Raw genomic sequence first — 62,370 nt, 5'->3', positions numbered from 1 at the left:
TTGAGGGTATTGGTCCGGTTCCGATTTCGGGTATTTCGGTTCGGTTTCGGTTCGGTTCTTCGGTTCCGGTTATTTTGCCCAGGCCTAATTTATCCAATCTATCAAACTCCCTCAATCTCCAAAACAAGAGTTATTTGCTAAAGCTCAAGAAGCAGCCCGAAAAGATGTGGAGCGGGCTTTTGGAGTATTGCAAGCTCGATTTGCGATTGTCAAAACCCGGTTCGTACATTGAACAAAGAAAAGATAGGGAAGATTATGAGAGCATGTATCATACTACACAATATGATAGTTGAAAATGAACGAGATCGATACATGCGGTACGATATATCTGAATTTGAAGAAAGAGACGTCTCGAGAAGTTCACAGGTGGAAACCAACATGCCTACAAATCTGAATAATATGTTTCCCAATCGTAATGATCTTCGGGATGAGCATATTCATGAACGGTTGAAAAATGATTTAATCGAAAATATTTGGAATAAATTTGGTGATGAAGATTAATAATTAGTGTTTCTTGATTTCTTTATATTTATCATTGTATCTTTTTTTGTATCATGCAATTAATAAAATTTAAATTTCAATTTATAAAAAATTACTATAATATTCTTAAGGATTAATTTTGTGAGATTGTTTTGTGGGAAATTGTTTCTTTTTTTTTCAGGACGAACCGGGGCAATGTCTTCTTTCTCATTTGACTACTGTTTTTTGGCTTAGGTCACTGCTTCTAATCTAAAAGAAGACAAACTTGTGAGTCAATTTAGTTAGTAAAATAAATAGTTTAATCTATTATGTGTCTTTACATTATTTGTTTGCAGTATCTTCCTGTGGGAGCTATGAGTTCTACTGCTTTGCACAAACAATGCAAAGAGACGATACTGGTGAACAAAGAGGGAAATTCATGGAATGTGAGTTTGCAATTTAGCGAATCAGCCGGCAAGTATTACATCACAAAAGGCTGGAGAAAGTTCTGTCTCGATAACAGATGCGAGATAGGAGACTTATTTGCGTTCAATGTGGTTGCAGATGGGAAAACTACTCCATTGATGTGTGTATGTCCGGAAAGAAAAGAGTGCTCTGAAATACTGAGCAAATACTTGACCAGAACGAGTGGCGAGTCTTCATTAGGTGGTCATTTATGATCATGTTGGATTTTAATATTCAATCATCTTATGTACACTCTTATGTGTAATCTTTATATTTAATCATGTTTTTATTTAGGAATTTTTCTATCTTTATGTTTAATTATTGTTTTTATTTTTAATTGTTATATTTATATGTTTAATTATTATTTTTAAGTTTATTTCTAGTATTTTATATTAAGTTATTCTATTTAATCATTCAATATATAAAAATTATATTTCACTAAACAAAAAAAATAATATTTTTTTATTCCTAAGGATTCCAACTTCGGGTTCACCATTGCACACACATTTTTCACAAGAGTCCTTAACTATTAAAAAAAAAAAAAAAAAGATAATTTATTCCTAAGGACTCCACAATGGTGATCCATTGTGGATGCTCTAACGTTTCTAAAATTTATACTGAATCTTAGCAGCTACTGTATGTAGATCATTCGAAAAACATTTTCTTTCAATCGAGTAATCGAACCACGACAAGTTTGGCTATGCCTTTGTATGATTAGTCAACATCGAGATATGATGGTTTAATATTGATTTAAGTTATTTTAGTGGCAAATCAGATATAAACCTTCCGGACAGGTTGTCTCTGCATGCAGTTTCACGTATTTGGCGGCATAGTATCTGGATAGCTTGATGTATCTTCATATTTGTATAATCTATGTGTATTACTAAAAGTATGAGACCTTAATGGAGTATGGAGGCTTGCTACGAACGTGCAACTGCAACCTTAATTTACGCAAAACATTACAGATGCAACCCCCAAAAAACAATAATATCCAATAATGATTAGTCATGTGTATTTGAACGTCCATCAGTCCATGCATTGCTTGATGGACTTAATATTACAAATGGCATTCTGATTTTGCATATCCTAATAAAAGCTGCGTTCACATGTTCCCTGCGTAGTCGTATTAATTTTAAGCCAACTTACTTTGTGGAATTCATATAATATACTACTGTTTTCGTTTTGTCTCGTACCGAAATTTCTTTAAAACAACTGAACATATATGAATTAACTAAGGTTCTGTGTAATATAGAATGTATTCATATGATTTACAAACACAAAGAAGATATGTTTCACCACAATGTTATCGTCCTTTTAGCATTTCCTAATAATCAATGGATTAATTCTGATTAAACATTTCTTGTACAGTTGCACGTGATACTAGTTTGAATCTTAAACCCACTTAAACCGGTTTACTTTCTTGAGGCTTGGTTTCGTTCACGCAACGAGACAAACTTTTTTTCCGGGTTCTATTGCATAATAAAAACCTCGGATTTTGTAACACTTGGCAGAGAACTTACTAATGGATTTCGGAAAAGGATAGTGCGAAAAACAATGATAGCCTATATGATCTATTTTTTAATATAAAAAGCAACAAAAAGTTTAAACAATAATCATAAGAATCGGCTAAAATGTCAAAATGGTATCGACTGTTTTTAAACTCAACAAGGTAAGCATAAATAAAGGAAAGACTCAAGATATGATACCAAAACCTCCAAATAAAAAAAGAAACACAAAAGATAACTGTATCCATTAAGTCACAACATATATAAGCTATAGTAAATATCACATTGAGAGCTAAGCTAGCTAACAAGTGAAAATCTCATTCATTTGATTTTAACTTTGTGGTAGTTTCCTACTATTAAATATCGACACAGGTGGAGTTGGTTCGGTAACATTTACTTCTCTGCTCCCACATTCCCAACGTCCCCTCACGTGACTCTCACGGGTCTTCCTTTCTTCTTCCACCGCCATTAATACAATTACAAACAGTTCTCTCTCACAAAGCAATGGACTCTCACATCAACCCTAGCCATGGCGGAAACTCTTCTTCTCTCGATAGTCTCAAACCGAGCGTATTCGCCACCATCATCATCCTTGTCATCACTCTCATCATCTCCGTCTCCATTTGTTTCCTCCTCCGCTGCCTCAACCGCTGTAACCACCACTCGCCTCTCTCTCCATCTTCCTCCGATTCCGTCCGATTCTCCACTCACCGAGTCTCTCCCGAAACAGAACGATCCTCTGTACTCGACTCGCTTCCTATTTTCAAATTCTCCTCCGTCACTCGCCGATCAACCTCCACTAACTCCAGCGACTGCGCCGTTTGTTTATCGAATTTCGAACCTGAGGATCAGCTTCGTCTCCTACCTCTCTGTTGCCACGCCTTTCACGCGGCTTGTATCGATACCTGGCTCGCGTCTAATCAAACGTGTCCGCTTTGTCGCTCTCCTCTGTTCGCTTCCGATTCCGATCTGACGAAGGCTCTCGGCGGCGGAGAAGGAGATAACAGTTTCCGTCTCGAAATCGGATCAATCAGCCGCCGCGACAATCCGATTCCGGAATCCGACGGTCAGCACCGGTCTTACTCAATCGGATCGTTCGATTACATAGTCGACGACGTCGAATCCGAAATCTCTGAGTCCAATTTCAATCAAACGCGAAAACAGGAAGACGCGCCTGCGACTGCGACTGCGGTGGCGGTTACAGCGTCTAGTTATAATCCGTCCGCGTTTGAAGCGAGTTTGGCGGGAGAGATAGGTAACGAAGGTTCTAGAAGCTGGCTTAAGGATTACGTGGACAGACTCTCCCATGGTATTTCGTTTAGAAGCTCTGATAGGTTTTTTACTGGGAGCAGTCGTCGGAGCGAGGAAATGACGGTGATGGATTTGGAGGCGAATCATGCCGGAGAAGAGATAAGTGAGCTTTTCCGGTGGTTCTCAGGTATGTGATGCGAGTGTGACTCCGAATGACTTATCAAATTTTATTCATTTACTTGGTTCGAAAGAAAAGAAACAGAGCCCTTTTGCTTTTGGTTTGTACATATTAAACAGTACTCAAGACTTTCTAATTTGGTATACTTGTTCTTAAACACTAATACTGTATATAGGCAAGTTAGCACCAAGTTTCTATCGTCGATAAGATAATGATCTATAGCCCAAACCCAATATCCTAAATTTGGGCCAACATTTGGGGAACCCAGTTTCTGACACAATGATTGGTTCCAGAAACGCTAACGCAACATTGTTAAAAAGGCCTCTTCTCTTGTCCGTCTAGTATTTGGAAGAAGAAGCTACCCCTGGTGCTCTTTTGAGTCTGACAGGAAATCTTACGAGTTGAAAAGAACGGCATGTGTGTGATAATGTCAAGCTAAGGGATCAGCTTCCAACTTTGGCTTCTCCATTGATGTGATGAAAGCTTTATACCATTAAAATACGTTATAAACTTATAATAGCCAGAGTCTTAGTTCAGTTTATATTCATCTCACAATGCCATTTTAAAGTTCTTACAAAACTTAAGTTAAATCAGCTCAAATTATTGCAAAGCTCGAGAGAGAGAGAGAGAGAGTGACAAACAAGAATATAAAAACTAGAAGAAAACGGCAAGAGCAGTGTGATTAGGACACGCCAACCGAATTCAAATCTCGGGGACCCTCTCTTACATTTAAACGCTTGGGTTATTGGCAACTTTTATAAAGTTGATATGAAACACTTCAATGTTGTACTTGGGGTTTATTAAAAGTCTACAAACACGATAATGAGACTTTTGTCATAATAAGTGATAATATAGCTTTGTAGGTCTATGTATTGAAGTGAACTAGAGAGGAGCAATTGTGGAAACCAAGATAATCTTTTCTACGTGAAGACAAAAACAAAGTCAAAACTGTCGCACTCTTGACTCTCTTAACAGAAATTCATCGTTCAAAATTCAGTTAATTTCAAAATTTTAACAGCCGCATTACTAATTACAGTACTGAATGATTAGTTTAATAACCTTTGACCATCTCAACATACTAGTAAAGATCGACTAGCTTGCCTGGTTCCGTTCTATAATTTCTTGTACAGGTCTCACCGGAGCCCAATATGGTACGAACTACTAAGAATGTAGCTCTGGTTTGATCTGGTTCGGTCAGTTGTATGGATTATACTGCAGTTTACAGTCAGAAGATAAATTAGAAATGGACTTTGTCTGTTTTGACAAATCGTAGTCAGATATGCTATAAAACATATGATTATATCTTTGGTCAACTCCTAAGAAAAATGGATTAATCGGATCAGGCTTGCAACACGATTATCCGATAACGTTTGAGTACATTAATATTAGATGACATCATGAACTAATTTCAGTACTAGAATATCAATGGTATGATCATAGTCTTATAATTTGTACACTTAAGAAAAGTATTTTTTCATAAGAACAATATAATGACATACATTGCTTCTCCTAACATCCCAAGAACAGAGACTTTGCTCCATCTACAATTTTTTTTTTTTTTAAAACATAATACTACAAAAGTGAAGAAACCCTAACGTCTTTTAAACTATTTTCAATCTCATTATTCACCAAATAAAAAGCTTGATTTTGTAAAAAAAAAGGTACACACTTAAAGGCGCTAAGTCAAACATTTGACCAAACCTGCCCACCAATAACTCAACGGCGGTGATTAACTCTACCTATATCCACAAGCTTCTTCGATCTATTCGCGCAAAACGACGCCGCTTCTGCAATATGCGGCTTTTCCGGCACCGTTACCTCGCCGCCGTTTCCGTTAAACTCCGACGGGAATCTAATTTTCCGTTTAAACGGACAGTTAGGACTAGCTCTCACCAACGGACTCAAACAGAAACCCATCCCCGAAATGCTCCTCCCTATCCCCGCCGCAATATTCCTCCTCCCGGGAGTTTTCATCGCCGGAGTTCTTCTCGGCTCGTTTTCCTCCTCTCCTGCTTCAGTATCTCTCGCAGGCGACATCCCTCGACAGTACACTCGCTGAGGTCTACGAGCGGAGATCACGTCCTCGATGTAACACGCGGTGGGTTGCTTCTTGGAGAGAAACGACGAGATCCATGACCGTGACGAGGACGAGGACGAGCAGGAAACTCGAGACTTGGTATCGGAATCGAAATCGTCAGATCTAGCTCTGAACAGACTGGAGATTCTCGAAGCTTTACCGCTCCTCGGTTTAGAGGAACGGTTCGATTCGAAGTCCTTGCATGAGAATCCGGTATCCACCTGAGGAGTGGTGATGAACCGGCGGTTTCCTCCTCCTCCTCCGACGTCGGATTTTCTGCGGGCTACGTAAGGAGAAACAGAGCGAGGGAAAATCAGATTATTAGATTTACGCGATTGATTATGGTCTTCTGTGACGGCGGCGGAAGCGGCGAGGGAGAGGAGACGTTCACGGAGGCAAGAAGCGCAGACGCCGGCGGTGCTGCTGAGATCGACGGTGTGTCTTTTACACCTCATCGGAGGAGAACAGAAGAGAGAAAGATGATGTTTTTGGAGATCGGAGGGAGGAGATTGATATGAGCGGATACTTTTTTTTAATTAATCGCCGAGAGTTTCGCTGTTATAGTGATGTGACAACCTGTAAAGGAGAAGAAAGAAGCAGAAGCTCTGGCTGGTGGTAAAGGTTTTGGCTTTTTATAAGGAAGATCTCTCTGTTTTAAGATAGAGATAGAGAGAGAAATGGCTCGGAGGAGAGAGAATGCATTCTCTGTCGGGATCAAGAGTCCAGAGATTGAAAGTATTTTATTTTATGAAGCTAATTGAAGTTTTGTAATGTAAAGCACAACGTTTAGACAGATCATCAGCATCGTGTCCAACATTTATCTCTATTTTTTTACGATTTGCATACCAATTACGTGTTGCTCGGAAAAAAAAAGTATACCAATTACGTATTTAGGTCAGTTAGCATTTATATCAATTTAGTAAAAAATTGCATGATTTATGACAAATTATACAAATTTTAAAATTAATTACCAAATTTATAAAAGATCTATTATTCAGAACTTTTTATATAAAAAGATTACAACAAGTTAATGATTCTACAATTTAATCATCCCAAAATGTTACACATTTGTCATTTTGTTAATTACAAACAATTTAAATTTAATTATTTTATGATAATTATTTAAACAGTTTGATAACAAGAAATCATTATTTAAAACAAACGCCATTATACTTGATTACATGTTAGGTTCTGTTTCTGGGAAAAAGTCCCGGACAGTTTTCTCTCTCTGCTCTGTTCCCTCTCTAGAACTTTACACAGAGAAGAGAGAAAATTTTGGTTTATGGTTTGCCGGAATCTTTTCCGGTTTAGTTTTCCCGTTCATCGGGTTGAACGGGATGTTTGATTCTGGAAAAAGAAGCTTTGTTAGTTCTTCTTTGTCGGCTTATGTTTTCTGGGAGGCGGTGGCTCCTTCAGCACCACCATCGCCGGCTTGGTCTTTGGGTGTAACCGATCTATGGATATGTGTTTTGATTGTTACTCTGCCTCTCGATCTGAGTCTTGTGTCGCATGCTGTTATCGACACAGAAGGATCGATTGTAGGCGTTTTAAGATTTGGGGATTTCGTAGATCGGAGTGTGTGCGACGGTTCGATTTGTTTTGAGCCTTAGGGTAAAATCGATCGGTGTGGGTGTGGGTTTAAAATTGTCAAGGGTGTTTCCGGTGGTTTTGGATGAGATCTCGAGACTGTTCTCGATGAAGCTCTCCGTAGAAAAGCTTGGTGATGAAGACGGTTACGGTGTTTTTGCTACGCCGTCTTCCGGCGAAACTAGTGGCGTTCTTCATCTTCTCCGGCTAACCTTGATTTGTGGGGTTCCTATGGCGTGATCGGGTGACACGTGTCTTCGTGAGGCGGGGCATCAACACGTGGGCGGGTAAGCGTTTTGCTTGACGCGTGTTTTGTTGGTGGCACCGCTCAGCTTACGGGCTTGGGCTGTAGACTTTGTTTCGTTTTGGTCCTTTATGTCGGGTTTTAGCATGTTTGTATGTTGGGTTTTTATGCTCTGTTGTAATTAGGTTTAAACTTTAATAAAATTAATAGATGGAAAAAAAAAAAAAAAAAAGGTTCTGCTTCTGGGAGAAGGATAAATCTTACTCATAGTTGACCTTGCTTTAAATTTTTATCGGACCAATACCATTGGATTTGAATGGGATGTGTAGTGATTACCTCAGCCACTGACTTTTAAAACAGCATTTGAATGAGGATATATCCAATCCAATGCATATACAGAAAGATAACAATAATTAAATAAGAAACCTAAAAGGGAAGCATGTGACGATGGCTGGTAGAAGCCGACAACTATTAGGTGAAAACGAGCCATCTTCGTTTCCCACATCACACGAATGTTCGTCCGTTTCTTCAGCTAATTTCCACATGGCCGGGCCTCACCCCAAACCTCATCCGGGGCCTAACTTAACAATTGGGCTTTAAAGCCTTTTCCCAAGTCTTCCTTGTATATTGGGCCTTCTAAATCTAACACCACTAGCGTCCAGGGCTTCCAGGCTTTCCGACAGCTTATGTAATGTGTAGGTCCACGTGGAACTTCAAAATTCGAAAATTCAAACGCGTTTCAATAAAAAAAAAAAGGGCAACAAGACAATATGCGCACACACAATCTTATCTTCATTCCATTATTATTTAAAGTTGGAAGCAGACCGTACCGGACTAAACCGAACCAGAGAAGCACATACACCATTCCTTAGCTCGTAGACAGCGTCCAAGCGACTGTACCCGACCGAACCAACCTTGTAGAACCATAGAGAGACAGGTCTGTCGGCGAATTTCCAAGCAATTTTTTTGCTATTTCTGAACTGAAATTTCGTCTTAGGAACTTCGGATTTGTCAATTTGAAACGATAGGAGAAGGAGGATGACTACTATGGAGAGCTTGATTGGGTTGGTTAACAGGATACAGAGAGCATGTACTGTTCTCGGTGACTACGGTGGTGGAACTGGAGATAACGCTTTCAATTCTCTCTGGGAAGCTCTTCCAACCGTCGCCGTCGTCGGTGGTCAGGTGATTTCTCCGGTCTAAGCAGCGTTTGACTTCTTCTTCATCTGTTTCACTCTGTTGACTCTTTCAACTTGCTTTTTACAGAGTTCTGGAAAATCTTCGGTTCTTGAGAGCATAGTTGGGAGAGACTTTCTTCCCAGAGGATCAGGTTTGTGGATTTTTGTACTTTCTTGGGTTTGTAAATATAAGGCAGAGAGCTTTGGTTTTGAGCAAGGAAGTGTTTGGTGTAGGTATCGTTACGAGGCGTCCATTGGTGTTGCAGCTGCATAAGACAGAGGAAGGAACAGAGGAGTATGCAGAGTTCCTCCATCTTCCCAAGAGGAAGTTTATAGATTTCGGTATGTACCCTTAACGTTTATGTCTCTATATAAGTTATTTATTCTTCTTTCCTGCTTTTATGGTTTATTTATGTTTTGTTTTAGTGTTCCTTGTCGTTTGACTTTTGGTTGAAAATTGATTGATGTTGGCAGCTTTGGTTCGGAAGGAGATTCAAGATGAGACTGACAGAATCACAGGGAAGAGTAAACAGATATCTCCAGTTCCTATTCACCTCAGTATATTCTCTCCTAACGGTCTCTGCTTTTATCACAATCTGTAAACCTTTTTTTTTTATAACATCACTATTGTTTTCTGGAACTAACTTTTGATGTTTGCTTCTTGGGAAACAGTTGTAAATCTGACCCTCATTGATTTACCCGGTTTAACTAAAGTTGCTGTTGGTATGATTTTTTTTTATCTCTTCTTTGGGTTTCCATTTCATTATTATTTGCTGGTTGTATGAAGCTTACTGACACTATCTATGATTTTCTAGAGGGACAGCCAGAAACCATTGTTGAGGATATCGAGTCTATGGTTCGCACATACGTTGATAAGGTCAGAATTGCTACTTCTTTAGCTTGTAAACTTTATACTAATATACAAGACCATATAAAAACCTTTCAGTATTACTATACGCTTTTCGTTTTATAACTGTAAATATGCTCTTTCTAGTTCCTTATTGGTTAGTTCCTTATTTGCAGCCTAATTGTATCATACTAGCTATATCTCCTGCCAACCAAGACATAGCTACGTCGGATGCAATCAAGCTCGCTAAAGAAGTAGATCCAACAGGTTTGTTTACTGTTCTCTTGTAAGTGGATGATACATCTATGCTCCAGTTATTGTCTTTTGATAAAAAGTATTTGATTCTCCCAGGGGAGAGAACATTTGGTGTTCTTACAAAGTTAGACTTGATGGACAAAGGAACTAATGCATTAGAAGTAAGCACCTCTTCAGTCTTTGAGTGTTTTTTTTAGAAAAATTGTTCCTAACATAAAGTATTGGTCGTCTTAATAAGGTTCTTGAGGGAAGATCATACAAGCTGCAACATCCTTGGGTTGGGATAGTGAACCGTTCGCAAGCAGATATTAACAGGAATGCTGACATGATGCTTGCAAGACGAAAAGAAAGAGAATACTTTGACACGAGTCCTGACTATGGTCACTTAGCCAGCAAGATGGGATCAGAATATCTCGCAAAGCTGCTCTCCAAGGTATCCAACTAAAAGCCTAAAACGCTGGATATTTCATCATTTTATCATATTATAATATTTATTAATTTGATTTGGTCTTGTGCAGCACTTGGAGTCTGTTATCAGGTCTCGTATCCCAAGCATCCTATCCTTAATAAACAAAAGCATCGAGGAGCTTGAGAGAGAGTTAGACCGATTGGGTAAGCCTGTTGCAGTTGATGCTGGGGTGAGTACTTTCTCTCTATACGAAACCATTTCTCTTCTTCTTCTTTGCTGTGTGCTTAAATCTGTTGGTCTCGCTCTCACTCTCAGGCTCAGCTCTACACTATACTGGAGATGTGCCGTGCATTCGATAAGATCTTCAAGGAACATCTGGATGGAGGGTAAGCATCTTCTTACTGTTGAAGTTTCCACCAGTTTCTTATTAATGCTTAACATTTGTAGGCGTCCTGGAGGTGACCGTATCTATGGAGTCTTCGACAACCAGCTCCCAGCTGCACTTAAAAAGCTTCCTTTTGATCGACATCTTTCTCTACAGAGTGTGAAGAGAATAGTCTCTGAAGCAGATGGTTATCAGCCTCACTTGATTGCACCTGAACAAGGTTATCGCCGTCTTATTGAAGGGGCGTTAGGTTACTTTAGAGGTCCAGCTGAAGCTTCTGTGGACGCTGTAAGTTCTTTCTACACCCTTAGCTTTCAGTTTTTATATATAGAGGAACCATAATTGAGTTTTGTGTGCTTCAGGTTCACTTTGTCTTGAAAGAGCTTGTAAGGAAGTCAATTGCAGAAACTCAGGTGAGATAGTCTCTTCCTTAATGAACTAAGAAAGGATTTTACTGAATTAAGTCTCTCTAGGCCTGAGTATTTTGTCCGAACCAGCCGAACCGAACCGAAAAAAATTCCGGTTCAGTTACGGTTGGAGTTCGGTTTAGTTCTACAGAGTTTTGAAAAATGATTTGGTTTTCGGTTCGGTTATGGTTTGGAGTGTGGTTTAGTTTGGCAGAGTTTTGAATAATGATTTGGTTTTCGGTTCGGTTACGGTTTTTAAAAAAAGAAAGAAAAAAATTAACCGAAGTTAACCGAACTAACTAACCGAATAAGTGAAGTTAATTAAAATAACCGAATTTAACTGAAAATATCTGAAACAAAAAAATTGGTTATTTTCGGAAATAAAATTAGAAACCGAAATTAAATGAAAACCAAACCGAACCAATTTTTTCCGGTTCACTTCGGTGGGAAATAAACCGAAACCAAAAATACCTGAACAGAATAAACTGAAACCACAGACCTAAATCTCTCTGTGATGGCGAAAATGCAGGAGCTAAAGCGTTTCCCTTCACTTCAAGTGGAGCTAGCTTTAGCAGCCAACACCTCCTTGGAGAAGTTTCGTGAAGAAAGCAAGAAGTCGGTTATTCGTCTTGTTGAGATGGAGTCTGCTTATCTAACAGCTGAGTTCTTCAGGAAACTTCCTCAAGAAATGGAAAGACCAGCAGTAGCCAACAGCAAAAACCAAGCCGCTTCTCCTTCCCCCGCAGCACAAGACCTATACGGAGATGGACATTTCAGAAGGATAGCATCAAACGTATCTGCGTACGTCAGCATGGTTTCGGATACACTTCGCAACACCATCCCGAAAGCTTGTGTTTATTGTCAGGTTAGACAAGCTAAGCTCGCGCTGCTCAATTACTTCTACAGTCAGATCAGCAAGAGAGAGGTAAAATTAAAGACTATAAACTAAAAAATAAAATGTCTCAAAAGTGTTTCGGATTCAAAACTTTATATGTTATGGTTACAGGGGAAACAGTTGGGACTGTTGCTAGATGAAGATCCGGCATTGATGGGGAGGAGACTAGAGTGTGCGCAGAGGCTGGAGTTGTATAAGAAAGCCAGAGATGAGATTGATGCAGTTGCTTGGGTGCGGTGAAGAGAGCTGAAGTGTGTTGAGTGTGTGTCTGATGATGGTTTTTCTGATTAGAGAACTATTAACTTGGTGTGTTTGTTTATAAAGTTCGTTGGACTTGTAATATGTTCGTTGACTATGTCCTTTTGTATGTAAGTTATTATCATCAGATTCAGACCTTTGTAATATAAACTTCTCGTTTCTATTTGAAAACGCGTTGGCGTTTCACTTCCGAGACAGTAGACTGCTCGCCGTTGGAACAAACATTATTTAGGACGTTTTATCAAATGTCATTGAAAACACTGTGTCGTCTGTCGTTAGAAGTAGGGGACTGCGCGCCATTTTAGTTGTAGCAGTTTTTTTAGACAGCGTACCGTTTCTAACAGGAAACAGAACGGTAGAAGTTCCAAGAAGGCTTCATCTTCTTCATTACTTTCTTTTTTTTTTGAATTTTAAGGAAATCGGGGTTTCCCCAAAGGCTTTCTAGGCCCAAAGGACTAATTCCCCCCCCTGGCGCTGACGAGCTCCATGTAATAATGCCCCAGTGGTCCGAGAGAATTGTTTGCAGCGTGAGGCTTCGAACCCGGGCGTATTGGCACCATGGGCACCTCAACCACGAAATTCTAACCACTCGCCCAACTCAGTCGGGTTTAAAACTTGTGTGGGTTAAACAGGCTTTTTACACCCTTATTTTTAGACGCTGTCTCCACCCCCGAAGGGGCCCCCTTGCAAGAAACCCCCAAAGCCGGCGTTCAGTACTGGCCGTAGCCCACCTGACGTCGGACAGGGATTTTTTACGGTTCCAGTCCGTCCCCGGCCCTTCGAGTGTCGTTGAGGATCGAACCCCCGACCTCTCGGACTCGTGTGTGAGAACCCTGCTTCAGTACTGCCGCTAGGCCACCTTCTTCATTACTTTCTTCTCCTCTACTTTGAACTTCCTTCAGGACTTGTCAAACTGCTGCGTGATTCACAGTCGCATCTCTGTCGATTTCCAGGTAATTTTCAGTGTCTTTGGTATGAACATGCAATCAGTTTATAACTTTATATTGATGTTCTTGCATATTGATTCACGCAGATAGTATCAGTTAGATCAAAGGTAGTAGATTAATCATGGAAACTCCTGTTGATGCTCCTATCAAGGTATCTTTCTCGCCTGTATACCCCCAAATTTAGTTGTTACTTTTGCTTAAAATTCAATGATATCAACAAAAAAAAAAAAAAACAACAACGATATCTTTTGGTTACAGGACAAACATGAAGAAAGTCCTAGGTGGAAGAAACCAACAGTTGTTTTTGTGTTGGGTAGTAATTGCACTCTTATGTAAAGCTTTACTCTTTCGAATCTTGCTTGAAAGTTGAATGGTTTGAGTTTAGGTGGGCCTGGAAGTGGAAAAGGTACTCAGTGTGCTAATATTGTCCAGCACTTTAGCTATACCCATTTGAGTGCTGGTGATCTTCTCAGAGCAGAGATCAGGTCTGGTTCTGAAGTTGGGTAAGTGAACTCTCAAATCTCAAACTTATTGCTGAATAATATATAATAATAATACTCCCGTAAAGTAAACCTTGTTCTTGCTTTAGGGTTATGTCTTTTCTTTCTGTGTGGATTATTTCAGATCCATGATCCAAAGCATGATTTCTCAGGGGAGAATTGTGCCGTCCGAGATTACGGTGAAGCTTTTGTGTAAAGCTATGGAGGAAAGTGGCAATGATAAGTTCATCATTGATGGTTTCCCTCGCAATGAAGAAAACCGAATAATATTCGAAAATGTTGTAAGGGTCATCAATCTACAATCTCTTTTTTCTTTTGAACAACAAAATCTTATATTAAAATTAAACGTCCGATGAGCTAAATCGATTACAACCGGAGAGATACTCGACAGTAGGTTGATAAGCTATCTAAACATAACAAAAGATAGAGATGGCTAAGGAAAGAAGAACCCCGTAGAAAATCTTCACTTGTAGTTCTAGGACCCGCATTCGAAATAACACAGTTTGAAATCGACGTAGAATAATCCAACAATGGATTTTGAGAGCAGTTAAAAACCATCTCTGAAAACCATCTACAATCTATTTAAATCTATTTTTACATGTTGTATGCGTTGGTTTTTTTTTTTTTTTTCTGATCAAACGAAATTGCATTACTAAGACGGTTTTACACTCCAATATTGGAATTCATTACAGACAGGACGAGAGCTGATTTTGCCACGGTATAAGCTTCCGCATTAAAGTTGCGAGAAATAAAATCAAAGGAAATAACATCAAAGTACTTGATAAAATGATAGATATCAAACATGATACCGAACAGTTCAGGTTGTGTCCCTCCCCTTTTCAAAAGCTTGATCAGAGATAGGGAATCAGAGAGAACCGCCAGGGATCGGACGTTTGAGTAGACAGCAAGGGCAACCGCCCGATGTACAGCAATAGCTTCCGCCATTAATGCTGAGGAGACATGACTGTAAGCTTCCGAAACGTTTGACAAGTTCCGATCGTTAGAGCCACAGAAGATTCCACCAATACCACATCCTCCAGAGGAAGCATCCCAGGCCGCATCAACTTTACACACAAGTATCGTAGCTGGGAGTGACGGAGGTGGGACTGTCGAGTTGCAGTGAGGTCGAGCCGGCGAGGGGTTGTCTTGGGGATGAGATTTACCTCCAGGTTGTGCATCATTCCATTCCTTTGCATCTGTGATACTTTTGAGAACAGTTTCCTGAGCTGAAAAGACTCTATTCTCAAAGACCAACTTGTTCCTTGCTTTCCATAAATTCCACATCACCATGGCCATAATGGAGTGTTTAAACCCGTCGGTGGCAGTGGGACATATTGTTTCCCCTGCTTTATGAGTTCGGGGACAGAAGATATGGAGCTTCCAGGTCCTTGTGTTATCGGAATGAGGCTCCAAACTTCCTCTGCAATAGAGCATGATAGAAAGACATGCATGTCATCCTCATACCCGCCACACTTCTTGCAGTTGAATCGTGGAACACCTCTCCTCTCTAAGTTGGAACTGACCGGGATAGCTTTTTTCACAACTCGCCAGATAAAGTCCTTCAATTTGGGGCTAGTGTTGACGTTCCAGATATCCTTCAGCCAGTGGACTGGTTCATTTGCAACCAGCGTAGGTCTGTCCACCACCATTCCCAAACCGTATCCAGTTTTAGTAGAATACTCCCCTGATTTTTCCTTGAGCCAAACCATTGTATCCGGAGACTGTGTTGAGCTTGTCTTAATGCGCAGTATAAAGTCCTCATACTGAGGGATGATTCTTCTTATTTCTTCCAAGTTCCATTTGTTGGTGAGAGGACATAACAGCTCCTTAACCAATAGAGATTGAGTAGCCATATGAGCCGGCCCCATCGGTCGCAGGGGGGTATCCAAGGAGAGCCATGGGTCATCCCAGATTCGAATTGATTCGCCATCACCTACAGCCCAACTCAGCCCTTTCCGCAAGATCTCTCTTCCAGCTAGGATGCTTTTCCAGCCATGGGAGGCTGTTGTCGGTATTGGACAGTCCAGGAAAGATTGGTACCGAGAATATTTTCCCATCAAAACCTGAGCTAGCAAAGACTGTGGCTCCTTGATTAATCTCCAGCCGATCTTTGCCAGTAAAGCGTCATTAAACGTTTCAATATCCCGGAAGCCGAGTCCTCCCGCGAATTTCGGTAAGGCCATTATTTCCCAAGAGACCCAACACATCTTTTTCTTGTCCGGATTCGAGTCCCACCAGAACCGTGTGAGGAGGGACTGAATTTGTCTACACAGAGACACCGGAAGTTTGAAACACGACATGACATAGCACGGCATTGCCGCAAGGACTGACTTAAGCATCACTTGTTTTCCTGCCCCGGATAGAAACTTTGCAGTCCAGCTGTGTGCTTTTTGCCTGATCCTATCCAGTATAGAGGCAAAAATGTCTCACTTCTTGCGTCCAAACTGCTCGGGTAAACCCAGATATTTTCCCACTCCACCTTCCAAGGAAATCTCCATTGTTTCCTTTACTCTTGCACGGATTGGTGCTGGTGTTTTTGCAGAGAAAGTAATGGCCGATTTCCGAGGGTTGATCTTCTGGCCCGAGACAGCTTCGTAGGTCGACAAGATGTTCATTAAGGCAGAGACACATGATGGTTTAGATTGACAAAAGAACATGGTGTCATCGGCAAAGAGGAGGTGATTAATTGCCGGACTACCCCGAGCCACTTTCACCCCCGGTAAAGTTCCATTCGCTTGGCCTTTTGCACACAAAGCTGAGAGGACCTCCGTACACAAGATGAAGACATACGGTGATAATGGATCGCCTTGCCTGAGCCCACGCGAGGGTCGGATGGGTCCCTAGGGTGTTCCATTGATCAGGAAAGAATAGGATACCGATTCTATACAGCTCATTATCCAGGAGATCCATCTTGCATCAAACCCGAGCATGCCTAGAACTTCCTTTACAAAGCTCCATTCTATTCTATCGTATGCTTTGCTCATGTCTGTTTTCACAGCCATCGAGCATCGTTTTGTTGCTTCTGAAGTCCGTAGAAAGTGGAGGGTTTCATGTGTGATGAGAACGTTGTCCGCGATAGCTCTACCCGCTACAAAAGCTGATTGTGTTTTGGAGATGAGTAGAGGTAGTAGCGGCCTCAGTCTCCTGGTAAGAATCTTGGCAATAATTTTGTAATGTGTATTACATAAAGCAATTGGCCGATACTCAGCAACTGATCGAGCTCCTGTCACCTTCGGGATGAGTCTAATGTGGGTTTCGTTTTGCCGCGGGTGCAGGTGATTCGTCATGAAGAACTCCCTTACGTCCTTAATCACATCATCTCCGACTATATGCCAATAGGACTGGTAGAATGTAGCTGAGAAACCATCCGGTCCAGGGGCTTTGTTCCCGTTTATAGACTTAACTGCATCTCGGATTTCCGAATCACTCGGTATAGTTGTCAACATAGCATTCATCTCCGGGGTAACCTTCCTGGTTAATAGCCCCTGAATTTGGGAGAAAGAGTTGTTGCCATTTGAGGTAAAGATATGAGTGAAATAATCAGAGATCACTCGAGCTATGTCTGACTCCTCATAGACCACTCCTCCTTGAGCATCTTCTATAACCGGGATCGAGTTAATGATTCTTCTGGTTCTTGTTGCAGCGTGGAAAAACCCGGTGTTCCGGTCCCCTTGCCTGAGCCACTGTATCCGACTCCGTTGATGCCAGAATTGTTCCTCTGCTAGGTAAGAACGTCGTAGTTCAGCATTTAGTCCCTCGATGATAGTGGCGTCTGGACTATCACTTGAGAGAGCAGCCTCCAGTAGCTCTTGGTTGCGTTTAATGCTCAAATTGCTCTGTTCTAGTTGCTCCTTTGCCCAACGAATGATACTTCGCCTGCAGTTATTCAACTTTTCTATAACCGTATCCAAAGGAGAGGAGTTCCAAGCATCATCAACTAGCTGAGTAACCTCCTCCTGCTCCGTCAAGGCTCTGTTGAACCTGAACATGCCTCTCTGGTTCTGTCCGAGTTAAAGTATGACATTAAGGGCCGATGATCGGATCCCTCGAAACGAAGGTATCGACACCTACCCATGGGAAAGGCTTCTGCCCACGCACAGTTACCCATTGATCTATCCAGTCTGGATCTTATGAAGTGAGTATGACGGTTGCCACGCCAGGATAGTTGTTCCCCTGTGTGCTTGAGGTCCCACAGCCCGTTTTGCGCAACAAAAGTTCGAAAGGAGGTGAAGGAGCTTTCAGGGCGAGTTGGTCCTCCACACTTTTCTGCATTAGTGAGTATGTCATTGAAGTCCCCGGTGATCAGCCATGGATCATCTCTTCCGGTTCCCACTGAGCTGATTTTACTCCAAAAAGCGGCTCTGTTTTCTGCTGCCGGAGCTCCATAAATGAAGGACACAAAATATGTTACTCCCTTATATACGATTCTGGTATCAATTAAGTTGGGAGATGATTCGAGCATTGTGATATCAGTATCATCTTTCCATAGGAGAGCTAGCCCGCCACTAAGCCCGATAGGCGGTACTGAAAAGTAATGAGAGTATTGGAGACTTTGTAGTTTCTTATTGATAAAGTCATCATCATTCTTTGTCTCCATAAAAAATATTACATTAGGAGCCATGTTCTTATGGATCTCCTTAATTCGCCGGATTGTCTGGACACTCCCAAGTCCTTGACAATTCCAGCTCAAAATGGCTAAAGAAGAGAGTTTTGATGGGGCCGAAAATCCACCCCACCTCTAGTAATACCCGGTATAATCACCGCATTTGGTTGGCCATTCTTCTTTCGTTGCATGCTTGCGCCTGTCTTGCTTGTTCCTGCCTTATCACAAGGGAGATTTTTATCAACTGCGAGCCGTCTTTTGGTTGAAGTGGTTGGCCGAGCCACAGTTTGCCTCTTCAAGCTGGAAACCAGGATAGGGCTTCTAACGACACGCTTTTGTATTTTAGTAACTCTCCTCTTACTTACTGCTTTGCTGAGGGAGGACACTGGGATAGAACCTCTCTTGCTTGCAGCCTCTGAGCTATCTAAACCAAGGCGGAGAGTAGCTGGGATCCTGTCCGGAGGGGGGGACTCAACTGTATTTGCTCGCATGATGGTATTATTTTCGTCCATTCTGGTCTCGCCATGCAGCAGACGGCCTGATTCAAAACTAGGGGTCCTTCTAGTTGCTGGCTCTTTAGAGGTAGCTGGTTCTGATATGCGTTCTAGTGCTGATCTACGTTCTTTTGACCCCGAATTAGCTTCAGCCTGATCTGAGGAAGGTCCTAGACGGTCTTTAAGAGATCGAGTCGGAGTGATCTCGTTGCTACGTGGGAGATCTCGTTCAATATTGTTAGGTGGAGAGGTTCTTACTGCAAGTACTCCTGATCGTCCTCCCGATACTTGATGGGGAGTAGAAGAGCCAGAGCTGAGTCTGCTCTTATCTACCACTCTGTATTGCATTGAGGGGCGCTGGTTCCTGTAGTGGGCAGCGTTTGATCTTGCCGTTCTAGAGAGAATAGAATGTTCTCGGTTGTAGCTGACAGTTCTGTCTTTGTATCTACCGTACTCAGATCTGTTACCTTCTCCTCTAGGTTGAATGTAGCTATCATCAGCTGATCTTAGTGACAAATTGGCATTCTCAGGTCTACTATAGCCTCGCCTATCATCATGGCGTTTCTTTTCAGCTTCGATCCTCTGTAGCGCAATACTCTGAGTGATGCCTAACTTTCTCTCCTTTGGTGAAGGGGCATTTAGAGGCCTGTAGGGACAGTCGATCTCCTCATGGAGCAAGGAGAAGCAGGTGAAACAATGCTTCTCAATCTTCATATATTCGAATTCCACCTCTGTGATATCATCCGTAGGGAGCTCGATCTCCATCTTCATTATCAGCGGTTGAAGACCATTCACCTCTACCCAAATCTTTGCATCTTTTTCATCTCTGAGGGAATAATTCCCAAACTCTTTTCCAATAGTGCGAATGGTTTGTTCTGACCAGAAGTGGAGAGGAATACCATGTATCCTGACATTAAAGGAGATGTTGGATGGGAACTGGTCAGACACCGTAGGTTCCCATCGTTGTAATATCAACATCCAGCGTTTGTAATGATAAGGTCCTTTCTCTAGCACCTGGGTGAGTTCCTGTTCTGTTTCGAACTTGATCTGAAATTTATCAAGACCTAGTGTTCTTCCTACCACTCTCCCCTCAAGGTTCCAAACTTGAGCCATAAAATCTATTACCGCTCTAGGTTTTTGGACTAGGGGGTTTGTAAGTCTTCCAATGATGGTTAACCTATTAGCTTCGATCAAGTCATCATTAGTATTTGCCGGAATACGGACCGGAGGTTTCTTCGGAGGTAACTCTTGAGGAGCTTGCATTTTTCCTTTTTCAGATCTACTGAGCCGTCGCGACATCTTGTAGTTGTGAAAGAAGATCTGATGCTTTATAGCTTTTGGTCGGTGGCGGCGAGGAGTAATAACCAGATAAAGCTGATTAGGAGGTTATACCAACCAAGTCACCGGAGTTAAAGCTTACGAATATAATCAATGGTGAGGGAGTAGTTGTGATAAATGCTTTATCCTTAACTGTCCTTGAAGTAGTTGCAAGTGTGGAAAAAGTGTACAAGGTTATATCAACCCAAAGATGCTCTCTTCACCAATATTTCATCCGTACGAGCTCCCAAGTTCTGCAGAGAGAGAGCTGGACATCGGTGGAAGTGGGGAGAGGAGAGTAGAGGACCGGCGCAGGGTGACCTGGCTGACCCACCGACTTTGTCGGGGGCTGAACCCGGTGAGGATTCCGTCAGAAGCGGTGGTCGGTAAGGAAAGCTATCAACGGACCGTTGGTTTCTTCTGAATACGGCAAACTTTTGAAAAGTTTCTGCGATTTACAGAGGATAAAAGACTGAAAAGAGGATAAACCGTGGGGTAAAAGAGGAAACAAGAGAGAGACCAGAGGTTAAAGACTTTTCTCGACCACGGTGCCTGAGAGCAAAATCACCACCAAGTATTCTTATCTTTTTATCAAATAAATACACGTTGATGTAAGCGTTGGTTTAATAATACTTTTTGTGGAATTGAATAGGCTGCCTTGTTTTTTTTTTTTTTTGAACACAGCTGCCTTGGTTTAATAATACTTTTTGTGGAATTGAATAGGCTAAAATCAAGCCGGCTTTTGTTCTGTTCTTTGATTGTCCTGAAGAAGAACTAGAGAGGCGCATTATGAACAGGAACCAGGTTGGTATCTTAACTGAAAAATGGTATCTAGTTCCGGTCCTATATATAATATAATCATTTACCAAAGTTATGTCTTGGTTATGAAAGGGAAGAGAAGATGATAATCTTGAGACGATAAAGAAACGGTTTAAAGTGTTTGTAGAATCTACTCTCCCTATTGTTAGCTACTACGAATCTAAAGGGAAACTTCGAAAGGTTAGGACTTGGTTCTTCTTCTTCTCCATGATCGTTACCATCACATGCTGCTCCACAATCCTGATCCTCTTTTTTTTCCCTCAAGATCAATGCTGCAAAACCGAGCCAAGAGGTTTTCGAGGAAGTTAAATATGTATTTGCATCTGAAACTTGAGAAGGTGAAGCTTGTGCTCGTTTCGTACAAACAGTGTTTGGTGTAGTTCTTTTAGATATCTTGTGTATTAATTATTATCACTGCTGGGTTTTGCCTACGTCGGCATCGCAGACTAGTTGTCGCCGAACAAAACAAAAACAGAGACTTTCACATGTCCTGTCGTATACGTAACTAGGTTTACAAATTTGTGCTTATTATGTAATGCAAGTATCTCTACGTATAACGTGTTCCCTTTATGATATAACCACATTTTCGTTGTAATAATAACATTTTGTTAGGAACTTGTCAGGCTCAGTTGACATATAATAAATCCGCAAAGTGGCCTGACTAGAAGCAAATGGATCTTTACATAGACTTGCCATTATGATTCACGGCATCCACTTGATGACATGAAAAAACCTATTGTTACGTGCTCATGAGAGCCAACATTTTAAGAAACTTGTAGCCAATGGCTACCGTCAAAAAAACTTAATATATCGCCCTATCGAATCACGACCGTCCATTTTATCAAGGATGCTACTACTACGTTCATACATGGCATTAACTTACGTATAATATATATACACTCCAAAAGAGCTTCTCGTTCGTTATTCAATGTAACCCTTTTTTTCTTGAATGATGTTAGCTCAATCTGTGTTTACTTTCTGCGAAGTCACCACCGTTTCCATTTTCGTCGTCTTCTCTCTTCGCCTCCTCCTAAGATGCGGCACACGTCCATGGCGTCGCCACCGCACGTTCACGTTCCGCAGCAGCCAGGAGAAAACGGCGGTGACCGATCATTCGTCTCCGCCGTATTGCGCCGTGTGCATGCAAGAGGCAGAGGAGGGAGACAAGATGAGGAGATTGGCGATTTGTAGTCACTGTTTCCACGCAGTCTGTATCGATACATGGTTTTGTGAGATGTCGACGTGTCCGTTGTGTAGAGCTGAGATTCCGCCTTTACCTCCGGTGAATCCTCTGCTCTTACTTTTTGTTTCTGCCGGTGTACTCGATTTGTTCAGCAACAAATAGTTCTGATGAAACCATCACCGTCTCGACGCGTAGCGTAGCCCTCTAGCTAATCTCGAATTATGTGTACAAAATGTTGGCAGACCTCAGACGTGTTAGATTTTCTTTTGATCATACTACATTGCCTAACTCCGCCACGACTAAAAGTAATTGTAAAGAAAAGTTGAAATAAACTTTATCGAAAAATAGTTTGATTTTTTTTTTCGCTTGCTTAGCTGTAAAGTAATTAATTCAAGTATTGTATGCTACTAAATCAAAATAAATGGTTAATCAAAGTACTCTACGTACGTTTTCAATATAATACAAAATAGAAACGCAAAACTGAGTTCTCTGATATTTACACGTCTATACTCTATACTGCATGAAAACGTATTTAAAATACGTGAGCCAATAGGTTGTTGCCGCATCGTATAGAGAAAGAGAGACACTTGGTCACGATTCCGGACCAGTTTGCCTACTTTCCAAAATTGGAGGGCAGTGAGTTTGGCTCTATCTGAACGGAAGAAAACCAAAATCTATTAAAAAGTAAAAACATAGATCCTACTTTGTTTGTTTCTGGTGTACTTAATAGTGATACCTCGGATCGTTTGCTTTCGTTTTCCACTTTAATCCAGTGTTTTGAACAAGGGATAAGTTTTGTTGACAAAAGAAAAAAAGTAGAAAGCTACAAGTTTTTTCTCCCATTATTGCTTGTGTCGTTTTTGACTTTGATCTAAGTGTTCATAAAGCCACAACTAGACCATGTGACATGGTCCATATCAATCATGTGATCCAACCTTTTACTATAGGATAAAGTTGAAGTTGTGGTACGATGATTAATTAGTTAGCAGTATGAAATATTACCCAAAAGACGTAGTAATTTTATGTTGTTTTAAAAATTGAAATAAATTACTATTTATATTCTTTCATTTCCTTCTGAAAAATGTTTGCACATATTCAACCATAAGGGTTCTAAAATCAATAAAATGACGCTGGATAAGTAGAATCAAATGAACATCGATTTTGCTCTTCATCTCTCCTGGATTGGTTCGCCGCCATGAAAGATACAAAAAATCCCGCTGATTCATCAAAACTTACTTGCTCATGCAAAGTCTTATTTCCATCAGAACGTGACTTCTCACGTGACACCTCTTTCACTTCTCTAGTCTCTCCGTTCGATCTATTAAGGAACCGCTTAAACCATTTGACCGAGTCTTTTGGATAACGTTTGAGACCATTGACAAAGTCAACATAGTAAAGACCAAATCTAGCAGTGTATCCATGTTCCCATTCAAAGTTGTCCATCAATGACCATGCATAATATCCTCTTACGTCACACCCGTCTTCCCTGTAACCAGATTATAACTTTTGTCAATAACAACATATGATTTAAATTGAAACGCATATAGATTGTGAGGAAGATCAAGAACTAACACTATAGCTTTATGAAGTTGTTGGAAATGTTTGTCATGGTACTCAATCCTAAATGTATCCTTAAGAATCTCTTCTCTCGGCCTTGTACCATCGTCGTTTTCGTTGATTCCTGCAATTTATAATCAACGTCATGAGTAATAACCTCTACAAATTCATATTCCTAATTAGCATATACAAATAATTAATAACGTTTCAAAGTTTCTAGTTAACAGAATAAAATACTAAAGATGTTTTCTAACCATTTTCTTTAATGTAGACCGGCATGTTGTTGTATCTATCTTTGATATAGTTTAGAACTTTCCGCAAGCCCTCCGGGTATGACAATATTAATCCTCTTTCATCCTGAAGAAAACAAATAATACAAATCTTAGGATCGATGTGAGGAGGGTGAAGGATGATATCTAATGTTGTTCATTTAGATATCAATTGTTATAAAGAAGAAGTAAGCACGTACCCCAGGTCCGATGATGTGGCCACTGTGGTTAGTCACTGTTACAGATAAAGATATAAAAATTGTTTAGTTTACCATCTAATTTATACTTATTTCTTATGGAATTAGCATAATGTTTACGTACGTTTCCATTCGACGTAATGATCAGTTTTGAACCGAGGCTTTGCTGGATCGATGTGAGGAAGGTGACTAGCGAAACGCGCTGTATAGTAATTTATTCCAACAAAATCTGATGAATTTTTCAACATGTTTGATTGTTCCAGGGTAAATGAAGGCAACTTTTTCCCCGCATATTTTTTTACTATCTCTGGATAATCTCCATGAATCACTGGATCAAGATGCCTATAAAGACAGATAATCAAGATTAATACATATTGACGAGGAATGTAAACATATTTATTTTAAATTGTTTTGTTTAGATAACTTACCATCCAAATTCAAAAGCAAGAGCTCGTTCAGCTGCTTCTTTATCATCGGTAGAGTCAGAATGATACGGCTCAAACCATCTTGGTGACAAAACTATCCCAATTTGACCATCAGCTGAAGTCTTTTTACATTTTCTGAATTCATCTACTGCAGCGGCATGAGCTAGAAGAACGTTGTGCGAAACAATGTAAGGCTCAGTACTCGAATCACCAGCGTGACACTTCTCGCTTACCCATTTGGAGCATCGTCCAGCCGCCTTGTTACCTTGGTCGTAACCCGCAATAGTCATAATGTACGGCTCATTGATCGTTGTCCACATTTTAACTTTATCTCCAAACTCTTCGAAACAAACTTTTGCAAAATCTCGAAAATCTTCTCTGTTTTTGATTAAAAAGAGTCATAAAATAACAAAATCAATCATATATGTAACTAAAATGGTGTATTTTAGTATATTATATTTATTTTAACTAGGCTTACACAATTTTAGGGCTTAAAAAGCCACCATATTCGTCCTCCAAAGATTGTGGATGGTCCCAGTGGTATAGTGTCATTGAAGGTTGTATGTCTGCACGTTTGTTAGACCATAAGATCATTTTTACTGTGTTAAATTATAACCTTTCTTTAATTAAATTTAACCTTACTAATAAAATAATGATCCTACCATTAGCAAGAAGTTCGTCGATAAGATCCTTGTAGAATTGTACACCTTCTTTGTTTACTCCATCCTTTAGCTTTCCACCTGTAGATAATTGGGAATTTACCACATAAATAACTCGTATGAGTGACAAAAAAAGTTTAATAGAAATGAAAATATAACTATCATTAAAACCAAAAAACTTACTGGGAATTAATCTGGCCCACGAGATTGAGAATCTGAAAGCGTCCATGTCTAACTCCTTCATCAACTTGATGTCATCCTGTTTTTTTTTTGGGTCAGTCATATAATAAAACAATATAATATTAATCAACCAAAGCAAAAACGATAACTATATACGGGTCAAATACAACGTACCAACTCTTACGAAAGTAAATTAACTTACATGAAAAGTTATTTACATTTTGACTTGTTACTACATAGTAGAAAAGACATGAAAATATTACTTTATTTACTTCACAAGATATGATAGTTAGATTTATAATAAGGATGGTTCTAGCTACTGATACGTGTTTTAGAATGGAGGAGATTGGTTATAGAAAGTACCTTATAACGGTGATAAAAATCAATTGCTACATCCGCGTTATGCATTTTGGTCCTCTCTGCAGTCAAAGGTTTTAGTTTCAGTCAAATAACTAAATTGAAATATGGTCTTGTTCGTACGTATAAGAGTGTTAATCAAATCCGGCCGCAAATTATGGTTTCCGGACAAACCTGGGTAAGAGCGGCTGAAGTGGTCCCATATAGCTGGAGACTTTCCACCTTCAGATGTTGCTCCTTCGTACTGTATAAAAAAAAACAAACCAAAAAGAACATTAATTTAATAGAATAGGCGAAAAGCTATTTTGGAATGACAAAACATAGTCTTTAGACGTCAGCAAATAAAATAGTTGCGTTTCCTCGTAGTTAAAATTGAAACTCGAACAACTTTTTCCCTCATTTAAATCCATAAGGGCAGATGTGTTATAATTAAAGTTTACGTTCTAAAGCTTGTTTCTTAAACAAGGTAAAAAAGAGGGCATATGTTTTGTAATGTAGATTCAAATCATTTTTCAATTTACAAGGGTAATAAAATAACGTTCAAACTATTTGTTTTGCTTTAGTATAACCAATTAGGAGTTGCAAGGAGCCTATAGTAACCTGAATTTCAGTATTTGTGATTTGCTTCTTAGTTTACGGATATCTGATTTTTTTATTTGTTTTGCGTCAAAAAATACGGATATCCGTAAAATTTACAGACGGATGTTTACGAATATCTCGTACACTTTGTTCAATACAGGTAAAATCTTACAAAATTATGTTTTCATAAAAGATCTTTTACATAATCTAAAACAAAAAGGTAAAAAATTAGTGAAAATATATGTTCTATAAATTTTTTAAATTAATTAATCTTTTATAAAACATAAAATTTTGGAAAATTGTATTTTTAATCAATATTTATATTTCTTTCTTAATTTAATACATTTATAAGTAATTTTATAAATGAAATTATTAAAATTCTATGTTAAAGTAATAATTATATAAATTATACCCTTACAAATCTCTATATAATTGTAGATATACTTCTATTTGTATAAAAACCCGAGCGGAGCGAGTATCCGACCATGAAAATTTAATTATTTGTGATTTTTTTCATTTTTAACGGATAGTGATTTTTAATATTTTTCTTTGCTCCGAAAACTTACGGATATCTGAATTTTTCGGATCGAATCAAAATGAATAACAAATCAAATCAAATTTAACGAATAAAATGTTCAGCCTATAACCAATAGATTGTGATCATCAATAATATCGGAAAGATAAAATTACTGAGTGTCAAAAATTTATTTAAGAGCAAAAATACCGAATTTCAAAAGAGTTTTATCGTTAAAATATTGAATAACAGAATGATATTATCAAATTGTGATTTTATAATAATATTGATTGATAAAATCACATGAAATTGCCCATAAAAAATCACCTGATACGCAGAAGCAGCCGTTCCAAAAATGAAACCATCTGGAAAACTATGACGATCTAGTATTCGAGAATCAATTGTCTCTGCAAACAATGAGATTACCGAAAGGATGATGAAAAAACGATATCCCCTAGCCATTTTTATCGCTCTTTTTTATTTTTGGTTTAGTCTTTATTTTTGTTTTGAGATTTCAAAGTGGTGTATTGAAGAGAGATTTACTCTACCTCGTCTTTCTTATATAGAGATTTTCCTCGGCCAGTTATAGACGTCATCTACGTGGAAATGTTTGGACATATATATCATATGAAGAGATATCTGATAGTATTTCTAATATATATTCCCGGTGATTTCTTTCTAGCATGATTATTGGAAGGTTCTTAGGGTGGGGTTCTTAGCAGAATATAAGAATCCGTCACTTAATTTTTAACTAAAAAAAGTTAAGAACCAGTTCTTAAATAAGAGTTTTAAGAGCTGGTTCTTAACTTTTTTAGTTAAAAGTTAAAAGACGGGTTCTTATATTCCGTTAAAAACTCCACTCTAAAAACCCTTCAATAATCATGCTGTCAACTCTGAATGTGCCCGTGATCACTGCTAACGTTCACCATTGTCTCTTCATCATTCAGATATGTACATAGGCCTATGCTATATAATATATGCGTCTAAGCTGATATTGGTGTTGAATGTAGTTAAAATCGTGGCTTTGTTCACTGTTAACATATCCTGTGAAGACTGCATGTACTCCGAGGTACGGTTACATTTTCACGTGTAATGTTTCACCTCTTTACGCGTTCGCTCTATTGTTGGCTTTATGCATAACGTAGACCATTTTGGATTTTTTTTTAAATTCTTTTTTCTTTGCGCAGAGTCGTGTTAATCTTATCTTGAACCCTTTTTGGTCAAATATTACCCTGTAATTTAATATTCCAAATTTAATGGAGATACCAAAAAAAAAAAAACATTTTCATGAAATTTTGACTGTTGAGCCATGTCTGCAATATATTAATATCCGGTTATTTAATGGGAAAATATATTAACCGATATATCTATATATATGTTTCTGTAAATACAAATACTTTCATTTGATTAATAGTACGTGTCACCGTTATCCAAAAACCATGCTAATATTTGGTATCTTTTTAGTTTTATTGGCTGGCTATTTCACAGAAACTAGTTTTCTTTTATCCCACGTATGGTGGAAACTTCGCCACTAGCCTAAGCTCCAATTTTTATTCCACGTATGGTGGAAACTAGTTTTCACTGAAATTCAATTTCAAATTGGAGTCGAACTCCGTTTTTTTTTTGGGTCCAAAAACTCCTTTTCCTTTAGTGCCAAATTCCAAAGATACGGGGGATCGTACCACTAGCCTATTGAATTTCAGTGGCATGAATGAGATATGAGTAAATTTTTTTAAAACATTTCACTGATTTTTTTGTCAACTAACTTTTCATTAATTTAAACTTAGGAAATACAACAAAAAATGGATTTTTTTGTCCATTTTTTGTTTTGTCATCAACAAAAAATGGAATTATCCATTCTCTTTCGTTATTCTAATAGAAAAACAGATAAATTTTAAAAAGGATTTAGAACAAATTTGCAATTAAACACAAATGCCTCAATATATATTTTATTTATAAAAATTAAATTTCGAAATTTAGTCATATATATACGTATATGATTACAAATGCATTGAATTTGAGCATGTAATTGGTAACATGAAAAAAAACAGCAATGATGTGATTTCCTTTTTCCCTTTTTACTGAGTGATCATATTGTATAGAAAATAGTGGCCTTTGAGGATTATAACATTGTAAGTTTCACTAAAAATGAAAAAGATGTGAGCAATAGTCCTTATGACATCCTATATGAAAAAGAGATGAGAACACTTATTTGGCAGTGACATGTTCGCTTTTTAGGAAATTATGTATTTGTATAGGAGCAACTAAATTTCCAGCGTAAAGAGATGGGCTTATAAATATATATATATACTTTTCTTATTCCTTTCTGAATAGATATCCTCACTAAATTATTATTATATTTTCAATTCATATATATATCTAAGATGTTTCGCAAATTATATATTACTAGTAAAACTGAACTAAGAAAAATGAAATAATGTGTATGATATATAACCAAAATATAACTCAAATTTATATTATTTAACTATGGTAGGACCATTCCTCACATGACGATTTTTTGGGCATTTTGATGCATGTATCCTAAGATGCATGAAACACCCAGACCAAAGTCTAATAGGTTCATCAGATGTCGAAATCAAAATCGGACAACAAAAGCGCATGAAACATTGAAGGAAACAAATAAATTATAACATAGGAAAACAATCCTTCCAGTGAATGCAAGATATGTTTTTTTTATCAAAACATATACAAATGACAGCTGTAGGAACAAAAATTATAGTAAACTTGGATATATAGAATTTTGATTTTTCACGGAACGTAAAGTTAATTTCCCTACGAAAAGATGATTAGTGTCTAAGAAAGAAAAATAAAATAGTATTCATCAAATTTTGTGGCATGTCCAGTTATCAAAAGCGAGATGAGAACAACAACTACAAATTGACCTGGATGTTTGTAGTTGTTCTCATGTCTTAAGTTAATTCCTTTGTTGACAAGGATGTTTAGCTCTATATAATAATCATAAGCATGTATAGGAATAGAAACAATTAATTCAGTAGCGAAGAATAATTCAAATCTGGATAATAACACATGCTATAGCTGGTAACATAAATAGTTTATAAAAACTACTTGTTTTTTTAATATAGAGGCCCGTGATTTACTAAATAACAGCCACTTGCTGATTAGTCCCATTATAATCTCCCTTCAACCATCTCCTAAACCACCTAGCTGATTTCTTCGGATACCTCTTACGTCCATTTTCAAAATCCACAAACACTAGCCCAAACCTGACCGTGTATCCTTCCGCCCACTCGAAGTTATCCATCAACGACCATGCAAAATATCCTTTCACATGCACTCCCATCCTACATTTCATTTGAATCAAACTTTCGTTGGCGGAGCCAGCTAAGAAGCATGGGTCATTTGACCCATATCAATTTTAAGAATTAATCAAATTTTAAGCATAAATTTGTAATATATCTAGATTAATTGGTTGAGTTTCAGTAGTTTGACCCCCTTAATATCTAGCAAAATTCATATATATAAACTTTTAACCCCATTGGTTTCTTTTTCTAGCTCCGCCAATTATAAATATGGTTTCAGTTAGTTTTATATTATTTTTCAAGTTAGATTTGTCAAAAAAAAAAGAACATATTATGATCTTTTGGTTCGTTTTTATAGAACTTTGGTTTGGACTGGATCATTTTAACCGATCAGGCACTCCTAATATATACTACATGTTCATGAATGTGATCGAGAAAGGAGAACTTACGAGATAGCATCCTGAACCATCTTAAGGTGATGAGTATAGTAATCAATTCTCAAATCGTCGTTAAGATATATTTGGCCAAGATTTGCTTCATCCACTCCTACGTGATTTAAAGAAAGAAAGGATAAAGAATATTAGTCTGAACTATTATGCTCAGAAAAGTTTAATATGGCTTATAATATATGTATATATATAGTAAACGCTATTAATTACCGTTTTCTGTTATGTACAAGACGGGATCATTAAACTTGAATTTTGCATATAGTAAGAGATCACGAATGCCCTTAGGATAAATCAAAAGCCAATCCGATCCAGCCTGAAATGAGTTAAGATTTTAGACATGTTAAATGTACAACTACTTTTCACTTTTAACGTCTAAAGATTGTAAACACATACTTAACAATGTCAATTCAACATATAAACTACTAAATGAGAAAGAGAGAGAGAGAATACTATGTAAAAATCATTTCTTCCCTATCTATCACATTACATATGAGTTATGTACTTTATTGAATAATTATAATAGTTAACTATGATCATGAAAAACTTAATTTGATCAGGAGATTTATATAATTCTTAACTAAACAAAGATTAAAAAAAAAATCTAACCATTGGACCGATAGGCAGCCCATTTCGCTCACCTAATACAATATAAACACACACACACACATCGTGAGTAAAAACACACACACAAATATGACGAATTCATTAAAGAAAATAGAGAAATAAATTTATACGTATAATAACCATATGGTTCACGGACCTATGACCATGACGCAGGAATCAGTGGACATGGTAATGTTTTCAGTTGCACATGGCACGTCTTTTACGTAGGAGGATGAGTAATAGTTAATTCCTATGAAATCGTACGATCCTTTAAGCATTGAGGACTCTTCTGGTGTGAATGTAGGAAGACGGCCATCTTTCACATGGTTAACCATTTCAGTTGGATATTTACCGTTGACGATAGGCTCCATGAAGTAGTCGAAGGTGAATGCAGTGGTTCGAGCTGTGGCTGAACGGTCAGCATATGAATCTGAATAAGGGTAGTGCCAATCTGTTTGTAAGGCGATACCAATTTCACCTTTCTGAGTTGCCTGTGGACACAATATTGTGAGTAATACAGTTATATGATTTATACTATTGAAACTTTTATGAGGGTTTCGTAACCAAAATTGAGATTCATAACTGGTCTTGAGATACGATTTACAATGCTGTAAAAACTTGAAGTAACCGGAATAGAGTACGCACAGTACATTCAAAAAACATAATATAGCACAATAATAACAGAAACAGAGGGGGAAAGGACAGTAACATGTAATATATATCCTGAGCCGGATCTGAGATTAAAGGACCATAAACATTTTAGGGTAATTTTAATATAAAATAAATCAATAACTGGATATTCTACGATATATGTACAATAGCTTTTTAAAATTTGAAGATAAATATGAATATTTCATCCGACAGTGCCCATAACCGGTTCTGTAACGTAGCTTAAACAAATTAAGTAAAAATGAATATATATATATATATATATATATATAGATTATAGGATAAACATACCTGGTACTTTTCTCTGTAGACTTTGACAGCGGCTCCATGAGCGAGTAGAAAGTTATGGCCGACGATGTAAGGCTCGGTGGCTCCATCACCACCAAGGCAATTAGGATTAGTGAAACTAGAACATCTTCCAGGTGCCTTTTCACCTGTTAGATAACCTTGTTTTACCACTGTAAATGGCTCGTTTAGCGTCATCCAATGCTTTACTCTATCTCCAAACTTCTGGAAACAGAGCTCCGCATAGTCCCGGAAATCATTCCTGTTTCATTACCGAAGTATCAACCCAAAAAACACATAACCATTCTGTTTTTATCTCTGTGAAGTATTGTTCAGAGATAAACGACTTACACAATCTCGGCTCCGAGGAAGCCACCGTAAGCAACTTCGAGTGCCTCTGGTAAGTCCCAGTGGAAGATTGTGACATATGGCTTCACTCCTAACTCATTTATAACATTTAACAAAAAAAAAGAGAGAGTACTATGTGATGCGTTCTTGACAACTATGTGATGCGTTCTTGACAAGACTTGACAACTTTCAAGGGTTTTGGTAAGATCCAAAACATCAATGGTTCGTTAAACGCAAAAAGTCCTCTAGTATTACCTTTCAACAGAAGTTGATTAATCAAGTTGTTGTAATAGTTAATTCCAGCCTGGTTTATTCCACCTTTTAAATTCCCACCTAATTAACCACTTCACGTGATTAGTGTTCAAGAATCTAACAACTCCTACAAAAATCTGATCGATCGATATCTTACGAGGCAAAATCCTAGACCAGGAGATTGAGAATCGGTAAGCATTGAAGCCAATTTGATGCAGCAAATTCACATCTTCCTGGTGTTCCGAAAAGTTTTCATGAAGACAATGTGTAATGTTGGATGTATGATTGACTATTTTAGGTGAAGAAAGCAATACCTTGTAAAGGTAGTAAGAATCATCTGCAACGGACCCATTACTACCATCCATTATTTTCTCTGAAAAGACAAAACATTCATTGAATAATTTAGTCTCAAGATAAAAGGGAACAAAGTGGTTGATCATCATTAATTAATTTTCTGATATGATTGTAAGAATGTTTAAAGAGATTCAAAACGTTTAGTTTTTTTTTTCCTTTTGAAAACATACATTTAGGGTTTCGAATTAAGAAGGAAAACCTGGGAATTTTTCGGAGTAGGTATCCCATATACTTGGTCCTCTACCATCTTCATGAGCAGCACCTTCACACTACAAAGTCGAAAAGATAAACAAAACAACACATTTTTTAACTAGAAGAACTAGCTAACCTGATAGGCAGAAGTTGCAGATCCAAAAATGAAATCTTCTGGGAAATCATTTCTTCTTAATCTAGGTCTTGAGGACCGGTTCTTGGCGAAAACTCCATTGTATGCCAATGTAATGAGCAACAGTAATAGGAGACCTTTACTCTTCATTATTCTTTTGATAAAAGTATTTTTTAATACGAATTTTCGGTTGTGAAAAACTTTATAAGAGAGTATTGGATTTGATAATTTGCATAAATAGAGCAGGTGGAGGGAGAGTGGGTATGAAGCAACTAGCAATTTTTTACTAATCGTTTCAAAATAACACATCCGATAAAACAAAACAAATAACATATTTATTATCTTAATTAACAAAAAGTCGTGTAACGTGGACAGAATATATATTTTTTATTATATATTCTATAAGCGGATCCGGTAGACCGCGGGAGGAACACACTTTTAGTGCTACAGAGTGGACTGATTACCATATTGCATGACCCGGATTTGAAATATATTCCGACTAATGTCAAAAGGTGGACCGATCATCTGTCACGATCTATCATATTAACAACTTGGACCGAAACACAGGGCCAAATTAATCAATTAACTAGAGCTTGATCCGTGTTTCCGTGCGGGTATTTATTTTTATTTTTTTAAAAATATATATTTGTCTTTTTTATAAATGTTAATATATATTTTTAAAATTTATCTGTATTAAATAATTTTTAGCATTTTTAAACAAAATAATTTCTAATTAATAATGAATATTTTTTTTTTGATACGTCAATTATCATCTATATTTTTAAAATATGATGTGTGTTGCGAATGTATTTTTATGGATCAAAATTTTAATGTAAAATAAAGTTGTTATCTATGATTGTATTTGATTTATACAATATAAAATTTAATATATCATTTACATTTTGTGTTTTATATTATGTATTTTATAACATTTTCTTGTGTTTTTCGATATAGTTAATTATACCAAAATTAAAATAACCAACCCAAATAAATGGCACTTAATTTATTGTACTTCAATTTAGGAAAATGCATTAATAAGACAGAAAAAAAAACAATAATTAAAATAGACAGTTTAGTAATTAGTCAGTGGTATGGAAGTGTAAATAAATTTGAAAATTAAAGAAAAATTTTAAATGGTACTTTTTTTTTAATAATATAGATGATAATTTAGTTCTCATAAAAAATTGAATCCATGGCTGATGTGAATACACATGTGGATTTTCTTTTAAAAATTAGTCCATGCATGAATCTCATGTTGAATGGCTTTATTATCCATTTGATATGACTATTATGTGAACTCCATTCTGTTTTCTTCAGCAGTGAATAAACTCTCCAACTTTTGTAGACTAAGATATGAGCTCAATGTTTTTAATTTCGAACTATCCGACGCTCAGAATTATCAAAGTTTTTTCCAATATTAAAATTCAGTAACATCAAACAAATCCCCCCCCCCCCCCCCCCCCCCCCCCCCCCCCCCCCCTCCGACTTTATTTTATGCATATCGAATACATCAATATTTATTAATTAGCTCATGAATTATTAAATAACAGCCACCTTCTGCCTCATCCCATTATACTCTCCCTTCAACAATCTCATAAACCACTTAGCTGATGTCTTCAGATACCTCTTACGTCCATCTTCAAAGTCCACAAACACTAGTCCGAACCGAACCGTGTATCCTTCCGACCATTCGAAATTATCCATCAGCGACCATGCAAAATATCCTTTCACATTCACCCCCATCCTATAATTTTATGTAAATATAGTCCTCAACATGATTATCAATTTATAGAAAGGCAAACAAACAGTTGAAACTATGTTATGCTTATGCTTATATATGTCATAGGGAAGGGAGAGCTTACAAGATTGCATCGCTAACCATCTTAAGGTGATGAGCGTAGTAGTCAATTCTCAAGTCGTCATTAAGAAAGATTTCTCCAATGCTTGCTTCATCAACTCCTACATGATTTTAAGAAATAGAGCAGAACAAAGTAATATTAGTCTAAACTAGTTTTTAGTTATAAAAATCAGTTATTTTAAAGGTAGATTTTCTAGATGTTATAGATTTACCGTTTTCTGTTACGTACAAGGCAGGATCATTGAATTTGAGTTTGGCATGTAGTAGAAGATCACGAATACCCTCAGGGTATATCAAAAGCCAATCCGACCCAGCCTGAAGTAAACCGTAGATTACATAAACCACTGTTCTTTTAGATAAACAACTCTTTTTCATGTCTAAACTCACACTTTCAATACTATAAAATAGAAAGTAAGAAATCTATCTAATAACATTATATTTTTATCCAAATTTTAAAACGATATATATTTGGAGTATTGACGTAGACTATCATTTAAATCTTGATTTGATTGGGAGATTTATCTAAATTATTGACTAATTAAGGTGAATAGATTAATCGTACCGCTGGACCGATGGGCACTCCATTTCGCTCACCTAATACAACATAAAAAAATATTATGAGTAAAGAATTTTGATATTAATATTATTAATGGTCAATATATATGTAAAAGAGAACCATATGATTCACGCACCAACGATGCTGACGCAAGAATCGGTGTTCATGGTGATGTTTTCGGTTGCACACGGCACATCTTTGACGTAAAAAGATGAGTAATAGTTAACGCCTACGAAATCATACGATCCTTTGAGCATGGAGGACTCTTCTGGTGTGAATGTAGGAAGACGACCGCCTTTCACATAATTGACCATGTCGGCCGGGTATCTACCATAGACGATTGGCTCCAAGAAATAGTCGAAGGTGAAGGCCGTGGCTCGAGCCGCAGCTAATTTGTCAGCATGTGAATCCGAGTAAGGGTAGTGCCAGACTGTGTTCAAGGCGATACCAATTTTACCTTTCTGAATCGCCTGCAAACACACAAGATTAGGAGCAAAACTCAGTCACAATTAACAACCGTCCAACTAAGACAAATAATACTTTAACCGTGGTAAAGAAACAGAGTGGACTATTAAAAGTCCATCTGCTAATATGGATACGTGAACGAACGTCTAGTTATTAATCTTAAACTTGAAATAAGATTGTCGCAGTATTACAAATATGTCACTAAAGTTATCTCTTCTATTTTTAACATAAAAAGGCTATTAGAACGTCTAATTTATTTATCTTAAACTTTCTAATTTTTTCTATAATGTAGCGAGATTTCGAAACAAGTTTAACAAAGTAAAGCGTTAAGAAAATTAATGTCTAGTCTAGTTCGGAAACAAGGAAAACATACCTGGTATTTTTCTCTGTAGATTTTGACGGCGGCTCCATGAGCAAGGAGGAAGTTATGGCCGACGATGTAAGGCTCGGTGGCACCATCACCGCCAAAACATTTAGGATTAGTGAAACTGGAACACCTTCCAGGTGCTTTTTCGCCAGTTGTATAACCTTCATGTACCACTGTAAATGGTTCGTTTAACGTCGTCCAATGCTTCACTCTATCTCCAAACTTCTGAAAACAGAGTTCAGCATAGTCGCGGAAATCATTCCTGTTTCATTAGCAAAAAAATCAACAACAACAATGAAAAATAAACATTTTTTTAAATCTTTGTGACGTGACTAATGTCAAATGAACGACTTACACAATCTCTGATCCAAGGAAGCCACCGTAAGCATGTTCAAGTGCCTCTGGTAAGTCCCAGTGAAATATTGTGACAAATGGCTTCACTCCTAACACATTTACAACATTACGCAAACAAAACATATATTAAATATCGTTCTTGGACGAATCTTGACAATTTTCAAGAACCTAGACATCACCCAGATTCCACCAAGAACTGAGAAACAAAGAATCATTATTACCTTTAGACAGAAGTAGATTAATCAAATTGTTGTAATAGTCGATTCCAGCTTGGTTAATACCTCCCTTTAAGTCTCCACCTGACAAACAAAAGAAAGTCAACAGCTAATCCACTCACGAATATTGAAACTCTCTAAAATAACTTCCTCAGATCTAATATCTTACGAGGCAAAATTCGTGACCAGGAGATTGAGAATCGGTAAGCATCGAAGCCAATTTGATGCAGCAAATCCACATCTTCCTGGTTTTCCAAAAATATTTCATGAATAAAAAAATGTAATGTTTATTTGACCTTTTGTTGCGTTGAGAAGGCAATACCATGTAAAGATTGTAAGAATCATCAGCAATGGACCCATTACTACCATCCTTTATCTTCTCTGAAAAGAAGAAAAAACATCAAATTAAATAATGTAATTTCAAGAAAAAGAGATCAATAATGTTGAATTGTTCATCATCAACCAGTTCTTTTCATATGAATACCAATGTAAAATCAAGAAATAGGAAACCACATTTCAAGATATTTGAGTGTTGAATATTTAAAGAGATTCAAACAATTTATTGTTTCTAATCAAGAAGAAAAAAAACCTGGGAATTTTTCAGAGAAGGTGTCCCAGATACTTGGTCCTCTACCATCTTCATGAGCAGCACCTTCACACTGCAAATGAGGAAAATGTTAACAAAAGGAGAAAATAAAACAATATACTTAATTATCTATATACAGTAACTAAACCTGATATGCAGAAGTCGCAGATCCAAAAATAAAATCTTCTGGAAAATCATTTCTTCTTAGTCTAGGTCTCGAAGAGTGGTTCTTGGCGAGAACTCCAATGCAGGCCAAAGTAATGAGCAACAGTAAAAGAAGGCATTTACTTCTCATTTTTGGTTGTGTAAGTTAAACTTTATGAGAAAGGGAAATGTTTAGATTTGATATGTTGTAATAATGTTGTGTCTATAGATAGAGTTGTTGGAGGAGAAAGATAGTGTACCGAATAACAATATTTTTTAACTAATTGTTTGTATTTATATACGTTTTTTCCAGTTGTTGAAGAAACCTTATCCTACGAAATCTTAAACTAATCAAAATCTGAGTCATGACAGACAGAAAATTATTGCAAAGCTAAGACGTGAGAACAGTGAAGACATTTATTGCTAAGAACGCCTTTAGAGAATAAGCTTGTGATAAGGGATAACGATGATAATTTTTCAAACGAAAAGACGTTAACAATTTCAGGTATTTCTAGAAAATTTAATACATTGGTGCATTGTTCTTGAATTTTCTGTGCTTTGATTCTCATAATTTGAAAAATGTTAATCCCGTATATAAATTCGCTTTGAACAAGGGTTTCTGTTGCGTGAAGTGGGTGGACACCATTATTTTGGTCAACGTAAAAATACTGGTAAAACTTAACGTGTGAATATCAATATAACTGAACTTTACAAAATTATATTTGAAAATTTTGTAATCTTCTCGAATCATTGATCAAATACCCCATGCTTATCCAGTTTTGAAGTTGAATGCTAATGTGATATACCAATAAGGAAAATTAAAGATTTTCGGTGTATTTTATTATTTGTATGCTCCTGTATTATACTATTTTATTAATTTAGATGATTTTTGTAATCCACAATGCAAGATTATTTAGCTTTTGTTTTTAGCAAGTTGCATTACAAACATTATTTTAGTATTTGCTTAAATTATGGTAAGGTATGTATCAGTGATGTCTAGTTTAGAAAAAAATAATGACTTTAATTATGTGTAGAAATTTTTAAACATTATATATTGAGATACAATGGTGAGTATTAATTATTTAAATATATTTCAATAATTGCATTTTTATCGGCAAAAATAAGAGCGAGAAAAAATCCGAACCAAACCCAAAATAAATCAAAGTATATGGGTCTCATCTATTTGTTTAAAAGTTTTATCAACCAAATGATTCGTAAAACTAAATCAAACCAAAACACTAAAATGTTTATTTAACTATATTAATTAAATATACTAATAATATTAAAATTTTAAAATATTTAGCTATCTAACCTAAATAATCAAATCTAATTTATATATTTTATATCTAAATGAATAGAAAAATCACAACTAACAATTAAAAAAATATATAAATCTCATACCTATCATAAAAGCTTAAAAAGTACATATGATATTTATTTTAAGTTCAAAAATAAGAATATAAAATTATTAGATTACGTCTTCTACATTTTCACTGTTTTACTTTACGTTTAAATACGAAAAATATTTTATAAAATATATTTTCGTAGCATAGAAAAATACTAAAAACCAACTCCACTAAACTGAACAAATACAAACAAAAACCAAACTGATTACAAATCAAACCAAACTCAAACCAAACATAAACTAAACCAAATTAAACCGAACTGAACTATCAAACGGATCCGAATTTAAGCCAAAATGTCCACACCTAAGCAAACACATTGAAATAGGCCACTGAGGATATAGGCCCAAATTAGATCATACTATAAAGCCTAGTTTAAAATTGGTTTGACAAAGTATCAGAGATCAATTAGCCCATCTTTGCTTTTCAGCTTTAGCCCATCTTTTCTAAGGAAATTGCTTATCTATAGAAGTGTTCTTTTCTTTTGTCGACATCTATAAAGAATTCGAAGATTTACTTTCTTTCTTTTTTGCTAAGCGAAGATACACATTTTTCGCCGGAAAAGAAAAAGATACGTATATATGTTTCGTCGTTTGCCATGGTAAGCACTATTTGGTTAAACCTTTATATTATTTCAATTGATTTGAATCACAAAATGATAGTAACCCAAGAAGACTTCAAAAGTAACGAACTTTATAGCCGCAAATAACTCCTAGCCCTCTTTGTTGAAAATCTACCTTGCTTTGCTTCAAAGCTTTTGACACAACAAATTTAAAATAAATCTAGAAAAATAGTTCCAGAGCCTTAGATGATTCAGACATCTTAGGAATGAAACATGAGGCCGCACCAGTTGCTAGCAAGAATCTCTTCTTCTTCATTGCAGACTTCAACAAGTACTCTTCTTTCTCAGATTCTTCAATCTCTTCTTCTCTCTTCAAGAACTCTTTGAACCACATCGCAGACATTTTCGGAAAACGTTTTAGCCCGTTGTTGTAATCGACGTAGAAGAGGCCATATCGGACTCCATAACCAGCGTTCCATTCACAGTTGTCTAGTAAGGACCAGGCAAAGTATCCTTCAACTTCAACTCCATCCTCCCTAAACAACAAAACATTAATCATCAGTAAGAAGCTAAGTATAGGGTTACAATACAGTTTCTTGAATGTCAAATGAACACTTACTGGATGGCTTGTTGTATGCTTTGGAGATGTTTCTTGTGGTACTCTGTCCTTTGGAGATCCATCAAGTTAGATAGCTTTGGTTTTTTCTCATAATCCATATCACAGTGTCCTGAACAATTTTAACAAGGAAAGAGAGAGAGTTAGTAAACCATATTTCACGAAATAAATGAGTAAAACAATCTTGGTAGCTTAGTATAAAGTTATTACCGTTTTCAGTGATCATGAACTTAGGGCTTTCGTATTTATTTTTAGCATAATTTAGAAACTTTCGAAGCCCTTGTGGGTATAGAAAGTCCCATTCTGAACCACCTCTTACTCCCAACGTCTGTCCTGCTTTGTTTTGTTCTGTTCCAATAGAAATAAAACTTGTGAGACAAAGCCTTGAGAAACTAGTAAACCCTAAGTTGCTTGTGAGCCAAGAATTGAATAAAGCCCTATATAATATGATAAAAAAGTATACTTACTTCTCCATTCGATGCGTGCATCTGATCTCCAATTTGGAGTATTATGGTCTACTTCAGGAATACTTTTAACGTAGAAAGCACTATAATAATTCACCCCAACGAAGTCAAAAGATCCCCTTAGCTTCTTGGATTGTGATGTGGTAAATGAGGGTAATCTTTTTCCGATGGATTTTTTCATCACTTCTGGGTAATCTCCGTACACAGTTGGATCCATATGCCTGTTTATTAAAGAAAAATCCCAAAAATATTATTAGAAAATTAACAAAGAACGTATGGTGTATATATTCTCATGTCAAGAACGTGTGTGTGTTATTTGAAGAAAAAAACACTAACCATCCGAACATGAATTCCATGGCTCGTTCACATGCTTCTTTGTCATCAGGGCAGTTCGAGTCATAAGGCTCAAACCACACGGGACAATGCGCAATACCAATCTTGCCATCTTTACACTGGGGTTCAAACAAAAGCAATATATATTTTCAGTAAATATGTTTCAACGAAGACTTAAAAGTGCTTTATGAAAGAAATCAAATGTATTGGATCCTTACTTTGGGGTTGTTTCTGAAGACTTCAACGGCTTCTGCGTGAGCCAGAAGTAGATTGTGACTAACAGTATAAACCTCGAGGCCAGATTGTCCAGCCACAGCTGCCTCATTCATGTACTTGGAGGCACGTCCAGGTGCTTTTCTTCCTGTATCATAGCCACCAATGCTATAGACCCATGGCTCGTTTAGTGTAACCCACAACTTCACACGGTCGCCAAATTCTTCGAAGCATAAGGCCGCAAAATCTTTGAAATCATCACTGCAAGATGGTTGTTTTTATGCATATTAGAAACATTGATTTGAAAAATATAATTTGAAAGTAATGTACATTCAGTTTTAATCACTTACACAGCTTGTTCGCTTAGGAATCCATTGTATTCATCTTCAAGAGCTTGAGGAGTATCCCAATGAAATAATGTAGCGAGAGGTGTGATTCCTGTTCATACATATTATAATCACGTTATAATATTTCAATCTAGAATATTAAATTTATGAGAGAATAGTTAAATACCGTTAGCTAGGAGTTCATCGATGAGATCGTTATAGAAATTGATTCCTTCTTGGTTCACTCCCTTGCTTTTCTTTCCAACTATTTAAAAAAACAAGGATTAGATCTCTATTGAATTGTTTGAAAACTCACTCGTTAATATGTTCAGTAAGAAGAAATATGTTTATATATATATGAGTTAAGAATTTACGAGGCAAAATACGAGGCCAAGAGATAGAGAATCTGAAAGCATCCATGTTAATATCTTTCATTCTCTGGATGTCTTCCTTGTAATGGCTATAGAACTCGACTGCTTTGTCCGCGTTAGAATAGCAATTTCTCTCTGCACAAGTTTCATTTTTATGTTAGTTTCACGATATCATAATAAAGTACTATCAAGATATATAAACCTATATAAGAAAAAATAAAATAAAATTGGTTTTGTATACAAACCTGGATATTTGCGGACAAATGTGTCCCAAACACTCTCTCCACGAGGAGCTTCGTTTATGGCTCCTTCATATTGGTAAGCGGATGAGGCTGTCCCAAAGAGGAAACCCTCCGGAAAGTCAGAACGGCCGAACGAGTTTTTCTTCGAGAAAGTGTTCCTCTTTCTATAAATATTATGTAAGAAAAATTAGAAAATGGTTTTTTCAAAGATAAACTTATTTGCAGAGCCTCATGGTCGTGTTGAAGTTTGATCACTTACTGCGTCATTGTTTATAAAAGATTTATAATCTGTTTAGTCTTTTGGGGAGAAACCTTTTAAATCTGCACAGAAATATACATAAGATTATGAGTTAAAAGATATGAAAAAATCGTTTACATAACTTTGATATATAATAGGAGAATAGTATACCGATTGGAAGATCCTTTGAGTTCTTTTAAATCGAATGGAGCTGGGTTATTTGTCTAATATGAAAGAATGAAATGATTTGTTTTGTTCTTGCGAAATAAATAAATGAATGAATCTTTTTTTTTTCAAAAGAATGTAGAGATTGTTGAGTTGTGAGAGAAGTGATGAGATATGTTGAGGTATATATAGGCAAAGAAATTTGCTAATGTATGCGCAGGAACGTAGAAAATTCATAGTTTAGTCAAACTAGTTGCCACTGTGCATCATTTATTTCTTTGGGTCAAATAATCTACTCCAGCTTATAAGAAGAAAAAAATGAAATAAAATAATAATGGTCGCTATTCGCTTGCGGTCTTGCGCCGTGCCATATTGAACCAACTAGATTACTCCTATATTGACTTCTTCTAAAATATGAACAGAGACATTAATTAATACATTGCCGGGGAGATTCCTTTGCTAGAGTTTCCTTGTATATGACTGGTTTTAATTTCCAAATTTTGACAAAATTTTATTAAATATCAGAGATGCAGTTGCCATTCCATATTCGACAATCTAATACCTATATTTTGATTCTTTTGATTTTTTGGTATTAAAGTATTAATAATTGATGAATGATTCATTCAAATTTCATTTTTTCCTTCTCCGTTTGAGTTTTGCTCCTTCTCATTTTCATCCTTTTCATTTTCAAAATAATTACACAACTAAAATCAGATTTAAAATGGACTAGCTAGTTTGATATGTGGTTGGTCCATTGTGTTTAAAATACGTGATAATAAAATATATCGTTCATTGAAAAATATTTTTAAGTATGATCTAGTTGGATTTTCTAATATTTTGAATTTTAACCAAATAAAATGTAGGTTAAATTTTATGACTTTTATTATTAAACTGCTCATGTAAATATTTTTCTCATTTACGAACAAATTATTAACAAATATCCGAAGTAATACAGCTAATAATTTTATTTGTTGTTATCCGTTTCGTGATAATTGAAATGACAATTTCCGTTTCATTATCACTTTTTATAGCAAGTTACAACATACAAACGTACAATTCCTTCATAACAAAATTGTTGTTTTTAAATACAAAATAAAATAAGAATCTCATTAACATTTAATCTTTTGTTTGGTTTTCTTTTTCTTTCTAGACATCTAAGATACTTTCATTAATGAGAAACAGACACTAAGTTTTTTTTTTTTTGTCACGGGCGGTCTCCGGAATCCCAGAGGACTCGAACCCAGATGCCTTGGGATCCCAGACACTAAGTAATCCTCATAAAATACATTTGGAATTAAGCTAGGCAAGTAACATAATGGTGATAAATAATACTACTACAGTATACCCTCGTTCCTTTTCGAACAAAAAAAAATATTTTAAGTTTTCACACATATTAAAAACATATTATATTTTAAATGTAGATGCATTATTTTTTGTTATTAACTATTCTCATAACTTCAGCCAATATAAATTCAATAAACACAATTTTTTTTTTTGTAATTTACCATTATTACACATAAAATACATTAAAATGTATATTTGAAATAAATATTTTTATAAAACATGTATATTTTCCATAACAGAGGGAGCATTTGAATAACTTTGCTACTTTCCACCATTGTTATGCCAATTCACATTTTTTGTAACATATGTACGTGTCAGTACGTATACTCTGTTGCATTCTTCTTTTTTTTTTTACGGCAAATTTAATTTTATTAGAATGATAATAAGATGTCTGAATACAAAGTATTGATTAACCAACCAAGAGGGTGAAATTTACAATTTTGGAAAATATTATTTTGAGGTCCTGTCCGAGCCAACAGGTGAGCAGCTTGATTGACTTGGCGTTTAACAAAACCGAAATTGCGACGACGGAAGTCTTTCACTCCGGCAATTCAAATCTTGTATCAGGTTATGGATTGAAATATCTGATCTCTTGCCATTGATGGCTTGGACTAAACCCTCTGAAATCCTTTTCAAATAAAACATTAGTAAAACCCGCTATCCATACATTTCGCATTGCTGATAATCAGGCTTTAACTTCTCCAAATACGCTGAACCCCACATTGTAGCATTCCCATGGCAATCTAGGACAATCCAGAGTCGACCCGTATACTCTGTTGTATTAATTTGGGATCAATAGTTAAAACGTGATCTCTCTTTTTGGGTTAAATACAAACACGAGCTGCCATTATATTTATATATAGCAACGAGTAGATGTAACAGTGTATCGCGCATGTGAACGTGTGTATGCCCCCAGATCCAATTGCTTAAAATAACAAGGAAATGGAAACTGGCTTTTTCACAAGACTTGCGTTAAGAAAATTATTTATGTTAACCTGAGTCTATAGATAGTTTTTGTCAAAAAGTTGAGCAAAGACTTGGACTTTATATGGTTTAAAAAAACTCTTCACTTTTTAAGTCAATATAATGACTTAGTAATTAATTGGGCTGAATCTTATACCATCCCTCCAATAAATTATACTACTAATATAAGTAGCGACTTGTCGACAAAAAAAAAAAAAAAGTAGCGACTTTTCATCACGTGTCATAATTTCACATTGGTAACGAGGCTGGAAAAGTATGCACCCTTTTTTTTTGTGCTTAAAAGTATGCACTCTTCCGTTTCAAATTTCTCCGTTCCCTTTTTTTTCTTATACAAAATTACAAACTTACCTCCAAAAATAACTTGAGACTAGATTATAAAACGTTGAAAAATAGACTAGTCAATAATTCTGAACATATAGTCTATATCAACATGTGATCGTCAGGGTAGGACGTTCGTACGCACGTAACTAGATGATGATTACACAATCTATACTAGACTTAATCAACCAATTAACGTGAAGGCCATCTAACTTTTCTTTTCATAAGGGATACGGCCATGTGATTTTTGCCGGACAAATAAGGGACCTGCAATTTTTCTGAACAAACAAAATTATAACATTTTAGAACAGTTAGATGAAAAAGTTATTATGATTCTATATACGTAAATATATCATAATTTAGAAAACAAAACAACTCATTTGTTGTTCTCATTAGCTCATTGCTTAAGCATGCATGGTAGGTAGAATTAACGGTCGTATAAAAACGTATACTATTTAAATTTCACAAAAAGCGTATACTATTGTACTGTATACAATCTATAACGCTTTTCAATTAATTTCCAGTACAAGTGGCAACGTCATCTTGGTGATCACATTAGATATTCCATGTACAAGTATTTGTGCATTATAGATTGCATGCATTGTTGTAGATTGCACAAGCTGGGTGTATGAAGCCGACATAAATTAGATGAAGCATTTATTATTAAGTTGAATAGTAAGCTCAAAACAGTCAAGGAAAGTGGTGCCAGGTCCGTGGAACAACTTTCAACACTGCCAACCATCTCAAACTCTCTTATTTCGTAGAAACCGCATATAAATTGGGATATTTCGTAAGCATGTCCAAAAAATTGGGATATTTCGTGAAGTTCCTACCACAATGTTTTGAACTTTACCTAGTAATAACAATAACAATAATTTGGGTTTGTATATGCATAAACATTTGGCATGCAACCTTTTTTTTTTTTTTTTGTAACTGGCATGCAACCTTTTTAGACGCATTATTAGTAGTGGAATCCAACTTGGCATTTGGAATTTTCTTCGTTTCATAATACTTTTGTTGTTGTGGCAAGGGGTTTTCTCGATCTTTTTGCAAATTTGATAAATATGGCTATTATATTGTATTTAATTGATTTACGAAACTGAAAAGTGTCATTGTATAGTTTTCATAGAGACTAGACACCAATAAAAATCCTACTTAACCAAGCGAGTACGGCCCAGTGGTCTTGAGAGAACTTTGGCTCCAATACGGACCCGGATTCGAATCCCGCTAGCTACCGTCGATTAAAATGAGGTGAAAAAAACGGTCTTTCAAGATACCTTCTGCAGAAGTGTACATAAACGCTAATCGGGTTCCCTCCGGGGTGTCCGGATTATCAGGATTATCAAAAAAAAAAAATCTACTTAGTAATACACTAAATAAATTGTTTTCTCTAATCAATAAAACTTGATTTCTTTCGAAATTTTACATTAGAAAGCCAAAGACATTCTTATAAAACAAAAAAAATAACTGAAAGTTATATATTCCAGTGAAATGGTTGGACTAGTTTTAAGTGTTTCTCTATCTTGTGCGAATACCTACAAAGCACTGGTAAAATCCAAAGCTAGAACATTATGCATTTAATTATACTAGAAGTTTTACTACGCTACGCGCGGTTTGTTCGTTTATAATTTTAATGATAAATATATCTGTATTAATAAAATATAAATTTACAAAAAAAATGTTTCAAATGCCTTTTTACGTTGTCAATAGTGTATTTATAAGGTAATAGTAGTAAACTGTGAATTTAAAAGAAATCATTTGTGTTTATTGAACTTGAGTGGCTAAAATTTGTGGAAATAGAAAACTTTAAAATAATAAAATTATAATCAAAATTTAAAATGCTTTTAATATGTGTGAAACCCCAACAACATAAATTAATACTTGGAAAATTAATAACCACTATAAATTTAAAAAACTTCTGAGTTGAGCTAATATAAAATATGACACAATTTAATAATCAATATATTGTATATTTTGTTTTCTATTCACAGTAAAGTTTATATTTAGTTTTATTAATATTTCTAAATATTTTGATGTTATTTTCATTTTACACCTAAAATCCATTTACATTTATTGTATATCCTATATAATCGAATAAGAACAATATATAATTTGTATCTATAAAATTTAATCAATACATATACCGTGAAATCATATGTTCTTCATATATTTACATTAAACATAGTAACATACATTAAAATATATAACTCTAAAAAGGAATTTTTGGTAAATTAATAAAATATGAGAACCCTAACATTATTAATTTATAGAGTTTTTTACTGTAAGTTTTTGAAATGGAGGAAGTATAAATTAAACCTCAAGGTTTAATATAAACGAATTTTATTTTGTGTTATATTATATCATTTACTTGTTTTGATATAATATTTGGAAAATTAGAGTGAAAGGTTTTGAAAGATAATATTTTTTGTTTAGAATATCATTAATTTATATTTTTTATATAATTTATATGTAAACATAGTTACAGTTTCTATTAATCTTTTGGGAATCATGTTTAAACTGTATTAAGAGTTCAAATACTCTATATTTATAAAAGTTTTAATATTTTTATTATTTTTGTATATCATATATTTTTATACATCATCTGATTTAATTTAAAATTATTATTTAAAGAATAGGTTAATAATCTTAATTTCATATACATAAATATTTTCATAAATGTGTGATCCTTTTGAATATATAAATAAATCTGCAAATTTTATGACCAATACGGATGATTCAATAAATATTTAAATTTTGAAGCTATAATCTTTTTTCAATAATATATTTTGATATTTATTATTTTATAAATAATTTTTTATAGTATTATAAAAATGTGAATTTCGTAGGAGATTTCAATATTTAGCGTAGAAACATATCTATATTATTAAAACGAAAGTATTTTTTGGTCATGTTTGGAAACATGGATAACAGTATAAATGAAAATTGTTTGGAAACATGCATAGTAGTATAAATGAAAATTGTTTGGAAACATGAGTAACAGTATAAACGAAAATTGTTTGAAAAAAGAAGTATAGTGTCATTTTAGTAATTTCATTAATATAATTACATTAATTGTATTTCCATATTTCACTCAGTTTAACAATTTCATTAATTATATTACCTTAACAATACATCACATCATTAATTATATTACCATAATAATAATAGTGCAGTTTTTTTATTTATTAGTTAATCAACATTACCTTTGCGCCAATTATAAAATAAAAAATGAAAATAACTGAGTTTTGCATATGGTTAAACGTTCAATTTAGTTTGTTTTACTAAAAAAAATTATTTTAGTTTCAATCGATGGAAAATTACGTAGCCAAAAACATAATTCAAAAACATGTTTTGTATTGTTTTGTATATAAAATAATAACTTAAATCAAAATAATAAAAATCTAGTACATTTATTTTCACTTAATTTTTCACTCCATATAATTATTTTACTAAATAAAAAATTATGTCTATCTTACTTAATTTAGCCAAACACATAGTAAGAGTCTTTTTATTATTTTATAAAATAAGTTAGGCATGAATATTGGATCCATTTAGGTACATGTTGTTTTTTTTTTATATCACTTTTTTTTTTAAATTAGGCTCCCTGAATATTATAAATTTATGTGTGGATTTTGAGTTGAGTCTTTTGGGTCTGGATGAGTTTGGTTCTCGTGTATATGAACCTAAAAATATCTAGATAACAAATGTATTTGAAACGGGTTCGGATATTTGGAACAAAAATAACCATATTACCCGATTCGGTCGAGATCTTTTGTGTACAATTAGTTATATTACGACTCTTCTAAAATATATAATATTATTTATGGAAAATAAATATCAATATATAAAAATGTAAAAATTAATATCCGCGTGGATCAATCTCTGGTTTCCATTATTATTCTAGACTCTTAAGTTAATTATTAAACAACTTAAGATAGAGTTGGAATAGCTAGAAGCAAATCAGAAATTTTCTATTAAAATTTAAGCATTCTCAAAATGCATTGAGTAGTGATTCTCTAACGTAAATTGATCTTTACGCAAACTTATTTGGTATAACACTATAAATAAACTATGGACAAATCTAATGGTATGTTAATAGACATGAGGTAACAATTAAAAAAAAATTGTAATGCTATTTAATGAGCATAATCAAAAGCCATAAACACATCTGTTATTTTTACAATCTTTCAGAATTAATTTGGTTACGGAATTGTACTTCTAATGAAACAGAACGCAACATATTATCATATATAGGAAGAAGTGAAGATCTTGTAATGCTTTAATCATTCTCAACAGCCTAATACTGTAACTGTAAAACTAAGAGAGACTCAGAAAATTATGATTCAGTAGGGAAAGTGATGTTTGCTTTTCTTAACCCCAAGTATGGATCCGACTTCAGAAGCTGTCCCCTCTCAAGCTGTTTAAATCATTACGAAAAGACTAACAAAAAGGTATAACTATGAGCACGTGGCCAGTTCATAAAACACACAACAAAACAATTCAAACACATATATATATTTTTTCATTTGAGTGAGCCCGCTCACTATAATGTTATAAGTCCAGACATTGAAAAACTCACTGGAAGTGACTTTAAGTGGCAGGATCAGGTAATAATTTTTGTGGGCCGTTGAAAATTTCTTACCGTGCTTTCTCTTGCTTGATTGTCAAATAGATCTGTTTTCGATGGCTTTTTATGAACACGTCATAATTTTAGAAGGTGTCTCTGAGGGACATTTAGGTAAACAGCCGTAGACCTTCCACTTGTCCTTTAAAAGTGTTAACCATCAGTGGATCTGTTAATAACGTAAGAAAGGTTCTATTAACTAAATACAATCATTGATCTCTGTGACGTGATCGTTAGCTAAATGACCTAAACATGAAAACTTCGTCATCTATTGCACATAGAAAGAACATTTTTTAAAAGCAAACATTTTTAGAGAAACTGGATTGCAGGAGATACATACCAGAGGAGGAAGAGCAATCCAAGACGAACTTCCAAGCGTTATTGAATCTTCTTGGGTGACAGATTAATCCACATAGATGGGATTGGACCGAAACAAATAATATCACAACATCAGAGTTTCATTGAAGATCTAAGGCCTTCGACTTTGTAATGCAATTTGTTGTATGGAGGTCGTAGATCGTTATTCGATGAAAGCTTTGATGTAGGGTTTATATCAGAGGAGAAAGAAAAGGAGATGAAAGGATAAAATATCTTTATTAAGATAGGTATAAACAACAAAATTGAATGAGCGTGACTGGATGGTGGTGATAACTCCACATAAACGTTGGATCGCAAAAGTCGGAAACGATGATCGTGAATATGAAGAGTCGGAGACGGCTTAAGGCGCAAAGTGTTTGTAAAAACGTTTGGGCTGGTTAAAAACGGGCCATGGCTTATTTATATATTGAACCCACATGAATTGATTTTCGAGTAACAAAACAATGATGTGGCGATTTGGAAGCTTTCTACTGACTGATTTTCCGATCCGACGTAGCATAACTCAAAAGGCTTCATATTTCTTTTTTAGTATTATAAGATTTTTTTCTCTGATAAAAGATGTGAGCAGACCCAAAATAAATAAGAGCCTTACTGGAAAATGAGCTAGAACCATTATTAAATTTAACGTTTTGGGCCTTGAATCTTTTGCCATGGACAATTTTAAATCTTAAATGTTCCGAAAGTATGGTATTTGTCAAACTAATAAAGAAAACTGATAGCATAATGTCTACAACCATATACTACCTGAAGGAAAACATTGGTCAAAGAAAAACTAAACTTGCAAATTATAAGAATTCCGACATGATCTATGAATCCTCATAAACACTGATGTTATGAGGATTGATGAATATTATGGCATATCAAATGTACAATACCTAACCACAATAAATCATCAATTTCATCTTCTGTTTCGTTTCTTTGGCTGTTGATTGTCTTTCCCTGACTCCCTACCTGCATCAGTAACTTCCTCTGCTTCTTTCTTTGATTGCTTTCGTTTAGATGAACTCTTGTTACTGTTATTCTCTACATCAACCTTCTTTTTGCCCGTACTGTTACTCCTCAGCTCCCTCGGTTTCGCTTTACTGTTCTGTTTCTTTACGTTTCCAGCACTCTTCTTCTGATCTTTACTCGTTGTTTCTTTTACTTTCTGTGGAGAATTCGTTTTTATTCTTTTCAAGAATTCAGCTACACTCTTCTTCTTCTCTGATGCTGCCACTGCTCTCTTCTTCTCTGTCTTTGGAGTCTCTTCTTTGTCACCATCATCATCATCATCACTCGACGAATCTGTTTTTTGTTTCTTGTTATTTTTGGCTCGTCCCATTTTGGTATTCTTGGCAACAACTTCTATACCATTGCTCGTTCTCCTCGAGCTTCTTGCAGCAGTAGTCAGAGTCTTCTCCTCTGAAACTTCTCGAGTCTTCTTCTCATCCTTTTGTTTTAGCCTTGAAGAAGGAAGTGTCTTTGTCAAAGCAGAGCTCTTCTTCTCACATGCAACGAGAGGAGGAGCAGACGGTTTCTGTCTAGAAACCAACGATAGCGCATCCGTTTTGATGACACTGTGAATCGATGTTCCGTTTCTTTTCTTCATTTCGGTTGAGACGAGGGTTTTTAACTCTTGTGCAGCCATGTATTCTGAGGAAGATGTAGGAAAGAAAACGATGGCGTTTGTGAAGAGAAGCTTGAGGTCTCTGTAAAAAGAGAGACTTGAAGAAACATAAGATCCTTTCTCCATCTTCTTCTCTATTGTTTTAATGTCCAAATGCTGCCTTATCAATCCCTTGTAATTCTTCGTCTCCTGCGAGATGAAATACAAAAAGAACATCTTAACTAATGGGCTTCTGTCTACATATATAGTGTGTTAAATGCTTTTAGTCTAACGGCCCAACTAAACCCCAATAAAGTTAATAAGTTGACCATATCCTCAAGACACACGTTAAAGCCATGCTCCAACGGGAAATTGCCATGTGTCGAAGGTTATGTGACCAAATGATATAGGAGTGAAAGAAGAAAGAAAAAAAAGTCCCTTCGTCAATATCATTTCAATATAACATTCATATGATATATTTGCTACCATACGAAGAATTATATACATTTAATAGTAATAATAATGATAATAAACAATAAAGGGTTTTTTCGTAAAACTGAAACTGATGAAGGAAAAATGTGAAAAGATATTCATTTGTATAAAGTATTCTATTGATCAAATTTATCTGAGTGGTCCCAACCAAATCGGACAATGTGTGGATAATTTTATTGGTGGTTGTCCTTGAAATTTCTTAAGGGGGAAGAAGAAGAAAAAGGATACAACAAATCTACCATTATAACATAAACTATATAAACAAGATTTTAAATTTAAGGCCATATTAACAAATCATTCTTTATAAACTCTATTTATTTGGCAAGGAGATCGTTATTTAGGCTTTTAAAGAAAACATATTTTTAAGGTTGGAGTTTAGAAAAACAGAGTATAGGTTGACTATATCTAGGCCTGATTGCTTGAATATAGCCGACTAATATAACATAGAGACATTTTATTTTGGAATGAAATCATATTCATTTTAAGAAAACAATATTCTATTAATAGAATTCAATTTATTAATAGAATATGCTGTAAGTCTTAAAAGGATAAACTGTTTTTTTACTCTTTTAAAGCATGAAGAAAATTTGATAACGTAACGTGGGAAAAATAAGGTAAGATATGTACGTAAAAAAGAAGAAAATCGAGCAAAACAAGGCAATTGCTTACCTGGCTCCGAAGACGGGATTCGAACACGGATCCTTGTGGATGAGAACGAATCAGCTTAATGATTTCAACCAACGGCTGCGATTTATTCCCCGCCGTTTTAATATTGCCGCCGCTTCCTCCGCGTATACTGCTATCCTCGCCGCTCATGTATTTCTGTCCTCTCCTCGTCCTCTTCCGAGTCCCTGTGGACGTTCCTGACTCGCCTAACTCGCCGGAATGACTCATTCCCGATCTTCTACTAACCGTTCCCTCTCCCTCCTCCTCCGCCGCTTTATGAGCGGGATCTGGATTTCTCGAATTGTCTAATCGCTCATGATCGGCGATTTTATCGACGGAGGCCGTAGAGTTAGACTCGTTCATCGACCGGTGGTCAGACTCCGTCGTTCCCCGGTTTAGCCTAACCGGCTCCGTTTCGTTGTTGAGCGATCTAACCGCTTCCAGATCTGGTTTATCGTCACCATCGTTCTCCTCCTCTAGCTTCTTAACTTTTAACTGAAGCGACCTAATCAAAAACCAAAAAAAAAAAAATCAAAATTGATCTAAAACAAAAAATAAAAAAACTCAGATCCATCGGCGGAGAAGTAGAGACTCTCCCTACAATATCGACTCGTCGCGTCGCTGAACCTCACGCCGGAGCTCCGCCACGCGGAGACTCCGTAACCGCTCGACGATTTCGCCGTCTCTATCATCGGTATTTCCTCGCCCGTCGTCGTCCTCGTCGTCGTCGAACCGACGCTTGAGATCTTCGTACTTGAGCCTGCAATCATGAGCGGAGGCGTTGAGAGAGCTCCGTGACGCGACCTCCTTAGCGACGGAGTCCCAATCTTTAGAACCGTGACGTTTAGCGGCGCATGTTAACAGAAGCTCCTCCCACGTTCCCCATACTTGACTGATCTGGTTAGCGTCTCCGTTACGGTTGTTATCAGAAGCACTGCAACTGTTAATATTATTAGCATATTCGTCGTTCATGCCGTTTGATGTTACTGCGGTGTCTTCTTCCCTCGTCATCTTCTCCGTTCACTAGCCTAAACCAAAAACAACACGCTCGCAGTTTTTAGGGATATTTTTTTCAATTTTCAACTTTTTATAAAAATATTTGCTTTTGTCTTTTTTTTTTTTTTTCCAATTCAGATTTCGAAACCTTTATATACGAAATGAAAATTATTATTTTTTAGGTCTTCCTATTAGCCATTTCTCTCCTCTTCATCTGAAATGATATAAAACCTACGTACAGGATTTTTCACCTTTGCTTTACCCATTCGTGTATATATATAATGGAACAGGTCGGGTCGGGTCGATGGTTCAGGCCTTCAAGGAGGAGAGGAGGAAGGTAGATATATTTACTGGAACACCCCTCATGGTTTAGTGGAAATGGAATGTTCGTTTTCATCCTTGTTGGTAAGTGTGTGGTTTGGGCATGTAATTTATCGACTTCAAAGAAAGATGGGCTTCAAGCTATGTCTTGGGCATTCAGTGGACCGAATCGGATCCAGTTTATGGATTGAACCGGGATTGGCCCACCTAGTAAGATTGTTTTATAAGATATGAATACTTTTGATAATAAAAATTACATATAAGGTACACATAGGTTAAATATATACGCATTTAGTAGACACACGAACGATTGTATCATAAAGTTACAGACAGGGCTTGGTGGGTCTCATGACATGATTTCAATTTTTTTAATTAAACCCATCACTATATGATATAATCCACACTCAGATGCACAAAAGTTAAAGAGTAGGATTCAACGACTCCTCTTCCTCTAGTCATATTATGTTTAGTGTGCGACCTTGTACCCGTAGTTTGCTCCTTGACTCAAGACCAATAAACGCAAATGCATGGATTGGGGGCTTGAGTCGCTTGACGTATGAGCCACTTGGGTTGGCTTGGTTGCCAAAGTTGTGGATAATAATAATAACAATGTATTTGTTAGAGATGGATTTTGCTCACGTTCAAACATGCATTCAAGTTGATAAAGGATTTAAAAGAAAATCTTTGCCGATTTTAAAAGAACAAAATGGGAAAAATATTTGTCGACATAAAAATCATAAAAGGGAATGAATGTCTCCGCCGATCCAAAGGAGGATCTAGGTCATTAGAGAAGGTAAACACATACATTATTCAAGACTTAAGACTACATGAGTTTAGGTTTTTTTTGGTCAAGTTTCAAAGGTTTTTGCCGTGATCTAGGGTTTAGGATGTTTTTTTCAATGACCTAACTAGCTTTCGACGATCTAATCAAACTCAAAAGTTTAAATCCACCATCGAATTCTTAAATCTTCAGATAGGATCCGAGAAATACGGTTTATTCAATTGTTGGCACTTTAGAATGCACCAAGAACAAGATACCATGTAGCAAATACGGTTTTATTCAATTGTTTGAAGAACCAATAAGAAAACTCTGAATAATGACGGATAATCTTTCTAAAATATGCTAAAAGATCCTCAAACGGGAGGGAAGGCTGGTTTGGTCAGAGAAAGAGACTGAACCTTGACCAACACGGTAGGGGTTAACTCAGCAGCTCAAGCGCATGAAGTTATCGAGCCAGTCCATGTTTACACTCTTCGGCCTCTTAAGTGGTAAACCAAAAGAGCTCGGTCCAATATCAACTGAAACCAAAATAAAATGAGAAGATAAGCTTGATCGAGTTTATGTTGTGATGGATCTAACGATCTCTACTTAATGTGGATTTATCTATAGCACCTGTGAGCAGATTCCAAGACTCCCTTGAGACGCCAAAAAAGAACCGTGTAGTATCTATATTTGACACGCACACAAATGTCATTATATTTAGCTAATATAATGTCCAAGCCCTGTGACAAAAAAAAAAAAAAAAAAAAAGCCCAAGCCTAGTCACACTTAAATGAGATAGTGAAAAACCTACCTTGCTTCGGTTAGACCATAATAGTTCAGCAGCACTCCGCTGTGAGCATCAACGTTACGCCAAGGGTTTTTGACCTATAAAAGCGGTTTCAAGATTCACAAACCCAATGAGAACGAGAAAGCTGGAAGCAGATGAAGTGGTAATGGAAATATAGTACCTTTCCTAGCTCGGTGGCACAACTTCATAAAGCTTTGACACCTATAGAGTTTTGATGAATGATTTGTGAGCCAGTGACAGTGATCACTACAAATGCAAGAGCATAATGGAAAATTCAAATAAAAAGTTACCAGCTGAAAAAGAGGGTCATCAGGTAGATGCTTCAAGGCGAACTCTCTTTAGCACACGTTCTCGAAAATCATTCATAGAAAATGGAAACATTCATATTTAGAAAGATCTCCAACCACTAGAACCAAAATTTCCCATCTCAAACTGAAACATGAGTACGTAAAAACCTAAAAGTTACCAAGTCGGAACAACCATCTCACGGATTTGCTAACTGAAGATTGCTTCATCTCCTATATACTAGATCCGATCATTAATTGATTCTCATAAAGAGAAAAAGTTAACACGAATCTAAAACGTTATAATGTTAACTCACGACTTGAGACCGAAGCATTGAGATGGCGATACGCCTCGGAGAAACACCATTCTTCAAAACTCACACCTGATCACCATTTTTACTCAAACAAAACTCATCCGATAGGGTTTGAAACAAAACGAATAAACTAAATGAAGGTAACCATGGAAACTAGTTACCGCAGATCCGAAAGTATTCACGTTCAGTTCAGCATTGAATCGAGAGATAATGAAATTATTTGCAACCTTGATGAGTGTTCATCAGGTACTACAACATAACCAACCCAAAACTCGGATTCTTCCTACTAAACCGGAACAATAAACTAAATGAAGAGCCAAACCAATGAGGTTATATTCTGTTCAGGTTGGTTCATTATGGGATTAACTCGATGGTTGTTTCTGTAGATTTTAGTTTTACTTTTTGGTTTTTAGATTTTGTTTTTTGGTTTTTGGTTCCTAGTTTTTTATTTTGGTTTTTGGTTTTGCTGTATTTTTTTATTTTTCAAAAATTAATTAATACATTACTTTAAAATAATACAACAAAAAAGCAATAAATATTTAGATTTTACAATTAAATTTCTAAAAATATTGTGATTATTATTTTAAAATAAAAATATAATAACATATTTTAATTATTATATTTTTTTATAAAAATATATTATAGAAAAATATAAATAAAAAAATATAAAATTACACAAAAATTTAAAAGTTTGAAACTACTTAGAATTTTTTCTTATATAATAAATACATCATTTTAAAATAAGAAAAAAAATAATCAGTACATCATTATAAAATAATAAAACAAAATAGCAATAAAATATTTAGAAGTTTCCATTAAAATTTATCAAAATATAGTGATTTTTATTTAAAAATAAAAATATATTAACCTGATTTTAAATTAATTTAATTTTAAGTATCATACTAAAATATAAACCACAAAATATCTATGAATTATACAAAATTAAAAAAAATACTTAAATTTTAAAATATTTTTAATTTTTGTTATATATGATATATTTATTTTTAACACTTGAATGACTATTTTTCAAAACCTATATAATATATTGTATTAATATTTTTTTGTTTTTATAAAATATTAGTTATTGTTTAGTGTGTCTAATAATTCTTACAGTTATTCAATAATTTTATTTATAGAAATTCATAACTAATGGTTTAAAATTAATTAATATTATATATAAATATCAAAATTTATTTACAGATATGAGACACAAATAAATTATTTTACATTATTTTTTAAATGATATCTTATCAAAAAAAAATTGTATGGAAAATTTCTCTGTATGAAATATTATTTATTTAATTATCAATACATAAATTCAGTACTTTCTATAGAAAAGAAAGAAAATTATTTTTTTATTAAAAGCCCACAAAATTTGGGTTTTGACTTTTCTTCATAAATTGGTTGAAATTTTGAAAAACTAGTTTCTCTAAATTTTTAGGAATCCATAACAAATATCTTGATTGGCAAATTAAATAGTTTTTACAAAAACAAAAACTTGATTGGATGAAAAATGATTTTTACAAAAACAAAAAACAAAAAACAAAACTAAAACTAAAACCACAAACAATCAACCTATATCTCATCCAGTTCTGTGACTCGCAAGATTCGAAGCAGTTGCAACTATTCTAACGCGTAAAATAAAGGTCATTAATAAAAATAGCTGTTTGGTATATACTTAGGGTACTAGGTGATAATCTGCAACTTGCGCAGAATAATATTATTAATTTTGTTATTTCTTAAGATAATAGACATTAGTTCTGTTTTATCTGGATATCGGTTCGGTTTAAGGTTAGTTTTTTGGTGAAAGGAAATATTAAAAAAAAAATTCTAAATTCCAAGAGAATTAGAATCCACACTTGTAGTTAATATTTATTTATATAGGTGATCACGTCAATGTGCACATGTATATACGGCTGAGAAAAATATAAGTAAATTTTGATTCGATTTATTATTCTTTTGTGATTCGAACAGAAAAATCTGGATATATGTAGCTTTACGAAGCAAAGCAAATACTAATATACAATATCTATAAAAACGAAGCAAATCACAAATACTAATATTTTTAAAAGCGGATATCCAATCTGATCCGTTATATGCATATATATACATATATTTAATGAATTAAATATATAAGTTATATAAATATTATATTTTATATAAGTCTTGCAATATTTTTATTTACTAAATTTATTAAATTAGTTATTAGTATTCAAAAGAGTAAATAAGTTTTTTTGTAGTAAAATTTTATTATTTTATATTATTTAGATTTTTAATTTATTTTTACGGATCGAATCAGATATCAGTTAAAAATCTAAATTTTTTCGGATATCAGGGACACCAAATATCCGGATGGCTACGAATCGAATTGTATAATTGATTATTTAGACGAAACATATCGGATCACAATACCTCCAAAACCCCGAATATTCGATTTGTGCCCACACAACCTACATGTATGTGTATGTAAAAAATATATAAAAATGGTTGATAAATATATAAAGATATCATTTTAAGCTTAAAATATATTTGTTGAAAATAACACATGAAAAATAAAAAAAATTTAAAATAAAAATTAAGTAAAAATAAAATAGGGCTACACATTAGTGAATTTTTTTTCAAATTGTCTTTTTATGTAATACATTTGTATAACCCGTAGAATACTGCATGTGAGTTTATATTGAAAAACGTAAAATAATATATAATGTGAACACATTTATGTAGAATTTGAGTAATACGTGATACATCAACGTATTCATTTTTAAATCCATGTAAAACTGACTGCTACGCGACGAACACATTGAACGCGTTAAATAAAAATGTTTCTTCGTATACAGGGGATCATAAAGTATATACTTATGGTAGCTGACAATTAAAAAAAAAGTATATACTTATGGTATCAATGACTTGTTTTATCGAAGAAAGTAAAAAATGTCAAGCAAATAAAATATATTTTTTTCACGAAAGAAACAAAACTTTGAAGCCAGCACAGCATTACTTAGGTCGAATGGACGGTTTGAAATTCTTATTTCTCCAATAGTAAACTTTGCCATTATAATTTATAAAGAATATAACCATTGAATGATGTAACCCAACTATTAAAATAGTGAAGGTAGCTTTAATGATTATTTACAAGAACATTACATGTCATCTTATATATTTTTACGACAGTTCTCGTTATGTCATCCACAAATAAACTGATAATGTTATTGATTGAGATTGGAACAAATATATCAGACATCCAGAACTGAGAATACTATAGTTTTTTTTTTTTTGGTGTAAAGAGAATACTATAGTTATCCGGTAAAGAACATGATCACTTGGTTACTTTTATTTTACTTGATTCCAATAATCATATATTTATCATTCACGATGAAACAAAACAATTCCATCATCAGCAATCATCTCGCGTTTTCATATATATAAACTTGTGCAACACAAAAGTCAATCACAAATACATCAAAAAGAATAAATACACGCATGTGTGAGTACAACGTGTTACACCAATTTTAAGCTGAGTTTTTACATAAACTCAAACTTACTTCTCATGGCAAAATCAGTCCACTAAGTTAAACTCTTCAATACACACTCTTTCTTGGCAAAGGCAGTCTACCAAGTTATATCAAATGGCACCCAAAAAAATCCAAACATTTGTAAAATATATATATACAAATTATGTATATAGCCCGTACCAGCCGGTACAATGATCGTTGTCTCAATTTGGGAGTCACGATGGTCAATGTCTCAACCATGTCTTCTTACATCCCAATAACCAATAGGAATCACAATTTTAGTAGAAACCCTAAATATTAGGGCAAAGTGTGATCACTTTAGTTTTTGCACTTGAACATCAAACCATCGACTTGAGAATATGTTGTCGTCTTCGTCAAGATCAATCAAACTATCTAAATCAAAGTAAGTGTTTGTGTTCGAACCTGATCCCCATTCTTCTTTCACCATGTGGCTCCCTATGATACTGTTGACCAGCCCCGCCGTATGTTCTTGGCCGGATTCTTGAGGTGGAGGCTGTGGCGCAGGAATATTTGTCTTTTTCTTAGGACTGGTTTTGGTGATCTCCGGTTTTCCGGTCAGACTTTGGACGAGTGTACGGAAGTTCTTGACGTCAGTGTTGATAATCTCCGGCGCAAATATATGGATGATACGGATCTTAGGCTTGGTCTTGGTAATGATCTGGGAGTTCTTGTTCTTGGGAACCAAAGTTTTTGAATAATCTCCATAAAAGCTTTGATGAGGAAGATGATCAAGATCGTACTCAGCTTTCATTGAACTTCTCTCCATTCAGACAAACGAAGATATTTGGTTTTTGTTTGGATTGGATTTGAGGTTTCTTGTATTGTTTAAAGATATAATATGCAAATGTTTTGGATTATCTGCGCCTGTATAAATACACAAAATGTAGTGGATATGACGATAGAATATACAATTAAATACAATATTATTGTTGGTTGGTCAAAAAGATTAATATTATAAACATTTATTAACTACAAACTGAATATGAAAATACTCAGAAGTACAGGACGAAACAGCTATGTACTTGCACTCCATTACACATACATAACAAAATGATTTAAATAAACTGTAAATTTTCCAAGAGAATGATTTGTTTCTTTTACGCTAACACGAATTTTCCAACTGGCATAATAAAAATCAATAGATAAACGTCCAAAAAAAAACTTAAATAGATGCGTGAGCGATGTTTTATTTATGATTAAGTGGGTTGACTTAGCTTATCGACTTTACCCTGAGATGCGAATTTGACTTTGTTTTATTTTCAAGTTTGTTAACTGTCGGCATAATTAATCTTACATGGCTTCTGAAAATAGGGTTTCTTCTACTTGTAAATATCTATCTACAAAGCATTAGTATAAGTAATTTTATCAAGGGAATGTGAAAAACATCATATTCTTTTATAGTGATGTATGTATAACGTGGACTTTCATTATTGTCTTTGACATGGATTAGATAAAACCGGCCAAAGCTGTTTCTATGTTAAATTGTTAAGACACGACAGACACTCGTCACACGTGATATGTGCTTCAACGATTTGCAAGTGCTAGTATTTTTGTTTAGATTTTAATATTTATTCCATGACATTAACTATTCGAAGTTCAAACAAAGACAACAGCTGGTAATAATACGGAGGGGTCGCACAATTTCATTAGCCAAACTAGTAAAATTAACGTTATCGAGTTTTTTTTTATTCACAACTTGAACGTTGTATCAACCTGTTAAAGGTCAAAATTTATTTAATTCATAGAATAGAACATTATTTGACATTATATTATGCGTGTTAATTTAGTTATACAAATTTTATAGAGATTTGACTTTTAATGTAAGTAGATGTATGATATAAAGACATATTTCAGTCTTTGTATAATATTTATATGCGGGATTGTAGACTCAAGAAAACAAATAAATAGTATCTACA

The 62,370-nt window shown here is 35.4% G+C and overlaps 11 protein-coding genes across 17 annotated transcripts; 4 read left to right on the top strand and 7 right to left on the bottom strand.

The window, feature by feature from the left end:
* Positions 1-1,963: 1,963 nt before the first annotated feature.
* On the top strand, positions 1,964-4,057 carry LOC106413890 (E3 ubiquitin-protein ligase ATL4-like). Its single transcript, XM_013854624.3, has one exon. The coding sequence runs from the start codon at positions 2,934-2,936 to the stop codon at positions 3,873-3,875; it is 942 nt and encodes a 313-aa protein (XP_013710078.1). The 5' UTR covers positions 1,964-2,933; the 3' UTR covers positions 3,876-4,057.
* Positions 4,058-5,315: 1,258 nt separating this feature from the next.
* Positions 5,316-6,759, bottom strand: LOC106412127. Its single transcript, XM_013853019.3, has one exon. It carries the CDS (start codon positions 6,388-6,390, stop codon positions 5,575-5,577), a length of 816 nt encoding a protein of 271 aa, XP_013708473.1. The 5' UTR covers positions 6,391-6,759; the 3' UTR covers positions 5,316-5,574.
* Positions 6,760-8,492: 1,733 nt separating this feature from the next.
* Positions 8,493-12,590, top strand: LOC106416257 (phragmoplastin DRP1E). 2 transcript variants are annotated; one of them, XM_013857109.3, is made up of 16 exons: positions 8,493-8,703; positions 8,795-8,951; positions 9,033-9,096; positions 9,179-9,286; positions 9,419-9,520; positions 9,617-9,667; positions 9,760-9,821; positions 9,968-10,058; positions 10,143-10,207; positions 10,285-10,479; positions 10,565-10,684; positions 10,771-10,841; positions 10,903-11,128; positions 11,203-11,253; positions 11,777-12,172; positions 12,254-12,590. In XM_013857109.3, the coding sequence occupies exons 2-16, from the start codon at positions 8,805-8,807 to the stop codon at positions 12,380-12,382; spliced, it is 1,878 nt and encodes a 625-aa protein (XP_013712563.1). In that variant the 5' UTR covers positions 8,493-8,703; positions 8,795-8,804; the 3' UTR covers positions 12,383-12,590. The 2 variants fall into 2 exon arrangements, with proteins under 2 accessions (XP_013712563.1, XP_048620805.1); XM_048764848.1 differs by having other exon boundaries at positions 8,687-8,703; positions 8,764-8,951.
* A 666-nt stretch (positions 12,591-13,256) lies between these two features.
* On the top strand, positions 13,257-21,681 carry LOC106414614 (probable UMP-CMP kinase 1). Of its 2 annotated transcripts, XM_013855241.3 has the most exons (8): positions 13,257-13,353; positions 13,434-13,498; positions 13,606-13,660; positions 13,733-13,850; positions 13,972-14,128; positions 20,985-21,065; positions 21,153-21,260; positions 21,346-21,681. In XM_013855241.3, the coding sequence occupies exons 2-8, from the start codon at positions 13,469-13,471 to the stop codon at positions 21,412-21,414; spliced, it is 618 nt and encodes a 205-aa protein (XP_013710695.1). In that variant the 5' UTR covers positions 13,257-13,353; positions 13,434-13,468; the 3' UTR covers positions 21,415-21,681. The 2 variants fall into 2 exon arrangements, with proteins under 2 accessions (XP_013710695.1, XP_013710694.1); XM_013855240.3 differs by having other exon boundaries at positions 21,153-21,681.
* Positions 21,682-21,813: 132 nt separating this feature from the next.
* Positions 21,814-22,431, top strand: LOC111208669 (RING-H2 finger protein ATL5). Its single transcript, XM_022707963.2, has one exon. The coding sequence runs from the start codon at positions 22,030-22,032 to the stop codon at positions 22,423-22,425; it is 396 nt and encodes a 131-aa protein (XP_022563684.1). The 5' UTR covers positions 21,814-22,029; the 3' UTR covers positions 22,426-22,431.
* Positions 22,432-23,300: 869 nt separating this feature from the next.
* Positions 23,301-27,542, bottom strand: LOC106412194 (beta-glucosidase 30). 2 transcript variants are annotated; one of them, XM_013853095.3, is made up of 12 exons: positions 27,328-27,541; positions 26,082-26,151; positions 25,914-25,969; positions 25,554-25,629; positions 25,374-25,451; positions 25,190-25,277; positions 24,715-25,089; positions 24,411-24,628; positions 24,290-24,324; positions 24,075-24,177; positions 23,836-23,944; positions 23,301-23,749 (listed from the first exon to the last, which is right to left on the bottom strand). In XM_013853095.3, exons 1-12 carry the CDS (start codon positions 27,460-27,462, stop codon positions 23,380-23,382), a joined length of 1,713 nt encoding a protein of 570 aa, XP_013708549.1. In that variant the 5' UTR covers positions 27,463-27,541; the 3' UTR covers positions 23,301-23,379. The 2 variants fall into 2 exon arrangements, with proteins under 2 accessions (XP_013708549.1, XP_048620806.1); XM_048764849.1 differs by having other exon boundaries at positions 25,374-25,629; positions 27,328-27,542.
* A 2,417-nt stretch (positions 27,543-29,959) lies between these two features.
* LOC106412446 (beta-glucosidase 16) lies at positions 29,960-33,857 on the bottom strand. 2 transcript variants are annotated; one of them, XM_048764850.1, is made up of 12 exons: positions 33,570-33,857; positions 33,441-33,510; positions 33,202-33,260; positions 33,045-33,120; positions 32,891-32,968; positions 32,639-32,726; positions 32,294-32,549; positions 31,491-31,824; positions 31,337-31,368; positions 30,941-31,043; positions 30,731-30,827; positions 29,960-30,323 (listed from the first exon to the last, which is right to left on the bottom strand). In XM_048764850.1, the coding sequence occupies exons 1-12, from the start codon at positions 33,714-33,716 to the stop codon at positions 30,119-30,121; spliced, it is 1,545 nt and encodes a 514-aa protein (XP_048620807.1). In that variant the 5' UTR covers positions 33,717-33,857; the 3' UTR covers positions 29,960-30,118. The 2 variants fall into 2 exon arrangements, with proteins under 2 accessions (XP_048620807.1, XP_048620808.1); XM_048764851.1 differs by lacking the exon at positions 33,202-33,260 and having other exon boundaries at positions 33,570-33,855.
* A 1,191-nt stretch (positions 33,858-35,048) lies between these two features.
* Positions 35,049-38,414, bottom strand: LOC106411798 (beta-glucosidase 16). 2 transcript variants are annotated; one of them, XM_048764846.1, is made up of 12 exons: positions 38,116-38,414; positions 37,971-38,040; positions 37,704-37,762; positions 37,551-37,626; positions 37,388-37,465; positions 37,168-37,255; positions 36,819-37,074; positions 36,117-36,450; positions 35,987-36,018; positions 35,637-35,739; positions 35,429-35,525; positions 35,050-35,310 (listed from the first exon to the last, which is right to left on the bottom strand). In XM_048764846.1, the coding sequence occupies exons 1-12, from the start codon at positions 38,260-38,262 to the stop codon at positions 35,106-35,108; spliced, it is 1,545 nt and encodes a 514-aa protein (XP_048620803.1). In that variant the 5' UTR covers positions 38,263-38,414; the 3' UTR covers positions 35,050-35,105. The 2 variants fall into 2 exon arrangements, with proteins under 2 accessions (XP_048620804.1, XP_048620803.1); XM_048764847.1 differs by lacking the exon at positions 37,704-37,762 and having other exon boundaries at positions 35,049-35,310; positions 38,116-38,165.
* Positions 38,415-40,125: 1,711 nt separating this feature from the next.
* Positions 40,126-43,216, bottom strand: LOC106412061 (beta-glucosidase 27). The gene is made up of 12 exons (XM_013852945.3): positions 43,051-43,216; positions 42,901-42,962; positions 42,645-42,805; positions 42,403-42,534; positions 42,216-42,293; positions 42,053-42,140; positions 41,708-41,963; positions 41,493-41,608; positions 41,160-41,377; positions 40,903-41,040; positions 40,696-40,804; positions 40,126-40,612 (listed from the first exon to the last, which is right to left on the bottom strand). Exons 2-12 carry the CDS (start codon positions 42,906-42,908, stop codon positions 40,297-40,299), a joined length of 1,620 nt encoding a protein of 539 aa, XP_013708399.1. The 5' UTR covers positions 42,909-42,962; positions 43,051-43,216; the 3' UTR covers positions 40,126-40,296.
* Positions 43,217-51,364: 8,148 nt separating this feature from the next.
* Positions 51,365-55,076, bottom strand: LOC106412149. Of its 2 annotated transcripts, XM_013853043.3 has the most exons (4): positions 54,580-55,076; positions 54,037-54,463; positions 53,439-53,940; positions 51,365-52,487 (listed from the first exon to the last, which is right to left on the bottom strand). In XM_013853043.3, exons 2-4 carry the CDS (start codon positions 54,444-54,446, stop codon positions 51,591-51,593), a joined length of 1,809 nt encoding a protein of 602 aa, XP_013708497.2. In that variant the 5' UTR covers positions 54,447-54,463; positions 54,580-55,076; the 3' UTR covers positions 51,365-51,590. The 2 variants fall into 2 exon arrangements, with proteins under 2 accessions (XP_013708497.2, XP_048620802.1); XM_048764845.1 differs by having other exon boundaries at positions 54,037-54,675.
* Positions 55,077-59,926: 4,850 nt separating this feature from the next.
* Positions 59,927-61,991, bottom strand: LOC106414736 (VQ motif-containing protein 18-like). Its single transcript, XM_048764843.1, has one exon. It carries the CDS (start codon positions 61,218-61,220, stop codon positions 60,747-60,749), a length of 474 nt encoding a protein of 157 aa, XP_048620800.1. The 5' UTR covers positions 61,221-61,991; the 3' UTR covers positions 59,927-60,746.
* Between the last annotated feature and the right edge of the window lie 379 nt (positions 61,992-62,370).

The sequence above is a fragment of the Brassica napus genome, chromosome C8 (assembly GCF_020379485.1).
Source record: "Brassica napus cultivar Da-Ae chromosome C8, Da-Ae, whole genome shotgun sequence".
Taxonomy (NCBI): domain Eukaryota; kingdom Viridiplantae; phylum Streptophyta; class Magnoliopsida; order Brassicales; family Brassicaceae; genus Brassica; species Brassica napus.
This window is presented reverse-complemented; position numbering and strand designations above follow the sequence as displayed.

Excerpts from the sequence above, each read along its gene's own strand:
- LOC106412127 (XM_013853019.3), bottom strand. The coding sequence starts at position 6,390 with ATGAGGTGTAAAAGACACACCGTCGATCTCAGCAGCACCGCCGGCGTC.
- LOC106416257 (XM_013857109.3), top strand. The coding sequence starts at position 8,805 with ATGACTACTATGGAGAGCTTGATTGGGTTGGTTAACAGGATACAGAGA. Across the intron at positions 9,822-9,967 it reads TTCGCACATACGTTGATAAG|CCTAATTGTATCATACTAGC; the intron begins GTCAGAATTGCT and ends CCTTATTTGCAG. Across the intron at positions 10,208-10,284 it reads AAGGAACTAATGCATTAGAA|GTTCTTGAGGGAAGATCATA; the intron begins GTAAGCACCTCT and ends CGTCTTAATAAG.
- LOC106414614 (XM_013855240.3), top strand. The coding sequence starts at position 13,469 with ATGGAAACTCCTGTTGATGCTCCTATCAAG. Across the intron at positions 13,499-13,605 it reads CTGTTGATGCTCCTATCAAG|GACAAACATGAAGAAAGTCC; the intron begins GTATCTTTCTCG and ends TTTTGGTTACAG. Across the intron at positions 21,066-21,152 it reads GCATTATGAACAGGAACCAG|GGAAGAGAAGATGATAATCT; the intron begins GTTGGTATCTTA and ends TGGTTATGAAAG.
- LOC106412446 (XM_048764850.1), bottom strand. The coding sequence starts at position 33,716 with ATGAAGAGTAAAGGTCTCCTATTACTGTTGCTCATTACATTGGCATAC. Across the intron at positions 33,511-33,569 it reads CTGCAACTTCTGCCTATCAG|TGTGAAGGTGCTGCTCATGA; the intron begins GTTAGCTAGTTC and ends TCGACTTTGTAG. Across the intron at positions 30,324-30,730 it reads ATGGTTCAGGATGCTATCTC|GATGGGAGTGCATGTGAAAG; the intron begins GTAAGTTCTCCT and ends AATGAAATGTAG.
- LOC106412149 (XM_013853043.3), bottom strand. The coding sequence starts at position 54,446 with ATGACGAGGGAAGAAGACACCGCAGTAACATCAAACGGCATGAACGAC. Across the intron at positions 53,941-54,036 it reads CGACGCGACGAGTCGATATT|GTCGCTTCAGTTAAAAGTTA; the intron begins GTAGGGAGAGTC and ends GTTTTTGATTAG. Across the intron at positions 52,488-53,438 it reads AATCCCGTCTTCGGAGCCAG|GAGACGAAGAATTACAAGGG; the intron begins GTAAGCAATTGC and ends TTCATCTCGCAG.
- LOC106412194 (XM_048764849.1), bottom strand. The coding sequence starts at position 27,462 with ATGGCTAGGGGATATCGTTTTTTCATCATCCTTTCGGTAATCTCATTG. Across the intron at positions 23,945-24,074 it reads GGTCTACATTAAAGAAAATG|GAATCAACGAAAACGACGAT; the intron begins GTTAGAAAACAT and ends TATAAATTGCAG. Across the intron at positions 23,750-23,835 it reads CAACTTCATAAAGCTATAGT|GGAAGACGGGTGTGACGTAA; the intron begins GTTAGTTCTTGA and ends ATCTGGTTACAG.
- LOC106413890 (XM_013854624.3), top strand. The coding sequence starts at position 2,934 with ATGGACTCTCACATCAACCCTAGCCATGGCGGAAACTCTTCTTCTCTC.
- LOC106412061 (XM_013852945.3), bottom strand. Across the intron at positions 42,141-42,215 it reads CGATGAACTCCTAGCTAACG|GAATCACACCTCTCGCTACA; the intron begins GTATTTAACTAT and ends ATGTATGAACAG. Across the intron at positions 41,609-41,707 it reads TCTTCAGAAACAACCCCAAA|TGTAAAGATGGCAAGATTGG; the intron begins GTAAGGATCCAA and ends TTTGAACCCCAG.
- LOC106411798 (XM_048764846.1), bottom strand. The coding sequence starts at position 38,262 with ATGAGAAGTAAATGCCTTCTTTTACTGTTGCTCATTACTTTGGCCTGC. Across the intron at positions 38,041-38,115 it reads CTGCGACTTCTGCATATCAG|TGTGAAGGTGCTGCTCATGA; the intron begins GTTTAGTTACTG and ends CCTCATTTGCAG. Across the intron at positions 35,311-35,428 it reads ATGGTTAGCGATGCAATCTT|GATGGGGGTGAATGTGAAAG; the intron begins GTAAGCTCTCCC and ends ATAAAATTATAG.
- LOC111208669 (XM_022707963.2), top strand. The coding sequence starts at position 22,030 with ATGATGTTAGCTCAATCTGTGTTTACTTTCTGCGAAGTCACCACCGTT.
- LOC106414736 (XM_048764843.1), bottom strand. The coding sequence starts at position 61,220 with ATGGAGAGAAGTTCAATGAAAGCTGAGTACGATCTTGATCATCTTCCT.